At 40.9% G+C, this 72,089-nt stretch overlaps 1 protein-coding gene and 1 long non-coding RNA gene across 9 annotated transcripts; one reads left to right on the plus strand and one right to left on the minus strand.

Moving 5' to 3' along the window:
- Window positions 1-11,234: 11,234 nt before the first annotated feature.
- Window positions 11,235-25,901, minus strand: LOC114885508. Of its 3 annotated transcripts, XR_003791111.1 has the most exons (6): window positions 24,969-25,901; window positions 17,469-17,711; window positions 16,762-16,897; window positions 15,520-15,769; window positions 13,911-13,962; window positions 11,235-11,734 (listed from the first exon to the last, which is right to left on the minus strand). It is a non-coding gene; the product is annotated as an uncharacterized LOC114885508 (long non-coding RNA). The 3 variants fall into 3 exon arrangements; XR_003791110.1 differs by lacking the exon at window positions 16,762-16,897 and having other exon boundaries at window positions 11,235-11,813; window positions 24,969-25,882; XR_003791109.1 differs by lacking the exon at window positions 16,762-16,897 and having other exon boundaries at window positions 24,969-25,880.
- On the plus strand, window positions 17,578-30,774 carry PCED1B (PC-esterase domain containing 1B). 6 transcript variants are annotated; one of them, XM_029205415.1, is made up of 3 exons: window positions 21,126-22,175; window positions 26,537-26,624; window positions 29,189-30,774. In XM_029205415.1, exon 3 carries the CDS (start codon window positions 29,245-29,247, stop codon window positions 30,562-30,564), a length of 1,320 nt encoding a protein of 439 aa, XP_029061248.1. In that variant the 5' UTR covers window positions 21,126-22,175; window positions 26,537-26,624; window positions 29,189-29,244; the 3' UTR covers window positions 30,565-30,774. The 6 variants fall into 6 exon arrangements, with proteins under 6 accessions (XP_029061247.1, XP_029061248.1, XP_029061243.1 ...); XM_029205414.1 differs by lacking the exons at window positions 21,126-22,175; window positions 26,537-26,624 and adding an exon at window positions 17,578-17,772; XM_029205410.1 differs by lacking the exon at window positions 26,537-26,624 and having other exon boundaries at window positions 21,126-22,571.
- The last annotated feature ends 41,315 nt before the right edge of the window (window positions 30,775-72,089 follow it).

The raw sequence follows: 72,089 nt of genomic DNA on the forward strand, positions 1-72,089 counted from the left end.
CTGGAAAAACTGGACATCCACAGGCAAAAAGAAAAGGAAAGAAGGAATTGACACAGACCTTACATCTTTCACAAAAATTAACTCAAAATGGATCACAGACCTAAATGTAAAATGCAAAACTAAAATTCTAAGAAAATATAGAAGGAGAAACTCTAGGTGATCTTGTGTTTGGCAATGAGTTTTTAGATTCAACATCAAAAGTGCAATCCATGAAAGAAAAATTAAGTGGAACTTCATTAAAATTAAAAACTTCTGCTCTACAAAAGACACTGTTAAATGAATGAAAAGACAAGCCATAGACTAGGAGAAAATATTTACAAAACACGTATCTGATTAAGAACTTATATCTAAAATGTACAAAGAATTCTCAGAACTCAACAATAAGAAAATAAACAACCTAACTTTAAAAATGGGCAAAAGATCTAACACCTTAACGAAGAAGCTATAGATGGCAAAAAAGTATATGAAAAGATGCTCAACATCATATGTCATTAGGGAATGACAAACTAAAACAAAAATGAGACACCTATTAGAACGGCCAAAATCCAAAACAATGACAATACCAAATGCTGAACAGGATGCGGAGCTACAGGAACTTTCATTCATTGCTGGTGGGAATGCAAAATGGTCCACCCATTTCAGAAGACAGTTTCTTACAAAGCTAAACTTAGACTTATTTTACAATCCATTAATTGTACTCCTTGGTATTTACCCAAATGAGTTGAAAATTATGGCCACAAGAAACCCTGCATTTCAATGTTTATAACAACTCCATCACACTTTCCTGAACTTAGAAACAACCAAGATGTCCTTTAGTAGGTGAATGGATAAACAAACTGTGGTACATTTATAAAATGGAATAGTATTCAGTGATAAAATAAAATGAGTTATCAAGCCATGAAAAGACATGGATGAACCTTAAATGCATATTGCTAAGTGGAAGAAGCCAACTAGAAAAGACTATATACTGAATGATTACAGCTATATGGCATTCTGGAAAAGGCAAATTATAGAAATAATAAAAACAGTAGCGGTTGCTAAGGCTTCTGGGGGAGGGGAAGATGAATAAGTACAGTACAGAGAATTTATAGGACAGTGAAACTATTCTGTATGATACTGTAATGGTGGATACATTATATGGTGAAGCATGATAATACATGACACCATGAAACATAATGTATGCAAATAAACACTTGTCTAAACTCATAGAATATACAACACAGAGTGAACCCTAATGTAAAGTAAGGACTTTAGTTAAAATAGTATATCAATATTGGTTCATCAGTTCTAACAAATGTACCACACTAATGCAAAATTTAATAATAGGGGAGGGCTTCCCTGGTGGCGCAGTGGTTGAGAGTCCACCTGCCGATGCAGGGGACGCGGGTTCGTGCCCCGGTCTGGGAGGATCCCACGTGCCGCGGAGCGGCTGGGCCCGTGGGCCATGGCCGCTGAGCCTGTGCGTCCGGAGCCTGTGCTCCGCAGCGGGAGAGGCCACAACAGTGAGAGGCCCGCGTACGGCAAAAAAAAATAATAATAATAATAGGGGAATCTTTGGGGGTGGGAGGAACGTGTATGAGAGCTCCATACTTAATAGTCTATTAATATATATTTTATATAATGATATAACATGTTTCATCCATGACATTTCAAAATTGTTTTTGTATTGCAATATCCACTGTTAGTGAGGATGAAATCTATTTTCCGCTCAAGGCCTGAGTTATCCATTTTTAAAATTACATATGTATTTATACATATAGTGTAGGTGTGTGTGTATACCTTTTTTAAAACCTCTGTTTTTTTCTCAGTGTTCTCTACAAAAAAAAAAAAAAATTCATATTTGCTCCTATCCTTATAGAACCTAGAGCAGTACCTAGTTCATAGTAGATTTCCAGTAAATATTTGCTAAATCAATGTTGAATGATATGTTGAATGTAGATAACTAACTGTGAATGCACTAAAATGTGCTGTCATCTAGTTCATACGTACTTCTCCATCTTATTTCTAATGTTATAATGATAGGCATTGCCAAATGCCTTGCTGATATCTGGATACAGTGTGACTATAGCTTTCCCCTGTTGTGTCAGATCACTAACTCTAATCCATCTCAATTTGGCTTATTAGAGAGTATGTGGAAAAAATAATAAGGACAGTTAAACAGTAAAGGGCCCATGAGATGTGGACGAAAAGGCACAGTTGTTCATTTAAATTCTATTTCCCCAGTGTTCTTAAAAACAAAGTAGAAATTTGTTTGAAGGTATTTGGAAGGCTTTTTGAAGTCCTAGACAGTGTGGTTATTCATACTGCCCAAACAGTATTTTATTACCATTATTATTCCTTAACAAAAAAAGCAGATATCTTTAAGTTCATCTTTGAGTAAAACTGAGCCTCTAACTGAGCTGTGCCCAACTGTGAAGAAATATTAAAATCCATTTAGATCAACTACACTACCAGCATATTGGTGTTACAAATATCCAAGTATCTATATTTGTTTTAAGCACCACAGATAAAATAAAAACAATGCCTAGAAGATTCTTATGTGGCAGTCAGGCTTTGAGAACTTGACTTCAATGAACTACAAAGACAAAGAAATGAGAATTCATTAAGAACTGTGTACTTCACAGAAGGGTTAAAATTTGCCATGACAGGGAGTTGCTACCTAATAGCACCATCTCACCTTCCATTCTTGGGTTGGTTATACTCTGAGAAGTGGTGCCAAAATTTGCCTATCAAGAAATTATGCTGCACTGCAGAAGGACATGAGTTTTCAGGCTATTCCAGCCTGGATGTTGCCTGGGAAACTGTCACTGGTTTGTACTACAACTAGAGGGGAAAGTGTTCCCAAGGCAAGAATGTTTTCAGAATTCTGTCTCTCTCTGGCCCTTCTGTAGCTCCTGCAATCCTCACTGCTTCCCTCTCTTCTACCGACTGCTCCCATTTGATAGGATTCTATGTGGTTCCCCATTCTCAGATGTTTGCTCTAACTTGACTCCCTCACTGTCTAGATAGAAGTAAAAAAAACTGGATACTGGAGCCAGATTCTCCAGTATCTGGAGTATCTCCAGTATCTGAAGCAATCTGCTAGAGCAGAGTGGTTCCTGCCCACTTAAATGGTACATGTGTTCTCCAGTTTGCCACAATCCCCACTACTCCCTAATGTCTCCAACACTGAGGCTGAGTATTAAGTTTTTGTTTACCACTATACTTTCACTTCTGTTTTATCCTTATGGTAGAGAGGTATTTCTCTGTTCCCATATATAATATTTATCAGAAGTGGCAAAACACGAGACATGAGAGGTTTAAGAATTTAAAAAAAAAAAAAAAACGTATAGTATAGTCACCCCTTGGTATGCATAGGCGATTGGTTCCAGGACCCCCAGAAGATACCAAGGTCCATGGATGCTCAAGTCCCTCCTATAAAATGGCATATATTTGCATATAACCTATGCACATCCTCTTGTATACTTTAAATACTCTAGATTATTTACAATACCTAATACAATGCAAATGCAATGTAAATAGTTGCCAACACGTGGCAAATTCAAGTTTTACTTTTTGGGACTTTCAGGAATTTTTTTTTTTTTTAATATTTTCAATTCCCAGTTGGCTGAATCCATGGATGCAGACGGAACCTATGGAAACGGAGGGCCAGCTATACAAGTCTTAGAGTTAACAAAGACTATTCCTACATGTTTAATATGCAAAATGATTGTCCATACAATGAACAGACCCTGTTCCTGTACCCTCTTCCATCTCATGTCTAATCCCTACAGCCACGGGAGCTTGCAACTCCTGGTCTTGTTCTCAGGCATCTGGGTGTTCCTGGAGTGTGTCTTAGGTTCTGGATTAGTCCCAGTGCTTGCTAGTTTCCTTAATCCCCCACTGCCTACAGACCAGGACAGGCAGGTCAGACATCTAAAAGTAAAGGTTCTGGTGGCTCTAATTCTCCTCCTTATTTACATGCCTCATTGTCCAAAAATAAGCTGATTTCCACAGTTGAGCCATCATATTTCCTCCTAGTTTAGCATTAATGCTATATATTCAGTGGTTCTTAGTGTAGAAGAATCTGAATACCCTAGTTCAGTTACCTCCCTAATCATTTCATCTCCTTGTAATTGAGGTTATGTGTAGATTGTTATAACCAGCAATTCATTGAGCCCATAGTTTTTTTTATGAAAATGAAGGAAAGGGAGGGAGGGGAGGAGGGAGCAGAGACAGGAAGAGGAACACAAACAGGGCTCAGTAAATGTGGACCATAGTGTGATCAATAGTTGGCCTCAGGACTGGTGTGTTTTACTCTGAGTCCTCTCTCCTTGGTAATTCCTTCAGCCTACTGGAGACAGGCAAAACTGTATTTCCATTTTCTGCACTCTCTCTTTATATTAATTATTTAAAAAATTCTAGGTTTTTAAAGGACCTGGTATGTTGGAAAGGAAAGTGAAGAAAGAGATCTGCGTGCAATCATCCACCTTCCACTCTGCACCCCCAAATCTCAGCGCACCTCTGGGGAATAGACTGCTTAGCCAGTGTCCCCCTCCACAAACAGATGGCTGTCTGAATGGACAGGGACTTGGATGGACTCGCCCAGAAGAACTGGAGCCAGCTTCATCGGCATCCAGATAAAATGTCTCACTGCTCAGACTGGCAGGGGCATTGAATGGGATGTCAGCAAAGCCGACAGATCTTTTCTCCAAAAGCTCATTAGGAGAAGGTGTAGCCCAAGGTGACCCTGGTGGTCTCTGGCTGAGGACCTTCAGGGAAGAAAATCTTTTCGGGTCCTAAGAGGCATCCCGTGGTACAACCACCAAGAAAAGGGACTTTAGCCCCAAAGTGACAGACTGAGGACTAAATTAGATTAAATCTTTGTCCCCAGATGTAAAAGAAATGATTAGGAAATCTCAGTGTTGGCTTGAAAAAGTGTGTGGGATTGGTTGAGATGAAGTGGGGAGAGCCAGCCAGCAGCTGGGCTCATCTGGGAGCACAGATAAGAGTTGAGACTCTGTAATTAGCTCCAGGAAAGAGGAAGCCCTGAGCCATCTCCCCGAGCAGGCTGAGGCCACAGGGCCATGCCCTCCAGCTGGCTGAGGCTTCTGCTCACACCCAAGCCCTCCGACGGAAGCACCATCTCTCTCCTGATAGGACGAGAGTGACCCAGCAGATCGGCAGGTGGCCAAGAGGAACTCCCAACGGCCTTCTTCTCCTCTGAGCACGGGTGACAGTGTGGCATGCCCCCGACCTCTCTTTCTTCCTCCTGAACTAAGCCCTGATGGGACAGGACAATAAGGAAATCGTCCTTGCATGACCCTGTGAGTATGCATCCCTCATCACCAGACTCGGCCACAAGGTAAAGGACTTACCCCAGGCTGGTGAGCTGGGTCCTGGCCCCTGGCCATCAACGATACATCGCCTGTTCTTAAGACATCCACTGAGAGAACTTATTCAGACAAAACATTTGGGGGCTTTTTCGACTTAGGACTTTCCCACTTAAAGAAATAAGAAGCTTCTCATCTAGTTTTGTTTGACAGCCTCAGCAGACGACAGGCAAAGTTTGCAGATTTTTCTTAGGCTACTTCCTCCTAAAATTTGTCTGTGGTTAATCACGCTCTGCAAGAGACAGTTTCTCCTTCAGCCTGGGGGCTAACATTCTGTGACTCCACCGTATGTCCGGGACTTCTGAGCCTGCCGTCACCAGACACAACCCCGAAACCCAAACAGTAACACTTTAGGTAATGGACTTGGGGAAGTCAGCTTAGTGCCAAGCTTTGTTCCCCAGAAGTCGTAAGTCAAAACAGGCTGCCTGAGTTGGCCACAATATTTTAATTTCCATTTCCATCACCTTTCTTTTTTTTTTAACTTTTAAGTTTATATTGGAGTTTAGTTGATTAACAGCATGGTGATAGTTCTAGGTGTACAGCAAAGCGATTCAGTTATACGTATACATGCATCTATTCTTTTTCAAATTCTTTTCCCATTTAGGTTGTTACATAATATTGAGCAGAGTTCCCTGTGCTGTACAGAAGGTCCTTGTTGGTTATCCATCTTAAATATAGCAGCGTATACATGTCGATCCCAGACTCCCGAACTATCCCTTCCCCCAACCCTTCCCCCCCATAACCGTAAGTTTGTTACGTCTGTGAGTCTGTTTCTGTTTTGTAAATAAGTTCATTTATGTCATTTCTTTTTAGATTCTGAAAATAAGCAATATCACATAATATTTCTCTTTCTCTCTCTGACTTACTTCATTGAGTATGACAATCTCTATGTCCATCCATCTTGCCGCAAATGGCATTATTTTGTTCTTTTTAATGGCTGAGTAATATTCTATTGCGTATATGTGCCACATCTTCCTTATCCATTCCTCTGTCGATGTACATTTAGGTTGCTTCCATGTCCTGGCTATTGTAAACAGTACTGCAATGAACACTAGGGTGCACGTATCCTTTCAGATCACGTTTTTCTCTGGATATATGCCCAGGAATGGGATTGCAGGATCATACGGTAGCTCTATTCTTAGTTTTTTAAGGAACCTCCATACTGTTCTCCACAGTGGTTGTATCAATTTACATTCCCACCAACAGTGCAGGAGGGTTCCCTTTTCTCCACACCCTCTCCAGCATTTATTGTTTGTGGATTTCCATCACCTTTCTTGATGTGACACCACTATAGGCATGTAAGTGGTGAGGTGCCCAGTACTGAGGGTGGGCAGAGAGCAGGGACAGGGGGAGTTGGCTGGCTCTGGACCTTGCTACTTCCTAGCTGACTGGCCTGGGGCAAGCCCTGACCTAAGAAATCCCTTCCCTCATTTCATCTTCCTCCTGGAGACAGGAACACTAACCCGGCATGGTGGTTTGAAAGGTAACAACTAATGGACACCTAATGTCTGGATGGAAATTAGACTCCCAATAAATGGTGGCAATAATTATTATTGCTGACTTTGTGAAAAGAGTTAAAACAAAGTGCTCAGAATAGTATACTCGATAAGTGTTTGCTATTATGTATTCTTGTGATCTAAAGGAACCCAGATGCCTTGTCACTTTGGGATCTGCAGGCCTCACTGAGGTAATGCTATGTATTTGGCTAACATGCCTGATTAAGAAAAGGCAGAAGGTTTGATATTTTCAGAAAATTTTTGATACGATTTAGCAGGTTAAATTTAGCCTATGAAAGGGAAGTGAAATTGTATGATCTGCGTCTTAGGAAGAACAAAGACTGCAGGTCAGAGAATGAGGTGGAGGAAGAAAACCATATACATGGGAAGATAAATTAAGAAGCCACAGCAGGACTGCAGATCTGAGCTGAGGTCAAGACTGTAGGGAGAGAAGGGGACTTATCCAGCAGTGGTTCAGCATGTAGAATCTACTCTACTCCAGGTGGATGAAGGCAAGGGAGGAATCACAGATGACCTTGTAATTTCTGTCGTGTGGCAATTAAGTAAATGTTGGCTTCACTTACTGAGAAGAAGAACAAGCTTGCGGAATAGGCTCATTAGTTTAGAACTGATTTTAAATTGGATCTTTGCGTAGTTGCAGAGTTTATTCAACCAGCAACAAAGAGACATTTCTTTCTTCTTAGGAATTTTTGTCATGTATTTTAAAACTACTCCGTGATTTAACTAGCATGCATCTCCAAGAATAAATGCATATATGGAACATAACACAACGTTTTTTGTTCTGATACCAGTATATCAGGTGACTGATCAACAATTATGCAACACTTAGAAATCATGACTAAGAAAATAGAATATCAACATATTATTCAAAGATTTACAGTCTTCGGTTAATTAAACTGGTGAACACTATATTCAGAGAAGTGGAAGTAATTTGTAGTTCTCCATCTTCATTTTTTTTAATGTATTTCAGAGATTCAACAACAAAATGTGTTAAGGAAAGGAATGTCCTAAAGGAGAAAGAAAGGAAAGCAATAAGAAATAGCCAATAACATTATTTTTGTAAATAATAATTTGGAAAAATATTTAAAAGCCTACTATTTTACTGGTAGAATGGAATAGTGATACACATTTGATTTGTAAAACAAATGATGCCATTTGGGGCAATCATTATCTTTATAAAGCAAATGTCCTTCTGAAGAGGGTCTGACCAGAAGCCACTTTTCACAATGCTATTTTCAATCATATTCATATCTTCAGTAAGATTTTTCAAATCCTTTTTCAGTGATAGAAGTGATGCCCTAACATAAGGCTGTAACTGCACTTCCAACATTGAATTACAGTAATCTGCTTCTGTGTTTCTCCCTGACTGACTGGGAACTCTTGAACACAAAGACTGTATCTTACTCAGCCTCGTACCCGTACCCTGGTGTCAGGCACTGTGCCTGGCTCTGGAAGCACTCAGTGAGATTTACCTAACGAAAAAAGAAAGGAAGAGTAGCATGCATCAAAAATATTAAGCAATTTCTACCTTCCAGGACAAGACAACTTCAAGTTCAGGAATTCTACAGTAAATAATGTTTAAAATATTAGAACTTTTCTCTATAAATGTGGTATGACCAAGTTTCAGATAGCTTTGAAAATAAAGGAAATTATTGCATCCATAATCCTCCCATGCAAATAGATGAAGGGTTAGCATTCTGGTTTTAGCAAAGAATAATGCTACCACTGTTAGAATTAATGTATAATGCCACTTAAAAGCATGTATTTAAAAAAAAAATACACCCAGTTTTATTTTATTGAAGTAGAGTTGATTTTAAATGTTGTGATAATTTCTGCTGTACTGCAGAGGGATTCAGTTATATATATATATATATATATATATACATTCTTTTTCATACTCTTCCATTACGGTTTATCACAGGACATTGAATATAGCTCCCTGTGCTATACAGTAGGTCCTTGTTGTTTTTCCATTTTATATATAATAGTTTGCATCTGCTAACCCCAAACTCCCAATCCATCCCTCCCCCTCCCTCCCTCCCCCCTGCAACCACAAGCCTGCTCTCTACGTCTGTGAATCTGTTTCTATTTAATAGATAAGTTCATTTGTGTCATATTTTAGATTCCACATATAAATGATATATGATATTTGTCTTTGTCTGACTTATTTCACTTAGTATGATAATCTCTAGGTCCATCCACGTTGCTGCAAATGGCATTATTTCATTCTTTTTTATGGCTGAGTAATATTCCATTGTACACATGTACGACATCTTCTTTATCCATTCATCTGTCGGTGGACATTTAGGTTGTTTCCATGTCTTGGCTATTGTGAATAGTGCTGCTATGAACATTGGGGTTCTTGTATCTTTTTGAATTATAGTTTTGTCCAGATATATGCCCAGGAGTGGGATTGCTGGATCATATGGTAGCTCTATTTTTAGTTTTTTAAGGAGCCTCCATACTGTTTTCCGTAGTGGCTGCACCAACTTACATTCCCAAAATACCCATATTTTTAAAAACTGACAGTGTTGTGAATAGCCCCCTCCAATATGACAAGCTGAAAAGTAAAAGGCATTTTAAAGAGAAGATTTTCAAACACAGATCATGAATGTAAAAGGTAAAGGGAGATTCTTTGCCAGCTTTTCTTGGTGAGAGAAAAATGATGCTCCTAGCGTTTTGCAGGTCTAGGATGGAGCCTCTTTGCTTGCATAGTTTATGCCAACATGGATTGTGTATAGGAAATTTGTTGTCACTAATAAATAACTAAGTCAACTGACCCTTACATAAAACATCTCAAAAAGAGTGTCTTCAAGCACTGGCCTGGGGTTGGACAAAGCTGTGTTCTTACAGATATGGTGAGCAGGTGAATTTTAGAGAACTGGATGTTCGATGTTATTCAGCCTGAAAAAAGAAGGAAATCCTGTCACCTACATCAACATGGATGAACCTTGGGGATATTATATTAAGTGAAATGAGCCAGACACAAAAAGACAAATACTTGTGATTCCACTTCTGTGAGATGTCTATAGCAGCCAAATTCACAGGAACAGAAAAGTAGAATGGTGGTTCCCAGAGGGTGTGGAGACCAGCAAAAGGAGAGTTATTGTTTAATGGATAGAGTTTTTCAGATTTGTAAGATGAAATGGTCTGTTTCACAAAAGTGCAAATATACTTAACAGTGCTGAACTGCACACTTGCAAATGGTTAAGATGGTAATAAGAGAGAGAGAGAGACTGGAATCAGAAAACTAAGCAAGTAGTCTGGAGTCTTCTAATAAAATGTAATATTATTTAGAGATGAGGGACATTGCTAAATAATTCAGGGCCCTATTCTCCTAGGGTATTAAATTACTCTTTGTGAAAAAGGTTCACAAGCTTTTATTTTTCCTGATTTTCCTGAAATTCATGAACCGTGGCTCTGGGACTATGGGACCAAGATTTAGGAGGCCTGGTCCTTGGTCCAAGCTCAGTAGTTAGCCATTGAAAGTCTATTTTTATGCTGCTAAATTACTAAGATAATTTAGTAATTATTTTATATTACTAAAGCATAGATGTATGTATACTAACTCCTAGAATAAACTGAACATTGACCAAGTGCCAAGCACTCTGCTTAGCATTTGGCCTGTTCAATCTCCACAAGTGGAATTGGACCAGAGAGCTTAAGTAACTTTCCCAAAGTCACTCAGCTTGTGCATTACAAACTTTGGACTCTGAACTCATTTCTTCTGCCTGCAAAGGCCGTGCTCGGAACCATGAAGCTACACTGGAGCAGAATAGGGAAGTCACATGAAACATAAAAATTCTAAGAAAGTTTGCAGAAAAGTTAAAGCAATCCTGACAGAATGAGGTCTCTATAAATTCCGTTCCTCTGAAATTGAGTTATTTGTAGTGAAGTGGATGGACCTAGAGTCAGTCATACAGAGTGAAGTAAGTCAGAAAAAGAAAAACAAATACTATATGCTAACACATATATATGGAATCTAAAAAAAAAGAAAAGAAAAAAAAGTAGTTCTGATGAACCTAGGGTCAGGACGGGAATAAAGACGCAGACGTAGAGAATGGACTTGAGGACACGGGGAGGGGGAAGGGTAAGCTGGGACGAAGTGAGAGAGTGGCGTGGACATATATACACTACCAAATGTCAAATAGATAGCTAGTGGGAAGCAGCCACATAGCACAGGGAGATCAGCTCGGTGCTTTGTGACCACCTAGAGGGGTGGGATAGGGAGGGTGGGAGGGAGACGCAAGAGGGAGGAGATATGTGGATATATGTATACATATAGCTGATTCACTTTGTTATAAAGCAGAAACTAACACACCATTGTCAAGCAATTATACTCCAATAAAGATGTTTAAAAAATTTAATAAATAAATAAATTCCGTCCCTCTCATTCCATCCACCCTGGTGAAACCACAACCTGGGCTCTTGCCAGCCTGTAACCTCCCAAACTCTAGCAGCTCTAGCCTTGTTCCTCTACAACACAGAAGTTTGCATATACCGAATTAGTGCAGAATTGAGTCCGGTTACTAAATTCAGCTCATGAGAAGTTTTGATCCAGGCTCAAAGTTCTTTTTTTTTTAGATTTTTTTCTTTTTATTTATGTATTTTTTATTTACTTTTGGCTGCTGTGCACGGGCTTTCTCTAGCTGTGGCGAGCAGGGGCTACTCTTCGTTGTGGTGTGCAGGATTCTCATTGCGGTGGCCTCTCTTGTTGCGGAGCACGGCCTCTAGGCGCACAGGTTTCAGTAGTTGTGGAGCGCGGGCTCAGTAGTTTTGGCGCACGGGCTTAGCTGCTCTGCGGCATGTGGGATCTTCCCAGACCAGGGCTTGAACCCGTGTCCCCTGCATTGGCAGGTGGATTCTTAATCATTGCGCCACCAGGGAAGCCCTCAAAATTCTTAATATACTCTCATAGAAGACTCTGTGCCCCCAAAGAAACAAATTATTCATATGTGCTTGAAAGTGCTAAATGCAAATGCTTTGAAGAGAAAGTCATACAAGCAAAGAAAACACATATTTTTTGTGATTTGCCAAATTTGGTCCTCTTTTTAAGGTAACCAGGCATTGATTTGAACACAAACACACACCAGCTGGCTGAAATAAGTGCATTTATAAGTAAATATTTAGTGGGCCGATTTCTGGCCCGCTTGAAACACTCAGTTCCAAGAAGATAAGAAAAATAAGTGTTCCTTAAAATAGAAAATGTGGCTATAATGATAATGGCTCATAGAAAGATAAGTCTAAATTAATCTGTGGCTGGAACTATTAAAAAGTTGTTAATATTAAAGGAACCATCATTTCTGCCCTTATATTCAGAATACTTTTTCACTAAATTATATTTCACTTTTGTGAGTTTGCTTTTAAATAAATCATGGTTTAAAATAAATTATAAAATTCTAATGGCACATTAACATAATAGAAACTGAAAGGCAAAACCGCAATCCGACCAAATACCATTCTTGCCCACTCTGCACCTGCACCCACATGGCTGAAACCAGACTAGAGAAAACCAACCACCCCTGCTGGGTATCCTCAGTCGAAATAAGGGCTCCCAGCCTTAAGTGGGCCTCCATACTGTTGAGTAATGGCAGCCTCCTGATCTCCCAGATGACTATTTCATACCTTCTTCTCCATCCTCGAACCTCTAATCCCACCTTCCCCAGGTTCACTCTCAACTGGTGACCTGGACCTTGCTGCCTATTTCACTGAGAAAAGAGCCATCAGGAAAACCCCAGCCTGCTGTCACCTCCACATCGTGCGTCTTCCCTGGCGTTTCTCTGGTTGAACTGTCCACGCTCCTACCCAAGGCCAAGCCCTCCACCTGGGCACTAGAGCCCATCCCTTTCGCCAACTCAAGGGCATGGCTCCAGAATTCGCCCCATTCCTCCTGCAGCATCTGTTTTTCCCTGTTTACTGAATCATTCCTGTAAGCATCCAAACACGCTACCATTGTTCCCCATCTTAAACGAAACAAAAACTCTCTTATCACCACTTCCCCTGCAGCTGACTTCTCTCTCTTGGCTTCCCTTTAGAGTAAAACTCCTCTCGAGGGGGGCACTGCCTCCAATTCTCCTCCCATTGTCTCTTAACCCGCAGTTTTCCCCACCACTCTGTCTGGGTTCCCAATGTCCTGCCAATGACCAAACATCCCACTTGACTTATCAGCTATCTCTGACTCAGACCATCCCTCCTTGGAGTCCTCCCTCGACACGTGTTTTTCTCTTGGCTCCTGGGACCTCACACATTCTTCTTCCTGCTTCACCGACTCTTCCTTCTCAGTCCCTTTCCAGGTTGCTTCTCCTCTTCCTGACCTCCCAGGTGTGGAGCGCCCCAGGGCTCAATTCTCAGACAGCTTTTCTTCTCTAGCTTCACCGTCTCCATTGGCAACAGCGTCCAAACCCAAACCAAACTGCTATCTCCAGCCTGGTCCCCTCCCCTCAGCTCCAGATCCCCATTCCACAAATGACTATGGACGCATAAAAGGAATCTTGAACAGAACAAGCCCTCCACCCCCAAACCTGTTTCTCCCAAAGTTTCTCCATCTCAGTAACTTCATTCAGTAACTTCATCCCTCCTGTTGCTCAGGCCAAGAGCCATGGAGCTAGCCATTGTCTTCCCTCCTTTTCTCACACCCCATCTAATCTCCACAGGCAAATCCTACCACCTCTATTTTCAAAATATATCCAGAATCTGACCCTTTCTCATTCCTTGGCTAATGTCATTCCGGCTTAAGGCTCAACTCCTGCCTTACTCAGTAACCTCCTAATTGGTCCCCCTCCTTCCCCTCTTACCCCAGACAGTCTAGACTAAAGTGGTGCTGATCTTCTGCTCAAACCCTGCACAACAGCTCCCAAAATAAAAGCCCAAGTCCTTTCAATGACCTTGATCTGCCTCCCTTTTTCCCTGAGTGTGTCTCCCGTGTCCCCCTCCCTTGTTCACTCAGTCTAGTCACGCTCGCCTACTTGTTCTCTCTGCTTGGAGCTTTCTCCCCAGATTTCCACGTGGTTTGCTCCCTTACCTCCCTCTGGATACTGTTGGTCCCCTCTGTCTTCTGGTTCTCAGCTGGGTCTCTGTAACAAAAGACAGATTAACAGGAGAAAAGCTATAAAGTAGCCTTCCAAAGGAAATGAAGACCTAAAGGAAGGTTCAGCCTGAGTGTTTTCACACTGGGTTTGATGAGGGTTGATAGGACAAAGGGTAAGAGCTAAGGGCGGAGAACAGAGGGAACTTAACAACGCCAGTTTGTTGGAATTCCTCTCAGAGTCCCTTTGTCTTCAGAGATAAGGATGCTCCTTTCTTATGAGTATAGAGAGGGCCCCTCCCACACAGGGTCTTAGGACCTGCTTCAGGGGGCATCAGAGAGTCCTTCCAGTACCTGCTGTTTCTCACATTCTTTCAGCTTAAAATATTTAGTATGTTGAGGTGCTGTATTCTAGGGTACAGTGTTATGAACCCTGTCGCCACACCATTTAAAACTCCAACCCACAGTCCCTACGTCCTCCCCATGCAGCAATCATGTTCCTCTTTTCTTTTATATAACATATTATTCTACTTACTTTTTAATTGTCTGCTTCCCCTCAGCCCAAATGTCAACTATATAAGGGCAAGGTGGTTTTTTTTTTTCCATGTTATTCACAGTGATATCCCTAGCACCTCTAATACTGTCTACCACGATTATTTTGAATGAATGAGTGAAAGAATAAATGAGCCATGGTTAATGATATAGATATATTTTATTATACACCACCGTGTACCTGGTTCTTGTGTGTTTTTCTCGTTTAATCTTTGCATCTCTGTAGTGCTTATTTCTATCCCTGTTTCGCAGATGAGAAAATCAGAGTCACAGAGGAGTTAATTGACTACCAAAGACATGCAGCTACAAGTGACAGAATCAGGTTTCAAACCCAAGTCTGTTTGGCCCCAAAGCCAGTGATCTGACAGTTCACTTTATTTCACAGCATTATAGCTCTGGCTCCAATCCTCACCGTCAACAGACATGCAGTCACCAAATCACAAATCAAGATCGGGGTTTCTGTGGGCTTCCCTGGTGGTGCAGTGGTTGAGAGTCCGCCTGCCGACGCAGGGGACACGGGTTCGTGCCTCCGTCCGGGAGGATCCCACATGAGGCGGAGCGGCTGTGCCCGTGAGCCATGGCCGCTGAGCCTGTGCATCCGGAGCCTGTGCTCCGCAACGGGAGAGGCCACAACACTGAGAGGCCCGCGTACCGCAAAAAAAAATAAAAAAAAGATCAGGGTTTCTGAGTGGTCCCCAGATGGGATAGCACACCACAGGGACAGCGGTCCACCTCCCTTTACAGGCTGTTGTGAGTCTTGAGTTTTTTGAAAACATTTGAGTGTTTGGAACATTCTGGGTGATCAGTTTACCAAAGATCAGTTTCTGCAGTTTAACATTGGTTCTAAGTGATGCTCATATTCTTTCCAAACAACTGCCTTCAATGAAAAGGGAAGTTGACTCTTTCAGAAAGAAGAAAGAGAATAAAATATTTCAGAGAGATATAGGATATCTGTATAGAATATTTCTGGTAGAGTAGACAAGAAGCTGATGACAGTATTGTTTCTAGAAAGAAAAATGAGGGATTAGGGAACAAGAAAGGGAGGGGGACTTACTTCTCTCTCATATACCAGTTGTACCTTCTGAAGTTTTGTGCCATGTGCATTAAATAGCTTCTAGAAATAAGAAAAATGTAAGAATCACAATGAGGGCAGTGTGCCCTGTCTGGCCTTCCCCGCCCCCCAACTCCCCAAGCCCCCAGAGGGCAGCGACGATGACTCCCTGCAGACGGAAGCACTCCATCCTATGATGATCACCGAGGGGATTTAAGTCACTTAAGCTCTCCCAGGGCCTCAGTTTCACCATCTACAAAGTGAAGATAATAATTAGAGCTTGGCTTACTTTATGTACTGGGATCTGTTGCGAGATAGCACATTCTAAGTGTAAAACATTATACATGGGTAGTTCTCATTATTTTTTAGGAAAAAGCCAGGTTTGGTGGATGAGAAAGGCAGCTCACTGAGCTACGGAACATGAAATGGGGCCAGGATAGCAATCATAACTGTCTCCATGTATCATAATAAGTTCTTGGAAGTAAGAAAATCGTTGGAAAATCTGTTGCTTGGTCTCAAAAATATTCATTTTAAATTTAAAGAGTACAAGCAAGATTATCATTTGCATTATTACAGCTCCTCTATTCTCTGGTCTTAGGATAATTATGTGAATTTTAGTCATCCTCTAAATTGTTCTTTTATTCTCACAAAGTACACACTAGCTGGAATTTAGAGAACTGGAAAGATCTGCAACTCATTTATAGAATTGCAAGAATCAAATAATGGCAAGTTTTCAAATTATGTCATAGATTACTCTGAATTTTAAAATACTAAAGTTAGATTTGCAACTCATTTATAGAATTGCTAGAATCAAATAAATGGCACATTTTCAAAGTGATGTCACAGACTACTCTGAATTTTAAAATACTAAAGTTATCAGCTGGGTTCTAGATGCAGCCCTGCCTTGAGACACAATAATGATTGTATTAAAACTCATGGAAAAACTGTGAAATAATTTGATTTGTGGCTATAGATAAGAGGATCAAAACAATGGGTAATGTGTAGGATTAATTTTTAAGCCATACATTGAGCAGTCAGTGAAGTAAACTGGTATTTTTCAAAAAAAGACAACTGCGTTGCTTTATCGGCCAGTTTACCTAAAACATAGCATTAAATACAAAAACAATGTAGGCATGAAGGGCATGTATTTCAGGACCATTTTGGAATCTGTTACTCTTGTTCATTAGGTATTTTATACCATTTAATGTAGTGGAGACACATTCTATCCTAAAATGTTTGACACACCTCTAGAGGGTTCGCCATTTGGGGAGAACTTTTAAAACTTCATTTTCTCTTTTTTTATGATTTATTTCCTCCATCCCTTTTGTCTTGGTATCTGTAGGGGATGTGATATGATTTTCCTCCTCTTCCAAATCAGGTCCTTCCAAAACAAAACAAAGCTCTGAGCTTATCTAATCAATCAGAGGACCACTTCCCTTTTCCCCCTCCGTCACCTGCTGGTTTCAAATGGAGCGGGAGAGAAGGCGTCCTGGCTCTGCCACTTTCTGTGTTTACCTGAGGCCTGTGGCTGAGGCCCCTTGCTTTCCGCAGCTGTGTAATGGTCTATTCTTCCGCTCACAGTGCGTGGGAGGAGCAAGGGAAGTGATCTGAAAGTGGTTTGTAAACTGTAATGCCCCACACAAAAGTGCAAGATTATGACTTTAAAAAATTAATTAGAAAAGGGAGCAATCTTCCTCTCATCATTTCCTGTGTCTCTCTCCTCACTTCTTCCTCCCGGCCCCTCGCTGTCTCTCCTTCCTTCCCCCGCTCTAATAGCTTTCCCAGCTGCGAACAAACCACACAAGTAAGGGTAACAAGAGCCCAGGGTCTGAACTGTTAGAATGAAACCAGGCAAGAGTCAATACGCATTACACCCAAATTACTGAGAAATATGAAATGAAGACTAGCTCAGAGCCAAGTTCCAGGAAGATGCTGTATTTTGATTTACTTACCACTTTGTGTTTTTGTATTTGCCCAGTTCTTAAAGCTTCGGTTATTAGTCTTCCACTTCGTAATGCAAGAAAGTAAATGCTGACTCGTGTCATTTGCCCCAGATGCCTCCAGAAATGGCCTCTTCTCCCCAGACGCTGGCTCACAAACGGAGCAGCACCCAGAGGTGAACTTATCTGCCTTGCAGCCCAGGCTCTGGGCTCTCCAACCTGACACGTCAACCTCCAGCTGAGAAAGGAGTCTGTCTAGGAAAAGAACTAGAATCAACTGAGAGGCACATTTTTTAATCACCAGTTACTTTAATGAGTAAGTACTTTCCAGTTTTTCCATTTTATTTTAAGCATTAATTTTGCATTTCTGACCAGCCTTTTTCGGGATCATTTCTTGGGCATTTTGTATAGGAAGAAATCACCATCCTAGCCCAGTCCATCGTACCCCCACTTAACTGAAGAGCCCTAGAGAGACAACCATTATTATTGTAATATTATTTTGTAATAAGGATTTATGACTGATAAGCTACTAAATCTCTAAAAGGAGTAGCAAGGAGACAGCCAGCTGTGAACTGGAGAAAGGAGGTGACACGTCTATTGTCTGTGTAATCTTGTATGTTGTGGTTGACCACAACAGCTTGGCATCAGTTATGACTCCCAGATCCACCTTTTATAAAATGGATGACCTTGGTCAATGACTCAATCTTTTAATTTTCGAAGGTGTAAAATGGAGAGAATAAAGTACCAATTTCATACGTGTCTTAAGAGGAATAAATACTGAACATACTGTCGGAGCGGGTACTAAATAACGTGACTAAGTAACAAGTTAACTTAGTAAATAATAAGCTAGATTTCATTGGAAAGCTCCCTTAACTGCTAAATCCCATCCCCCAAATTGCTGAGCTGACTCTGAATAACAACAATTAACATCGTGGAGTTTACAGAGCATTTCCTTTCATTTCCACAATTAACCCTGAGGTAGGCAGTGCTGTTAGCTTAGTTTTGTTACTGAGGGATAAGGGAGAAGCTGAGAGCTCTCCTGAGCATGTGGCAGGAAGAAACTCTTCGGTCCCAACTCAGGTCTCAAGGGAGGAAAGCACGACTTGGGAAAGGCCTGGCGTCAGAAGTGAGCCGGTGCCTTCAGTTCTCCAGCCTAGATTCTCATTTCCTCAGCCCCCTCCCCTCCTGCACTTCATCCCTCCTCCTGTTCCCAGCCTTGGGCTTGAAACTGGGGAAATCTTTGACATACATACACTAATACGTATAAAATAGATAACTAATAAGAACCTGCTGTATAGCACAGGGAACTCCACTTCGCTATGCAGTAGAAAGTTACACAACATTGTAAAACAACGATACCCCAGTAAAAAACAAAATTAAAAAAAATGCTTTCTGAAAGTAAGAACAAAACCATTTCATGGCCCAGAAAAACATAAAAATTAAAAAAAAAAAGAAACTGGGGAAATGTACACGGAAAGCAGTGAGAACCCAGGGCTTCCAGATCCCTCTACCAAAGAGAGGTGCTAGGCAGCAGGGCAGACAGAGACTGGCTCTGAGAATCCTATTTTTCCATTCAAGAGCTTTGTTCGCCATTGAAACACTATTGCACCTAGTATCTCAATACTATGTAATATTAATAATAATACCCACAGCAATAATAAAATAATATTCATTTTAAAAGCTCTTCTGGGCAATCTCCCTAGAGAAACATAGGGACCATCTCTTCCATTTCACGGTTGAACACACAGAGATAAAGTCAGCACTGGCAGTGGCAGAAACCCTCAGCCTGCTGACTCAGCCTAGGGTTCGCACGGCTGGTTAAATGGGCTTTTGTGGCCATTCCTGAAGACAGAATTTTCAGGATCCAACCTGTTAATCAGTTGAAAGCAGTTTAGTCATTATTAGCACCACCCACACTCTTTTCAGTCGTGGAAACTTTTACTCGGCCATTGAACCTAGAGTAGTTAGAATCTAGAGTAGGCAACGTAAGAATAGAAAAGTTTGAAACATTAATGTAGCTTTAGGGCAGCACTGACTTTCCCACTGACCCACTCAGAAGAAGAGCTGACAATCAGTGACGGAAACAACTAGGTTGATTTCGTAACTGCCTTGTTTTCACATGGAAAAATTGAAAGCTGTGCACATGGCATTGCTTTGTTTTGTTTTACGACAGAGAATAAAAAGGAAAATTACATGCAAATTTTTTTCCTAGGTAAGATTATTTTTTCCTCTTGATTTCAATAAATCTGTATAGCTGAGGTTAAAAGCCTGGGCTCTGGAGCCATATGTCCTCCTAAAGAAGCAAAACAAAATCTTAAGCTAATCTAATCCATCAGTAGATTCACTGTCCATAAGGGACAGGTGCTGCCTCTTCCTACTAGCTGTACAACCTTGGATGATTGACATAACTTCTCCAAGCCTCACTTTACTCACCCATAAAATGGAGATAATAATAGTTTCTACTTCACTAGGTCATGAGAATAGAATAGGCCTTGCACAGGGTAAATGCTCAATGGATAATAACCATTGGTCCATGAGGGGTACAAAGATGGGTGAGACCTATTTCTGCCCCCCAGGACTGGGATGTACTGGGGTAGAAATACACATGGGCAGGTAATTATAGAACAAAACAGAACCAAGTGCTAAATAGAGGCATCTGTCAGAGGAAGGGGAGATTTTTCTGTCTGGGAAACTAGGAAAGGCTCTCAGACAGAATTGTACTCTAAACTGGGTCTTAAAGAAGGAACAGAATTTCAAAAGGAGAAGGGGTTAGGGAACGCTCAATGCTGAGTCACGGAGCAAACATGAAGAGGTAAGAAAAAGCCCTCTGGGTATACGCAAGCTCTATAATTCATCCACAGGCTTTGGAGAGATGCACAGAAGGAATGATCATACCCTAGGTTAAAAAACAAAGTTTATAAATGCAAAACGTTGTAGTTATGCTAGCGTATCAGATGAAAGTGAAGATATGAAATTGAGAAATATGAGAAAACACGTATACAATAAAAACTCTCCCATTTTGGAGAGTATTTCCATCAAAATAAGACACACTTCCTTAAGGATTAAGAGAAATGTATGGGAAGTAGAAAATTTAACCGTAAAATCTAAAACAGAGGTGAAATTGATTCCTGTGCTCAGCCTCCTAAAATATATTGCAACGTTCTCCTCCCTAAAGTGTATTTTCAAAAATTACATCTTATTTTTTTATTGCCAAGAAATAGTTGAACCGGTCTATATCCAGGCCGTCACTGAAGGATTTTGATGTTTTACGAACAGTGACAATGGCCACAGTCATGAAAAATAAAAATGACTTGACCCAAGCGTTTTAGAAGCAGAGTTTGTTTCCACCTAGTTATCCCGAGCCAGTGTTGCAAGCATAAATTATAGAGCAGTTCTCTGAAAATGCACAGCAAAATATGCCATCATTCCCACGGATGATCGATATTTACCTTTAGGAAGATTGTTCAAAGGTCACAAGAGAATTATGTTAGGAATTCAGCCACAGTTTGATGGGAGGATAATGGCATCTAGAGAATTTAGAAGTGATAAGAAGCCCACGCAGACTAAGTCACTCCTTGCCCCCCCCACCCCCACTTGGAACTCACCTGAACTCACCTTATTCTACTCACCAGAATATGTCAGGCACTCAGGAGACAAGTTTGGGCTAGCTAAATTTACTGAGCACTTAAAAATATGGTAGACCTCATGTTAAGGACTTTACATGTGTTCATTTAACCCTCACTTCTTAAGAAATCTATCGTAGTATTCCTGTTTTATAGGTAAAAGTTCTGAAGTGTTACTCTACCCAGGGTCTCAGAGGCTAGTAAGTGGTGGAGCAGGATATAAACCCAGAGGGCTGACTCGAGGGCCCACCCCCTCAGTCTCTGTGCTTTATGGCCTCAATTCGGAGTCATCTGCATACAAATAGTAATTGATATGGGGACTGTATCATTTGTTTCCTTCCCAAATGGGACATTTGGGGGAGGGTCGCTATTAACGATTATGCTGGGAAAGCAGACGTAAACCAGAAAAGCTGGGGCAATTAGGAGTGTTTGTTCACCTTACGGATGGACGCCAAGAGCGTGGATGAATCCACCAAAGGAAAGAACGTTGAAGAAAAGAAGAAAGGAGCCAATGAGTGGGCCTTGAGAAAGACCGACGTTTGGGGATGGCCAGAGGAAGAGAAACTCACACAGGATACCGGGGGAGGTGAGACAGGAGACCAGGGTGTCAGAGTCTCCGGCAGAGTCGTGGAAGGGAGTCACCATCGGTGCCCCAGCCCCAAGGAGCTAGGAATGCTACAGATGTGATAACGACCGAGAAGTAGTCGCTGAAAGGAGCAACAAGGAAATCGCTGGGGATTTACTGACAAACGTTTCGCTTTGGTGGAGTTGGAAGCCAAAATCAAGTAAAAGGAGGAGTGAGTGGGAGGTGAGGACCCAGACACAGCCAGTTCAAACAACTTTGCAAAAAGTGGCCTTGAAGGGGAAGCAAAAGATAGGACTGTCTTGGAGGTGGAGTCAAAGACGTTTCCTTTCTTTTTTAAAGCAAGAAACTAGAATGTGTTTAAGGTTTAAAGAAAGGAGTCAGCCCCAGGAGATTGAAGGAAACATAGAAAGCATAATTCTCCCCTCTCCGGGGGACCTCCTGGAGCAAAGTGCCTGAGGATGTAGGAGGACCAGCCACCTGAGCTGAGGGATCACCTTTACACCTGAGGAGGTACAGCTCTGCCCCTTTGGGAGGGAGGAACGGGGAGCTGTGGGTTTGAAGTTTGAGGGAGGCAACCAGAGCGAGCTGCCTTCTGCCGGCTCAGCATTCTTCCCACAGGGAGGGGTTGCTGTGCGGGGGGTTTAAAGGTGCCTAATGCACGTCGGCACTGGCCTAGACCTCTGACGGACGCTGACCTTGATCTCTTTTCATCTTCACTATTATTGAGTGACATGGGGGATATTACCCCTGTTTGACACCAGAAAAAAACCGTGGCTCAGGGCAGTGGGCAGGCAAGAGCGCACGGCTGTTCAAGGCCAGACTCCACATCTGACTATGTCGTCTCCTCGAAGTGAAAGCCAGGTCACTGCCTTCCAGTATCTTTCATTCCTGTTAGAGGAGTAACAGGTAGGGAGTTAGCAAATGTAGGGTTTTTTTGTTGTGTTTGGCCTCACCACGTGGCTTTTGGGATTTTGTAGTTCCCCGAGCAGGGACCAAACCCTGCCCTTGGCAGTGAGAGCTTGGAGTCCTAACCACTGGACCGCCAGGGAATTCCCACAAGTGTAGTTTAAATAATGGTTTGAGACCAGAATGTGGAAGTTCGTCATAGGCTGTACGTGATTGAAATCATATTTTGTTTATATGAATTGCTTTGATTTTTTTACTTTAGGAGGTCCTTTTGTAAAACACAAGGTTTTTGTTTGTTTGGTTGTTTGGTTGGTTTTTTTTAATGAGGCTCTTTGGATAAAGGCTCCATAGTTTATCTTTGTTTTTATAGAAGTTACCTGCATATCAGGTATTATGAACCCGCACTTCATTCATAAAGGATGTCCCCTGCGTTTCTTTGTATAATCCATAAGAAATTTTTATATTGGACTATTACTATGCGGAAAATATGCTGCCTTAAGGATTTTTAAACTTGCTAATTTTCAAATTCTTCAAATGTATGAAATTCTTCTGTTGATACTTTGTTACAAAAGAATCACAAATTAAGACTGGTCTGGTGAGGATGGTATGGATACAAACGGAATTATGTCCACAGTGATTCCTGCCTCCACAAGGAAAACTTGTGGTTACATTAATCTAAATTTTCGAAGATCGTTAATCTAAATTCAATTTTCTATTTATGCCACATGTTTCTGAGATTTTAGCTGTGGTGTATAAGAACTAACTGAATAACCAAGTGAGATATATAGGCCATATGACATATGTGTTGGGATGGGGTAGAGAAACCATGAGAGTTGTTGCGGGATGGGAGCCAAACTTGCAGAATGACACCTGTCACAGCCCCAGGTATACACGGTGTTTTCTAAATTTTTACTGAATTAATGGGCTGCAGAGCTGAGGCCTATATTAGAGGTGAGGGGTGTGGGATTAAAATCGGTCTTTCCAATGGCTAATATTTGGAAATCATCTTTCTATTGCTTTATGTATCACGGTATCTCACAGTACTTTCATGCATCTTTAAAAATGTCTCCTAAAACCACTTTTTAAAATAATAGGCCTGCATTATTTTCCCATTTTTGTGTTTACAGAGGAGTAGAATGTTAACTGACTTGCCCCAAATCGAAAGGTCAATCTCTTGAGAATCCCCACCTGCAGAAAAGAGAGGTTTGCTTTCCTAAAGAGAAGTTTGAATCTTTTGCTTTTCTCTTTTCTTTGGAAACTTTACATGATACGCAATTTAATTTTTGACCAGTTTAAATTCCACATAGAATACTAAACAAATACCGAGAACTGGTAAGCTGTATAGGTGAGTTCACGAAAAATCATTTTCTTATTTGTAACATCTATTCCATTAACGTTTAAGGGGATCTTGGATAGTTCAAACATAGATCTGATCACCAAAAATGCAGTTAGAAGGAAATAAAGTATTTATATTCCTAATACAGTGGTTGCATTAAGACGGTTAGTCATATGCAAGAAACTTCTAAACTAGTTAGAAGTACTTCCTACAACTAATCAAAACAACGTCCTAATTGTTAGTGATTACCTCTGTGATTTAAGACTTCTTTGCAGGGTCTCCACAGTAACTGGCCTTTATATCTTTGCCACTCTTCCTTTAACTAAAGATATTAGGAAAAGAAAAAAACTAACCTAATTTCTACAACACATTGATTAATGAAGAACAATGCTATGTGTTTGGTTTGCGATAGTTATAAAGCAATAGTCAGTGATTTACAAGTGATGGTTTATGAAGCTATTAAAAAGGCAATTATCCCCAAATGGAAATCTAAGCAAGATGCCTAAATGTAATTTATTATAGTAGTAGCCATTATTAATGTATATTTCTGTCAGAGCTTTAGCCAAAGCCCAAATTTTACTTTGAAAACAGAAAAACATGGAACTACTTATAATTATGATTTAAGGAATCATCATAAAGCTCTTTTAAAAATCGATTTTAATTTGAGGCTGGAATCACAGATTGCCTTGGATCATCCGCCTATCTCCTCCCTCCCCTTTGACTCTTCCTACTGGCTTTGATATTTCATTTACATACATCAGTTCTAGCTGTTAGCTCCTTTGATATTTGTCTGTGTCCATTTTCTTACCCCTCCTCTTGAGAGAAGAGACTGCCTTTTTATACCTACTCCTTGCACCTAGCACAATATCTAGTTCTCAATGAATTCCTTAATGAATGAATGAATGCGTCAGTTGATCTATAAAATAGCTACCAAAACTAATAAGTTTTGCAAATTTGAAGCAAAGAAAAACTCTTAAGCCAAAAAGATCACTGATCTGACTGTTTTCAAATCCCTTTTTTGTTTCATTTTTATAAATAAAAGCTTTGAAAATGGAACTTACCAACTTTTTTTTTTTCCAGACCAGAGAAGATTCAGCTCTCCAAATTATTCTTCACTCACACTTCTGAAAAAAATCACTTTGTTTTTATTAGGTTTTGTTTTTAATGCTTGGCATCTTAGTTTTTAAATGATTTTTTTCCCCACAGTTATAGTCCTGAGGATGTCTGATTTGTTAATTCTGTTGTGACAGGAAGTTTATCAAGAATTTCATGAATTTCCTTTCAGTTTCAGCTTCTAACTGGAATGCTTCTTTCCAGTCATTTCCCCCTCCCTTCTTGCCTACAGTCCAATCTGCGTGTTGCATTGCAGAAGAACAATAAGAAATTCTTAGGCGGGCATTTTTGCCCAGTTTTGGCTCCAAGCCCTTGGAACACCATCTGGGTGGATTAGGTTCACTGGTCAGGATATAGGGCAGCCAGAATTTCTCAAACACTGTGAGACTCTGAAATCTGTAGAAGTTTGTTTTGGTTATTCTAAAATCCAGGTCTTTTAATTTTTGCATGTCTCTTGCTTGAGATCAAGGTATGGGATGAGACATATCTATATCCTCACTTGACCCCCCAACCCCCTAAGTACGCATGGACCCCTCTCCCTAGCAGGCAGAGTAAAGGATTACCTGCCTGTGCTTAAAAGCACACTGAAACACTCTTCTCCCATCTTGCCCCCAAATATTTCCCTGACATGAGCCAAGCTTTTGGATTCAGACTCACCTGCAGGGGTTCTGCTCTAAGGGGTGTCTCCTACAGGGACAGGCTTTGCCATCAGTAGTTTTAAATCTTAGCTCCATCACATGAAGCTCCTTCCCTATAACATGGAAAGAATAAGAACCTTCTCACAAATCAGATAACATTTACAAAGCACTTGGCATCTGGTAGCTGTCCAATAAATGTTAATTTTGCTTTATTCAAAATCTTTCACTTGCTTCTTCTCATTTTATCTTCACAGAACCCTGCTAGACAAACGGCACAAATATTGTAACCCCCTTTTACAGACGATTAACCGGGTGTTCTGAAACTTGCTCAATGAATTATTATTGATTATAATATTTATAATTATATATATAATAATATAATATAATATTATATAATAATATAATATTATATATAATATATATTATATATAATTATGACTATTAGAAATAGTCATTCATGCTGACTATTTGTCAGGGCATTGTTCTAACCACTTTATAGTTAATCTTCAGATCAAATCTCTGAAGTGGGTGCTAAAAGTCCCCTTTTACAGATGAGGAAAATTAAGGCAGAGAAAGGCTAAATAAGTTGTCCAGGGATAAAGAACTAGCAAAAAGAAGAGCTGAGATTCAAACCCGGATAGTGTGGCTCTAAAAGCAATGCTCTTCACCAGTATATTTAAGAGCCTCCGTTTTCCACAGCTTTTAAGTAGCGGATTTGACTCACATTGTGAGTTCAGATCTAGGGACTTCATACTCAGAGAAGGAATGCATTGGGCCGTGTAAACACAGTACCACTGAAGGAGAGAGCGCTGGGTTATCACATCTGCCAGCCTAGGGGAGGGAACTCCAGTGGAAGGGGATGATGTCCTCTACTCTAGGACAGGGGTCCACAACCCCCAGGCTGTGGACTGGTACAGGTCCGAGGCCTGTTAGGAACCGGACCACACAGCAGGAGGTGAGTGACAGGTGAGTGAGCGAAGCTTCATCTGCTGCTCCCCCCGTCGCTTCCCATTGCTCGCATTACCGCCTGTGCCATATCCCCACCCCCGCCCCATCCATGGAAAAATTGTTGTCCATGAAACCAGTCCCTGGTGCCAAAAAAGGTTGGGGACCGCTGCTCTAGGGGACTAGAACAGAATATGACAAGAGTCCAGCCCAGAAAGGGCACATATAGCTGGGGTGGCACAGGAGCCCTGAAAACACTGGGAAAGGTTTTCCCCTTCACTTTGCACTTTGGAGACTTGGGTCTAGGGTAGAGTAATCCTGTTCACAAAGACCCCTGAAAGTCCACTGCACCTGCTCATTCTATTTTCATGGCACTTAGCACTTTCAACTTTTTATTACAGTTATCAATGAATATATCTGATCTGCTCCTGAAGGGCGAGACCAGGTTTTATTCATTTTTATATGCTCCATGTGGAGCATTTAGTCAGTGCTTAGTGTAAGTTGGATGAATAAATGAATATAAACTAGTGAACATGCCTGAGCCCCAAGGGGATCTGGAGTTTGCTTAATTATGTTTTATTTTGTTGTACCACAATGAGCAAAATCCTAGTTTTAAGCTTTTTATCTGATAGCAAAAACATTTAAATGAAGATTCATATAAGCCAATATTTTAAACTGTTCTCTTAGTGGAGCACTTATGTACTCCATCCATCTTCATGTTTTTATTTTTGTACTCATACCCATTTAAAACCACAAACAGTATAGCTTTAAAAAACCAGATGTGTAATTTAATAATAGCTATCCACCACACCTATTAAAATGTTTACTAATGCATGAAAGCCTACGAATATCAAGCCACAGCAGATTTTAACAGCTTCTGTGTAAGTGTGTGAAGTGGATGCCATGTTCCTCCCCATGTGAGATTTGCCAGTAGTATTTTAGTGTGTTTCCACCTTTTATTCATTAGTGGATATGGCTGTAAATGGCAGCTTGAAATAAACTCGATCTGAAGTTCTGAAGACAAGTTTCACAACTTCTGACGTTTTATTCAGTGTAACTGGGGAAGAAAAATCTTTTCCTCTACACTTTTAGGTTCAGTGTCTGGGGCCCTGTGAATAAAACTAACAAAAGATAGATTAACAGGAGAAAAGGCACACAATTTTTGTTAATATTTATGTGCATAAAAGTTCACAGAAAAGGAATGAAACTCAAAGAAGCGGTGAAACTTGGGCTTATATACTATTTGGGTTTTTTTTTTTTTGTTACGCGGGCCTCTCACTGCTGTGGTCTCTCCCGTTGCGGAGCACAGGCTGCGGACGCGCAGGCTCAGCGGCCATGGCTCACGGGCCCAGCCGCTCCGCGGCATGTGGGATCTTCCCGGACCGGGACACGGACCCGTGTCCCCTGCATCGGCAGGCGGACTCTCAACCACTGCGCCACCAGGGAAGCCCGGGCTTATGTACCATTTTAACAAAGAACAAAGGGTATGAGTTTCAAGGGATGATAAATTGTGGGGAAGGGATTTATGGGGGTACTAATGGAAAATAAGGGCTCTTTTAGTAAGGTTTGTTTATGCAGACTCATCTCGGGGTTGACAATTCACTGTCTTCTTCCTTGGCTCTTCTCTCCTTGCTGGAGGAAAGGGCACCTTCCTCAAAAGGAAATTTATGCCCTGCTTTTAGGTTCATAGTGGGAGGGCAGAAAACTCTTCCTGTATCTATTGATTCTCAGTGGCCTTTAGCTAAAATATTTCTTATGCCAAAGCATCTTTGGGGGTGGCATAATCTGATCTTCAAATGAAACACTAAGAATATTACAGCTGAAACACACGTGAATTATTTCCAATTTTATTTATTTCTTACAAGTCCCATTAATAAGAAACAGTTGCTCGCTTGTAAAAGAAATCTGTTTTTAATAATACCTGGCATATGTGCTCTTCCTTTCTGCGGCCTGTTGCATTTCATTAAATTCCTTTTAAGTTATTAAAATTGATTTAAGACTATATAAAGTATATTTACAAAAAGGGGAGGGGGAGGCAAGTCACCCATAATCCTACTGTCCTATTAAAAACTGGTTTTTGCCTATTTTCTTTCAGTGTGATCTATGCATATCTATTTTATACCATTTCAGGGAAATGGGGCACACATATGGTAACTTCCTCAACTTAACAGTATATATCACACTCTCCATGTTCTTGCTTGATATAATCCTCAGTATTTAACAGCTGCAAAATTTGCCTAACCATTCTCCAGTTGTCAGACTTCTGGGCGGCCTCCAGGCCGGTGGTGGGGTATCTTGTGGTGGTTGTACCTCCAGCCCGGGAGGGCAGGGCCCCCACCCCCACCCCCACCCCCCCGCCAGGTGGAACCTGGGTTTCCTGGGTGTTCAGAGTTACGTCTCAGGCAGAAACTGCGTGCAGGCCAACCAGGGCTTCTGGCTCCAGGCTCCCTTCCTTCCGGGCTGAGGGTAGCGGAGCCCCGCCCCTGCAGGTGCCCCAGGCTAAAGTTCCATCCCCGTCCCCGGGCCCTCCCAAACCGTCCTGCCCGAGGTGGACCCTTCCCATATGTTCTCTCCTTCTGTCCTAGCCATCCGCAGAGCCACCGAGTGAAAGGAAGGAGCTAGGCGGCGCGTCCCGGGCGTCATGGTCCACCTGCTCGCCTCCGAAGTACGGCAGCTACTTCACAACAAGTTCGTGGTCATCCTGGGGGACTCGGTCCAGAGGGCCGTGTACAAGGACCTGGTGCTCCTGCTGCAGAAGGACTGCCTGCTCACACTCAGCCAGCTCAAGGCCAAGGGAGAGTACAGCTTCGAGCAGGACGAGCTGGTGCAGGGGGGCAAACAGGGCCGCATGCATAACGGCACCCACTACCGCGAGGTGCGCCAGTTCTGCTCCGGCCAGCACCTGGTGCGCTTCTACTTCCTGACGCGCGTGTACTCCGACTACCTGGAAGCCATCCTGGAGGAGCTGCATTCGGGTGAGCACGACCCGGACCTGGTCATCATGAACTCCTGCCTCTGGGACCTCACCAGGTACGGGGAGGACTCCTGGCCGAACTACCTGCAGAACCTGGAGAGCCTGTTTGGGCGCCTGCGCCAGGTGCTGCCCGAGTCGTGCCTCCTGGTTTGGAACACGGCCATGCCCGTGGCCAACAACATCAATAGCGGCTTCCTCCCGCCCGAGCTCCGACCCGCGGCCTCCACACTGAAAACCAACGTGATTGAGGCCAACTTCTACAGCTCTGCCGAGGCCCAAAAGCACGGCTTCGATGTGCTGGACTTGCACTTCCACTTCCGCCGCCACACAGGGAAGTACCTGCAGCCCGACGGGGTGCACTGGAACGAGCGAGCGCATCGGCATCTCTCCCAGCTTCTGCTGGCCCACGTGGCCGACGCCTGGGGGGTGGAGCTGCCCCAGCGTGACCCAGTGGGCAAGTGCATCAAGGATGGCCCCGCGAGGGCAGGACCTGGCAGGAGACTTGAGAGGCAGCTCCCAGCCTGCAGAGATCAACCGGCCTTCCCTCCTCCTCACCGACCCTTGCCTCTGCCTGGGTGCTGCCCCCTGCTCCCCACGCCATCTCCCCGCCCACCCCAGTTCCCACTCCTGCCCCCAAAACCCCTTCCCATCCCCCTTCAGCAGGTGACACCCCCGTTCCTTGTCTGTCCCCAAGATGCCGATTTTTCTTCAGACCATCCTTTCCAATCGGATCAGTTCTCCTTGAACCATTTCCATTCAGATATTCTCCCATCTACCCAGACAGAATTTGCCTTCGATGGTGACTTTATGTTTAGCCCCCAGCCACCTAGGCTCCCCTTCCCCCAACCCTGTTATCAGCAGCGGGCCCCTGTGGTCCATAGGGGTTTTCCCCGGTATTGTCCCCGTGGCCCCTACTTGCCCTGGAGAGGGCGGCCCAGAAATTCCAAGAGAAGGGCCCCAGCCTATAGAGAGCCAAGGCCTCAATAGACTGACTTGGGTGCCTTCCTCCTCATGCACATGGACTGGACAGATCGCCCGACTCTCCCCAGGAAGACTGACCTTGTTAACTGAAGCCTTTGGTCCATTGCTGTTATCAATAATGGCAGGGAAGGGCAGTCTGACCTATTCTTGCTGGCTGTCGCCTCTCACTGCTCTCTGCGAGGGGGAACCAGGCATCATTCCTGCCTCCCCACTGCCTATTCTCTTTGTCTTTTTGTAAATATAAAATTGAAATTAACAAGTTGTTTCATAAAAGTCGTTGTGGGTTTTGTGAGTCTGTATTTAATGGTGCCTCTCCCTTCCATTGAACACTTAGCTTCATAAGAGCAGGGACAGTATCTGCTGTAGAGTTACGGCCTCTTGATAAACTACTCAAAATGGAATTTCTCTAAAGGGTTTCCATAAAATGGATCTGATTCCTTACAAATAAATAAAAGAACTTTAACTTTTTGTGGTGATATTTTCCAGAGATTCTCGAAGAATCATGGAATTTTAGAACTGAGAAAACTAAAAACATAAAATTTAACTAACATTTACAACCAGGGAATCTGAAGTCAAGAGGTGAGTGACTTGTTCTAGGTCACACAGAAAAATCACTCCTCCACTAGTCTTTCACAGTTTATACTAGTATCAGTTTATATTAACTTTCAAACTTGATTTATACTGCAACAAACCAGGAAGGGAAGTTTACCAAGCATGGTCTTTCTATGCAAGTGATGATGAAAAACCCTTATAGCTCCATAACCAGAGGTTTATTGGTTATGTAAACTAGAGTGAATGGCATGCTTATGACCTTATGATTTCTTTAATAGTCTTGAGTTTGGGGCTTGAGAAAATTAAGTTGCACTCAATGACAATATGAATCATCATAGAGTAAAACTAGGAGTTGGAAGGGACCACCCAGTGCACAAATCCCTTCCTTGTAAATTGGACAGGTGGACACCACCATCTCTTCTCTGTTTTGTAAGAATGTTAACATCATTGAGATTAAATGTTAGGCCCTTTGTCACACTAGACTAGTGAAATGTTAATACCTAGATAAAACAGTCAAAATAAGGCATGACTAAAATTGTCCAGATAACAGGGTTTTTCATTGAATTGATTTGACTGTTTTACAGGTCCTCAATTGGACCATCCCTAACTTTGGCAATGAGGGTAAGGAAATGTTATTCCGCAAAAATGGAATCCATGCAATCACAAGACATGGATGAGATCAGCTATTTACAGAAGAAATACGCGGAAACTTTTAATCCACTAAAACACCGTAAGAAAATAGGGCCTTTATCTTACTTATCTTTGGGTCTGAAACCCTAGCACAATGTCTGGAACTTAGTAAGTACTGAATAATATTTCTTGAATGAATCCGTGAGTGAATGATGAGGTGGAGTATGTGTTCCTGGTGAGACTACATGAGATGAGGTAAACTGACATTTAATCTTTGTGGTCCATTCGAGGGAATCTTACCAAAATAGGGTCATGATGATCTTTGAGGACTCTAGAAAGGTAGTGCCTACAAGTCAAAATTTGCCAGAATGTCCCAACATAATCAGGAGAGGGACCCGTCTGACCAGTGTAAATGTTCTCATCCCATGGAGATGAGTGTAGTAGGCTATGAGATTTGGTAACATTAGGCATCAAGATGAGCCCGTTGCCATCATTCTGGCTTTACAATTCCCAAGCAAGATCAAGCAACATTTAGCTGCTGATCTAAGTAAATTGACCCACTTAGTATTTCTACTTCCATGAATAAGCCAATTAATTGATGTGTTGTGGTTTATATCTCTCTCTTGTGAGTTAAGTTAGTATGTATTCATCCTCCTTAATCTGATCATGCCTAATGAACCAAGGAGAATGAGTTCCTAGACATACAGTGCTGAGCACCAGACACTGACTCGATGATGACTCCACTATGTTATGGATTAAGTGGCACCGATCACTTAACAGTCCTGTTTCTCTTAGTTGTTTAGGAGTACGGGTAAACTCAGATAATCTTCCTACGTGTATTAATTTCCTATGGCTGCTGTAACAAATACTACAAACATGGTGGCTTAAAACAACACGTATTTATTCTCTTACAGTTCTGGAGCTCAAAAGTCCAAATCCATTAGCCCAGAGTAAAATCCTTACTATGTCTTATGCTGTCCTACATGATCAGGCTTCTGCTTGTCCCTGCAGTGTTATCTTTTGGAACTCTCTTCGTTGTTCTTTACATTTTCAACCCCACAGGGCTTCTTTGTATTTTTACAAGATGTCAAACTGTTGTATAACTTGGGTCTATGCACTTGCTATTCCCTTTGCCTGGAATGTTCAACATCCTCTACTCCCTAGTTCTTTGGATATCTAACTCTTCATCCCTCCCCCCACACCTTCCAAGTCATCTCCTAAGTGGCCTTCCATGACCATCTAAGAGTGCTGTTAGGATCATCATAACACACTCTTTATCTCCTTTGTGTTGCTCCCCACTCAGTGGCGTCAATGGCTGCTTGTTTGTTAGCTTCTGCAGGAGTCTTGCTTGCTGTTGAATTCCCAATGCCTATTAGCATGGTGCCTGGCAAAGAAGGTGTTCAAGCATGTTTACTTTAGTTAAATGTTCAAGAATACAATTACTTCACATTCTATCCTTAAGTAAGAATGCAATTTATATCAGAATTGAGCTGTATATTTTTACTTTTCTTTCCAAACTGTCTACAGAACTCTCCTATAACTTTACCTCAGTCATTCTGGGAAGCTAACGCCCCCTGGACCTCCCCACCCCCACTGGGAGTTAGAGCCTGAGGGCACCTTCAATGGCCTTCCTGTTAATTTCCTACCTATCCTGACCTTATCTTCCAGCCTAGAGCTTTCTTCTGTGCCCATTTGTTTTGCTATTGTCTTCTTGTTCCTTAAGTCAAGAAACCTAGCAATGCAATCAAGCTATTGTCTGGTAAAAAGAGCCAAAATTATTCAACCTTTATGAGAGAAATTATTGCTCTATTGTTAAGACTTAGAATTCAGGGTTCATTTGGCCTATTCTTTCCAGCCTCAAGAAATGACAGCTTTTTTATATTTGACTCTTGTCTGCAGTTTTCTGGGGGAAAAAAAAAAAAGAGGAAAATTAATGATTACATTAACATCTGTGCAGCATATTTCTCACAAGATTCTGTAATAAGATATACTATGTTATACCAAAAGCCAAAACTTTAAAGCTGTAACTTTTTTTTTTTTTTCGTTAATACAAGCAAAGCAAGGCCCAACATTTGAAAACAAATGGAAACTTACATCCTCCCACAGGATCAGGATCAGCCCCATCCCTGGTCAGCCACAGAGCTCTTGTTCGTTCCCATGCGCCTCCCTCCAGCTTCCCACTCCCAACCCCTCCCCCGCATCTGCATTGCATAACAGCCAGGGACAATTTTCATTTTAAATTCTGGAGTTGTATGTAGCAGCAGCTCCATCTCTGGAGCTTTCAGTTCACGAATTCCGCAAAGGTAAGTTGTTTTGAAAACGTAGATCATGTCAGAGAAAGGATTTACCATTGTTTTCAGCTACTGTATGTTTGTTGCTATAAACTAGAAACAGTATTCTCATTGTCACAACTTTAAGAAAAGCCTTTATTACTGCATGCTTAATTTATAGATATAATTCTTCATGAGACTTTACCCATTAATCTTTAAAGAAACATGTTCTAAAACATGTCCCTTTAAGCCATAATCTTTACTCCTCATGCATTCTGTGGGCAAGGATGCTTACAAAAGGGTTCACTCTACAGTCACCCCACGTGGAAACTCACAATGGCTTTTAACGCATTAGAGGCTCTGAGAAGTTCTGTATGAAATAAACTTGATTAAATGTATTTAACCTAGTATTTCCAAGATTTATTTAACCACAGACCACTTTCATATGTAGCATCTTTTAAAAGCATGTTTGGGGAAATATTATGCTAGAGAAGTCCAGATAAAACAGTTGGGCTAAGTGAAGAGAAAAGGTTTGTTGGTGACACTTTATATATGAAGCCCTTTTTAAATGGAGCATTATAATGATCTGTGCCCAAATATGGGCTAAAATTTATCAGATAAACCTGGGACAAGTCTGAGATTAGCTAGTTAATCAAAGTGGGATGAAATGTACAAGGAATGGTTGCCCTCTTCTTCCCCTAAGATGGGGGAGGCATCAGGACAGCCTTCCTTGACAACAAGCATTGGGGCGGGTCTACTCCAGCCTGCAGAGTATGGCGTGGAGTGGAGGTATCCCACCCCAGGTATTTGATGCCCAACACGGGGTCACAGAACATCCTAAGACACATCCCAGTGGAGCATGGTAATGGGAAGTGGAGAATAAACAATATTCTGAAACTGAGCAGAGATAGTCATTCAACACAGCACCCTCTGCCTATGGACTGAATGTTTGTGTCCCCCACCACCCCAAATCATATGTTGAAACCCTATCCCACCATATGATGGTATTAGGAGGTGAGGCTTTGGGGAGATAATTAGGATTTGATGAGGGCATGAGGATGGATCCCTCATGAGTGGGATTAGTACACTTGTAAGTTTCACAAGAGAGCTTGCTTCCTCTCTCTGCTCCTTGCCGTGTGAGGACACAACAAGAAGTTGAAAAAAGAGGGGCCTCGCCAGAATCCAGCCATGCTGACACCCTGATCTCAGACATCCAGGATCCAGCACTGTAAGAAATAAATTTCTATTGTTTAGAAGCCACTCAGTCCACAGTACAGTAGACTCCCTTATCCAGTTTCACTTTCCATAGTTTCAGTTACCTGTGGTCAATTGTGGTCCAAAAATATTACAAGGAAAATGCCGGAAATACGTCATAAATTTTAAATTGTGCACCACTCTGAGTAATGTAATGAAGTCTCTCACCCACCTACCCCCAGTCCACCCGACCCAGGATGTGAATCGTCCATTTGTCCAGTGGATCCCACCCATTGGTCACTTAGTAGAGGTCTGGATTATCAGATCAACTGTTACTCTGTCACAGTGCTTGTGTTCAAGTACCTTTTATTTTACTTAATAATGACCCAAAGCACAAAAGTAACTATGCTGGCAATTTGGATATTCTCTTACTGTGCCTAATTTATAAATTAAACTCCATCATAGGTATGTATGTGTAGGGAAAATCATAGTATCTATAGGATTCAGTAATATCCAAAATTTTGGGTATCCACTGGGGGTCTTGGAACACATGACCTGCAGACAGGGGCGAACTACTGGACTTGATACAACAGCTGAAATAAGACAGATATTCAGTCCCCAAAATGTTTTTGACGCCTATTCAGATTGGGATCCACTAAAGAATCACACATTGCATTGCTTATTATGTCTCTGGATTTCTTTTAATCTAGAAGAGAACCCAAAGCACTCCCTTCTTTTTTTCATGGCATTGACTCATTGAAAACATTTGTCCTGCAGAACGTTCCACTTTCTGAGCTTGTCTAATGATTTCTTCGTAATGTCATTTAACTTTTACTTTATCCCCTGTGTCTCCTATAAAGTGAATGATAGATCCAAAGGTTGGATTTAGAGGCAAGTTAAATGTTTTTGGTAGAACACGTCACAGACAAGGCAGTGAGCTTCAACTGTACCACAGGAGAGGGCATATAAGCTGGTTCCCAGCATTCTATGCTGAGATTGATCACCAAGTAAAGGGTGACAGTCAAACTCCTAAACTTCAAAGGTATGTTTTCCTACTTGCAACCAGCAAGTGTCTTGTGGGTGGTACATTGGTACCAAGTCAATATTCTGGTTCCTCATCAGTCTTTCACTTAATGGTTTTAACACACATTGATGATTCTTGCTCGAAACAGAGATTTCATTAGGGGTGGAAAAATGGTGATTTTCTGATTTTACCACTGTTTGCACATTTCTTAGCTTGGCATTCTTTTGTAAAGAAGAGATTTTCTTCGTCTATGGGAGTTGTTTGTTTACTCTGAGATACACTTCCTACAGAAAAGCCTGGTCACCATGAGATATGGTAATGGATACAGGTGGCCTCTATTCTCAGACCCCCTTGTCCATTCCACCCCCCATCAATCATCTAGGGCTCTACTGACACAGACCCAGACACAGGGAGAAAGGCATAACACTGATCATCTGAAATGTGATTCTAGACAGAAGCCAGGTATTTGAAACAACCCCATAAAGAGCATAAAGAGCCCCAATATTAACACTGGGAAATAAGCTCGGAGCTAGAACAATACCAAAGATATAGACCAGATGGAGATGAACTTGCAAACAGTGGACAAATTGTCCTGATTTTGCAGATGGGAAGGGATCAAAGTCTGGGGATTAGCTTAGACTCTATAAAATCTACCCAGTGGGTTAGTTAATAAATGGACAATAAAGTGGAAAAACTCCTTTGCATGTCAAGTGATCTTCGTTTTGGTATTATATCTTCCTTAATTGACTAATACATAAATGATTACACATCAGAGTGAGGGTATTTATGTGTCTATGTCAATTTGCAAATGATATACTAGTCTCTAATTAGTTTATTGACAAATACATATTTGTTAACTCAATAAAAATATTTATTAGGCAATACATTAAATTTTCATGGCTAGAGATAAAATTTAGATAAGAAATCATATTATATAAGGTTATTCAAGGAAATTACTACTGGGTGAATTAACTTAAGAATGCTTTACTAAGTAATTCCTTAATACCATGTTCTCACTTTTCCACTGGAATACCTCTAATGGTGGAGGAGGCTGAACCTTTATCTACAGGAGGTCTCCCTGCAGCAGCGTAGCCCCCAAATTAAATTTATTTCATGCCTCATATTAAAATATTAATGGATAGAATCTAAAAAAAATGATACAAATGAACTTATTTACAAAACAGAAATAGACTCACAGACATGGAAAACAAACTTATGGTTACCAAAGGGGAAAGAGGGTGGGTAGGTAAATTAGGAGTTTGGGATTAATGGATTCACACTACTATAAATAAAATAGAAAAAAACAACAAGGACCTACAAGGACCTACTATATAGCACAGGGAACTATATTCAGTATCTTGTAATAACCTATCATGGAAAAGAATCTGAAGAAGAATATATATATATCAGTTAGAACGAACAGGAGATGTCAGAGCATTGAGGCCGAAGTTGACTCTGAAAGTTATCGTGAAGTTCCAGAGCCAGACCAGAAATGCAGTTGAGATTACCAAGGTAAGCCAAAACAGCAGCACTAGAAAAAAGTAAACTTAACCTTGAACAATTTCTCAATGAAGATAAAAGTTAGGAGAAGATATGATGGAGGTGGAGTCCTTTGAAAAATGTCCATTAGAATTATGTTCAGTTCTTTGCTTTAATAAATTTACCCTTGTACGAAAATTAAAAAAAATATATATATGTATACACACACATATATATATATATATATTCAAGGTTAATATATATTATATTGCTCAGGGTTAATATCAATATATATATATAACTGAATCACTTTGCTGTACACCTGAAACTAACATAACATTGTAAATCAACTATACTTCAATAAAAATTAAAAAATTAAATATTAATTGAAATTCTATGTTCAACTCTGTACAGTTTAATTTAAAAAATAATGCTCTTCAAAACTGGGTAGTATCAGTGCTACAAGAATACAGTGGAATTTAGGGTCCTAATTTGTAAAATTAGGATGGTAGCATCCTACCTCATAGGTAGCGTCCTACCTCATAGGATGTTTATGGATGGACATCAACCAAGTTAATGTTTATAAAGCCTTACAGCTGCGACTGGCACATACTTAGCACTATGAAAATATTTGTTAGATAAAATTAAAGTTTTGTTCCAAGTTCATCCTACTGTTCTAGCTACCACTGTATAATCACCTTCAGGGTATGAGTAAACTAGTTTGGTGTATTTTTCTTTTTACTTATTTAATTATTTTTAACTGAAGTATAGTTGATTTACAATGTTGTGTTAGTTTCTGGTGTACAGCAAAGTGATTCAGTTACATATATATATATATATATATATATATATATATATATATATATATATACTTTTTTTCAGATTCTTTTCCCTAATAGGTTATTACAAAATATTGAGTATAGTTCCCGAGTGTGTTTTTAATATTGAAAGACGTTAAGTATGGTTGGAGTAGGATAAATAGGAGAATGTGGTTATTTATTTGGGCTAAGATAGAAAAGGGATCAAAGAACAGAGGAAAATGGGCATGGAGCCATGCGGCTGGTGGAGGGCAGCGGAGCAGTCAGGCAGGTTAGTGTGGCAGTCACTTAGCAAACATTTCAGACCACTGGCCACAGGCCCGGTTCTAAGTACTGGACTGAGGAAACTATAAGCAGTTGGTGAGACAATGAAGCGGAGCAGTGTTTTTGAGATCACTTCCATCAGAATCACTAAGGTGTTTGTGAAAAATGCACAATGTTTGTGGCGCCATCCTGATGCACGTGGTCAGAACTGCTGGGGCTGGGCCCAGGGATCAGGATTTTAAACAAACCCAATCCCTCTGTAACTAGAATGTGAAAAGTACTCTTGTAAGGGATATTGCTTAGGGTTAATGACCTTTTCTTCTTACAAAAATAAAATTTTAAAATAATTTTTAAAAATACAACCCACTCACCAGTCAAAATAGCCTAGAATTTTTCGCTGGAAGAAAATTTAGCAATCATTTAATCCAGTAATTCCTATCCCTGGTGGCTTGTTGGTGTAATGTGGGGAACGAAAAAACAAAAACAAACAAAACAATAAGACAACAACAAAAGCCAGGGCACAGGCCCTACCCCAAGAAAATTAAATCAGAGATTCTGGGGCAAAAACCTGGATAAAAGTGTATTTAAAAGCTCTTAAATATTTCTAATTTACAGTCAAGATTAAGAATCACAAATCTTGTCCAGCCTCCTCATTTTGCAGATAAGGAAACTGGAGACTCAGAAATAACTTACTTAAGATGGTAGACCTCTCTTCCAAAAGTAATTGTGTAAGATAGGCTAGCTATGTATTAGTGTCATGATTTTCAAAATAAAGATAATAACCTATTAGTGAATTCTGATAACAATCTAGTGGTTCCCGACCAGAATTTTAAAAAATGAAATAGAGTAGAATAAAATATATCAGAGCACACATAGAGTAGAAATGATATTATGGGGTGTGTGTGTGTGTGTGTGTGTGTGTGTGTGTGTGTGTATGTTCTGTGATTAGATGTTAAATGTGATTCTTATTATGGGTTGTTGTCAAAAAAGTTGGAAAGTCCTGCCCTGGAGTTTCTTTCAATTCTAATATCTAAGGTTAGAAGCTGACATCTGTGTACAGGAGGGGTGTAGCTCCTTCCTCTGCCTGATAAGTAGCCCACAGGGAAGTTCTGGATGGCACTGAGGTCAAGAACGTGGGATTAAGGATGCAAACACCTTGGGGTAAATGGTGTCTTGTGCCCCTTACTGGTGATGAGAGCTTGTATAAGAACCTAAACTCTTTATGGCTCAGCTACCTAAACTTTAAAATAAAAATAATAATACCCACCTCACAGGATTGTTAGTTTTGGGTTTTTTTTTAATTTTTAAAATTTTTCATTTTTATTTAATTTTTAAAGGTTACACTCCATTTACAATTATTACAATTGGCTATATTCCCCATATTGTACGATACATCCTTGTAGCCTCTCTTACAGCCAATTGCTTGTACCTCCCACTCCCTCTTCCCCACTGGTAACCACTAGTTTGTTCTCTATGTCTGTGAGTCTGCTTCTTTTTTTGTTATATTCACTAGTCTGTTGTATTTTTTAGATTCCACATATAAGTGTTATCATACAGTATTTTTCTTTCTCTGTCTGACTTATTTCACTTAGCATAATGCCCTCCAAGTCCCTCCATGTTGCTGCAAATGGCAAAATTTTGTTCTTTTTTATGACTGAGTAGTATTCCATTGTGTATATATAGTACATCTTCTTTATCCGTCCATCTGTTGATGGACTGTTAGGTTGCTTCCATATCTTGGCAATTGAAAAAAGTGCTGCTAGGAACATTGGGGAGGATTGTTAGTTTTAAATGGCAGGATATCTATAAACACTTAGCATAATGTCTGGCATATAGTAATAATAAATACAGACAATTAAAAATGCATTTGTGATCTATCGTTTCCTGACTCTAAGAGGAAAGAACTAAAAATATACCAGGAGTAGAATAGTCCTTGGAGGGATGTGTAATGGGTCTTGGGTCTAATGTTTCTTTTAGAAGGACGAAAGCTAAAAAATACCTAAAGTAATTGCTTTAATATGCAAAATATGAACAACAACAATTTTCTATTTTCACAGAACTGGAAATTATGGTGCCACAAAGCTACCTGCTTGTCTTAGAGACAAAACATTAATTATTTTTTATTTTTGAAGAATGGCCCTGGGCTTCCCTGGTGGTGCAGTGGTTGAGAGTCCGCCTGCCGACGCAGGGGACACTGGTTCGTGCCCCAGTCCGGGAAGATCCCACATGCCGCGGAGCGGCTGGGCCCGTGAGCCATGGCTGCTGAGCCTGCGCGTCCGGAGCCTGTGCTCCGCAACGGGAGAGGTCACAATAGTGAGAGGCCCACGTACTGCAAAAAACAAAGAATGGCCCTGTTTCACAGACGCACAAGCCAAGTGTGCCATCAGCTCTTTGATGTTGTGGCTTGTTTAGCTTCATTCTTAGTTTCTTTCTTTCGAGAAAGATATTGATTAACATCTGCATTTTTTAAAAAAGCGTTTTGCATTCTTTTCTGGTGGGCAGCTGGATCAGAAATAAAATAAAAAATTAAGCTGTTGGCCCAAGACCTTACTGCTGCTCATGGACCTCACCTTCCTCTATTTGTTCAGATCCTGTGCCTGAATGCAGGAGAGTCTCAGGCACAGCTCTCCACTTTTGCTGCACATCTCCTCCACCAAGGGATAAACTTACCATAGTCTTCCATGCTGCGATAGCCGTCTTGTGAAGGGAGGAGTGCTCAGGCTAGTCTTAAAGGTGTGTCTGGGATGCTTGACATTTGCATGGCAGCTAGTGAAAAACCTTAGTTTTCTTTTCTCCTTTATTCTTATGAGGGCATATGGTTCTATATGACACACTATAATGTCATTTACACATATGCACATACGTACGTACACACATACATGCATATACACATACACACGTGCATATATGTACATGTACACACATATAAAGGACCGTGATTATATGTTAAGTTCATAGGACATAAACCTATTGAGCTAAACATTACGGAAGATTTAGAGATGAGTCAAACACTAGCCCTGTCGTCAAGGAACTTAAAATCTTGTAGAGAAGGTATAATACGTGAATGAATAACTCTTTCAGGAGAAAATGCAGTAAATGCCAGGACAGGGAGAGACAGACACAGCACTGCAGGAGTTCAAAGGAGGGAGAGATTGCAGGCAACTGACAGATGCAGTAACAATGGAGGTTGAGGCAGAGGAGGCATCTGAGCTGCATCCTGAAAGAGGGACAGGATTTGACTCTGCTGAAACGAGGTGGCGTGACGCCCTCATGAGGGAAAGCATAAACAAGGATCCAGAGGAGTTGGAAGAGCATGCCAGGCACCACAGACAAGGTCACTTTGCCCAGAACACAGGACTCATAAGGAGAGTAGAGGTCAATGACTTGAGGAAAGAGATTTGTAGTAGTTTTCTTGGCTGCTGTAACAAATTGCAAAACTGGTGGTTTCAGAGAACATAAATGTATTATCTTACAATCCTGGAGGCAAGAAGCCTGAAATTGTGCTCACGGAGCAAAATTAAGGTGTCGGCAAGGCTGCGTTCCTCTCTGGAGGCTCTAGAGGAGAATCCAGTTTCTTGCCTTTTCCAGTGAGAAGCTGCTCACATTTCTTGGCTCCCGGCCCCAAACGTCTTCAAAACCAGCAATGGCCAATTGAATCTTTCTCACACCATATCACATCACATCAGTCTGACACTGACCCTTCTGCCTCTCTCTTCCACATTTAAGGACCCTTGTGATTATACTGGGCCCACGTGGATAATTCAGGATAATCTCCCCATCTCAAAATCAACTGACTAGCAACCATAATTCCATCTGCAACCTTAATTTTCCTTTGCCATGAAACCGAACATATTCACAAGTTCCAGGGAATAGTATGTGGACATTTGGGGGGGGACGGGAGCGGTGGCTTTCTGCCCATCAAAGGTTGGAACCAAAGACTAAGGGGTCCCGAGTGTAAGATTCTCATCTCCATTCTTCCTGCTGGGGGAGAAAACACAATGTCTGTTTTCAGATTAAAGATGGTTTCCTTTCAGATATTTTCTTGCTTTTAACTGGAATTATAGCAATTCTGTGTAGTAACCCAGGTTGTCTCATACTGATTGGATGTTCTGGTTGGCAGTTATAGATGACTTTGATTAATAAAAAAATGGGAAGATAAATTAAATATTGATAAATGCAGTTTGGTGTGTTCGATTTTTCAAAACACAGGGCCCATGGGGATGGGAAGTCATAAAAGAGGATCTCAGTATTGGAAACCACTGTCTTAAAAAATATGGCCTCTGATTATTTCAGTTGGTTCCAGCTGTGTATACGGCATTTTTCTCTATTATTGACACATCTCTAGGGTTGGAGGATGAAAAGTTTGGAAAAGATTAAAATAAAACTGATTTAGCAAATGCATTTCATCTTCCAACTTGTTTATGGTTTGATCAATAATTCATCCCTTAACGTCTGTCTCTAAAAGACTATCTTGTCTGTTGTCTTTATGGATGAAAAATTAGGATATTGGGGAAACAAAAGGTCTTCTTTTTAAAGTACACAGCGTCTCAAATGAAATGCCTGAAATTTATAGTGCGTAGATAACAAAAACAAATGACTTAAAACTGTGCAACAGGCAGAGGGAAGAAAGATCTGATAAGGCAGGAAGTACAAATAAGATAACAGAAAATCCATCTGGACATGGGCACCGAACTGTTCAAAGGGCCTTTATTTATGTGTTTAGCCAATCTGAAGATTCTCTCTTTTAAAATATCATTTAAATTAAAATGTTCTACTATGAACCTAGGGGTAGGGGCAGGACAGGAATAAATACGCAGACGGAGAGAATGGACTTGAGGACACAGGAAGTGGGAAGGTAAGCTGGGACGAAGTGAGAGAGAGGCATGGACATATATACACTACCAAATGTAAAATAGATACCGCATAGCACAGGGAGATCAGCTCGGTGCTTTGTGACCCCCTAGAGGAGTGGGATAGGGAGGGTGGGAGGGAGACGCAAGAGGGAGGAGATATGGAGATATATGTATATGTATAGCTGATTCACTTTGTTATAAAGCAGAAACTAACACACCATTGTGAAGCCATTATACTCCAATAAAGATGTTAAAAAAAAAAAAAGTTCTACTATGAACTACTGGAGTATAAGTTTATATAGCTGTTCATTGCCCTGAACATTAATACCTTTCTAGTATAGCTGTTTGTGTGCAATATATTTTTCTCAGAATTTTAGTGCTTGTCTTTTTGATTTGAATAAAGAAATGATGAGGAGGCAGAACAAACTAGTTCTATGGAGAGACACATCTAGGCAGGGAGAGGAGTGTCAGTTGGGCACAGACAGTGGTTTGTGGTGAAGTGTTTTGACTCATCACAGCTAACGCTTCCTGTGCGCCAGGCATTGTGCACGATCACTGATCTTCATGCCACTCCATGAGCCCTGCACTGCCATTAATCTTATTTCCGATGAAGACACTGAGGCTTGGATACATTAATTTGCTTATCGAACCTCACACTGTCGGTGAATGAGTGAGTGAAGGAGCAGGGTATCAATCCCTAGGCTGTCTTTTAAAAATACAAATTTAGAACCCTAACCCGAAAAAAATATATATATATATGTAAATACAGTTGTTTCACTCCCCTGCTTTGTAAACATTATTTCTTTAAACTTCACTGTCTTGTGGTTCTCTACCTTGGCTTCACCTGGGGACCTGTTACAAAATAACATTGCTGGGGGGAGGGATAAATTAGGAGTTTGGGATTAACATATCACACTACTATATAAAATAGATAATCAACAAAGACCTTCTGTATAGCACAGGGAACTCTACTCAATATTCTGTGATAACCTATATGAGAAAAGAATCTGCAAAAGAATGAATATGTGTATATGTATAACTGAATCACTTTGCTGTAGTACACCTGAAACTAACACAGCATTGTAAATCAACTATACTCCAATATAAAATAAAAATTTGTTTTAAATTGACATGCCAAAAAAAAAAAATCGACATGCCGCTTGATACTCTGGGCCATGAAACATTTTTTTATACCAAGGACCAGTCTCTGTGCTCATAGAATAAAGCAAACACACAAACAAACAAAATACCATTGCCTAGAATCCACTCCAGACTATTTAAATACAACAACGATAACACTAATAATTATCAGGAACACTTATATTTGGGCTAACCATGTGCCAAGCATTTTTCCAAGTGCTGTATATATTCTCATTTAATCTTCAGAACGACCCTGTGATGAAGACACCGTTACGTTTACAATTGACAAACGAGGAAGGTGAGGGTAAATGCTTAGCTCAGAGTCATGCGGCAAAACTGAGCTTCAGAATCTGCGCTCAGAAAACAAAAATCAAACAAATAAAACAATCACAATGAACACCTTCACTGGTAACCTCTGGATGCGATCCTAGAGAATCATGCATCTATTTTTTTTAAAAGGCAAATAAAGAGAAAGAATCAAGCATTTATCCTGCCTTTATATGTATAAACTGTACCTCAGGATAAGTATGAGGGGAAATCTCTCATTTTAGGAGAATTTCAACTAATGAATGAGGGATAGAATTAGAATATTCTCATTTTGACACCCTCAAGGAAATAATCTAATCCATGATCATCAATGGATAAAACTTCTCAAAAAGGGATGTCCAGACTCTTCCTAAAAGAAGTACACATTATTACTTCTTATGAAGTGCTCTTTGCTAGAAGAATCAGATCTCTTCAGGATTCTTGAATCAAATACCACTTTGAGATAAAAAACAGGAGATCTGAAAAACATGTCACATGACACCTTGGGTTCACAATCAGCAAAATCCAGACTGGGGAACTCAACAGACAAGACCACCTCTTTCACATGTAAGTTAAGAGAAAGAAGAGAGAGAGAGAGAAAGAAAAAGAGAGACGGAACCTACAGATTAAAAGATTCGTATAAACTAATTGCAATGTAATGCATCATATTTGGATCATGATTTGATCAAATACCTATAAAAATTAAATTTGGAGAGACTTAAACATTGACTAGATATCTTATGTCATTAAAATATTATTTCTTTTCTTTTTAGTGTGATAGTTATATTGTGGTTATGGTTTTGGTTTTTGGTTTGGGTTTTGGGGCATTATGTATATATTTTTCTTCCAGTTTTATTGAGATATAATTGACATACAGTGCCGTATAAGTTTAAGGTGTACAGCATGATGTTTTTGTTTTTTTTTTGCGGTACTCGGGCCTCTCACCGTTGTGGCCTCTCCCGTTGCGGAGCACAGGCTCCGGACGCGCAGGCTCAGCGGCCATGGCTCACGGGTCCAGCCGCTCCACGGCATGTGGGATCTTCCCGGACCGGGGCACGAACCCGTGTCCCCTGCATCGGCAGGCGGACTCTCAACCACTGTGCCACCAGGGAAGCCCCAGCCTGATGATTTGATATACATACATCATGAAATGATTATGATAAGTCAGTGAATATCCATCATCTTGTACAGATTCAAAATTACTGAAATAGAAAAAGTATTTTTCCTTGTGATGAGAACTCTTGACATTTACTCTCTTAACTACTTTCATATATAACACACAGTAGCATTAATTATGTTTATCATGTTGTACATTTCACCCTTAGTGCTTAACGTATCTTTTAACTGGAAGTTTGTAACTTTAGACTACCTTCATTCAATTCCCCTGCCCTTTACCCCCCACCTCTGGTAAACACAAATCTGATTTCTTTTTTTATGAGTTTGTTTGCCTGTTTTTGTTTTGAAGTATAAATGACCTACAACACTGTGTTAGTTCTTGTTACACAACATAGTGATTTGCTATTACTATACACTTCAACACGATCACCACAATAAGTCTAGTTAGGATATGCCACCATACAAAGATATTACATAGTTATTGGCTATATTCCCCCCACTGTATAGTTCATACCAGTAACTCATTTATTTTGCAGCTGGAAGTTTGTACCTCTTAATCTCCCTCACCTATTTTTTTCCTCCCCTCAGAGGGCCATCAGTTTGTTCTCTGTATCTATAACTCTGTTTCTGTGTTATGTTTGCTCATCTGTCTTGTTTTTAGATGGCACTTAGAAGTGAAATCAGACAGCATTTGTCTTTCTCAGTCTGACTTATTTCACCTAGCATAATATTCTCCATTTACATCCACGTTGCTGTGAATGGCAGTACTTCATTCCTTTCTTACGGCTGGCTGAGTCATATTCCATTGTATATGTATATACCACATCTTCTTTATCCATTCATCTATTGATGGGCACATAGGGGTCTTCTATATCTTGGTTATTGTAAATAATGCTGCAATGAACATAGGGGTGCATATCTCTTTTCAAATAAGCATTTTTGTTTTCTTCATGTAAGTACCCAGGAGTGGAATTGCTGGATCATATGGTAGTCTATTTTTAATTTTTTGAGGATTCTCCATACTTTTTGCCACAGTGGTTGCACCAACTTACTTTCCCATCAACGGTGACTGAAGATTCCCAAACTAATCTGTTCCTCAGTTTAGTTACCTCTTGATCTGGAACCTTGGACCCATCATGGGGCTTAAATAGAACTGTGAAGAAATATGCTCTTTTGTAGGATATTCTTATCTGACTTCATTCCAAGAGCTCAAATTTTTTTCCACCAAACTCATGTAAATTGATCAAATAAAATGGAGAATGGAGAAGGAGCCCAGGGGAGTGTCCAGAAGGCAGAACTCTTCACCTTGGGCTCAACTTTTAAAACATACACTGACACAAGTTCATGGCTGAGACTCACATGCTTCTGGAGAGTCAAGCGTGGAGATAAAAATCCCCTGGTACATGTATTTGAATCCTTGATTTACACTGAAGCTGAGGAGCCTCCAAGGAAAAAGACTTGAACCATGTACACCCTAGGGGATTAGTTGTATGTGTGTGTGTGTGTGTGTGTGTGTGAGAGAGAGAGAGAGAGAGAGAGTTTTCAAAGCATTCCAGTGGTTCCAAAGCAGCCAGATTACAGTGAGAATTATGGGGACTGCTACAGGAGAACATGTTATGAGGGGGGAAGGTCTCTGGTCTTGGGAGTTCAGGGTGCTGGTGGTTCTAGAAATCAGGAGGAGCCTTATAGTAGAAGTCAGCTTTACTGACACCCAAATACAGCAGGACTCTACCTGTAACAGCAACAACATATGGTGGGATTCCAACCTCATGGACAGATATTAATTTTGGCCACATGAACGTGGCATTAGGAACAATAATCTAGCTCAATGGCACTGTAGACCTGTCAGGTGAGGGACTGCAGAGTTGAGAAGTGAGCAGTAAGCAGGGATGATCCGTGGACACATGTGAGCCCAACTGGAGAGTTCCAGAAATTGCTGAGGAGGGGAACTTTGTCCAATCATCTAAGCCCAGGTGCTCACGCCTTTACGTCTTTCTCTGCTATTGTAGCATCTAAAAAAAAAAGGCCCATAAACCCAGTTCCAAAAGAATTTATGAATAATGTTAAGGTCTCTGAAGAAGCCTCAAACAGCACTCCCCTTCCCCATGCTGGGTTCTGAACAAGTTGAAAAAATAAAACAAAGGTAGAGCAAATGGAATCACCTTTGTTACTGCTAGAGACCAGGCTGGAAGACTAGGCTTTAGGTCTGGCAGTCAAATGGGCTGAAATTAGACAGACTTGCCCATATGCAGACACTTGCTGGATCAGAGCAGCCCTGCCCAGGTAAGACTTTCAATACAGAAAGACATTGTGCTCTCTTGGAAGGCTCACTCCAAACAGGAAGAAGCGGAGCTGATCCAATGGGCCCAGTGATTCTTCCAAAATTATGATCAGATCACTCGCTCCAGAGCTCAAAAAGGAAGAAGCAGAGCTGATCCAAGGAATGGAATAAGTAAAGGGACAAAGAGAGACAAAGCCTGTGTTTTGGGAAATCCTCACTATAGAAACAAGGAGAAGAGAAAAGAAGCCTCTCCTCTGTATCAATCGGGGTCTGCCAGAAAAACAAAATCCACACAAGGGTTATTAAATAGAGGGTATTAAACACAGGGAATTAGTTACAAAGATGTTAGAGGAGTTGAAAGAATAGCCTAGGTAGACGAGGCAACCCGAAAATTAGCAACTGGGAAGCCACTATCCATTCCTAGGGCTGGAGGAACAAATAGAAAAGTGGTGTTATCTGAGCCCAGGACCTGGGACCACTCAGTAGACCCTAATATCATAAGGGCCTAATTTGGGCAAGAGCTGGAGCCACACAGGAGTTGCTGCTGTGGCCAGGCATGCCTCCTGAAGCAGAGGAAAATACCCTGGCTTCTTCTTTCTTCCTAAACTCCAGTCTCCACCAGTGCCTAATATACAGCTGGTGGTCGAGAGAGCCTGGGAGTCATAGCTCGCAAGAGTCAGACAGAGAGAGCACAGGCAGGGAACGGGTCCAGAGCAAACAGGCAACTAGCCAGCACAACCTTTAACAAGAATAGTTTTAATGTTTCTGTAGATAAAGAGGAATCTATATCTCATATCACACACCAAAAAACCTTTCTGAATGTCATTTCACCATTTCTTTAAATTTCTCTCCTGTAGCAGCTACCATATCGCTCTCCATCTTTTCTCCCCACCTCAGCTCATCCCTCTTCCTCCCCTCCACTCCCCCACAACTCTCTCCTGAATCTTCTCCACATAAGCTTTGTCCATAAGCTGGGGAGTTCAGTTTACCCCCTTCTCACCTTCTCTATCAAAGATGGCTCTCCATGGGGCCTCCCTCACTGGCTTAGGGCTTTAAGGTTGGGTAAATATTATATCGTATACCTTGTACACAATAGTATGAATGTAACCAACTTGGCCACTGCAGTTTGCTTAAGCCTGAAGCAGCTGAGTTACCCACTAAGGAGAGAATATTCACCTGCTCAGCAATTGACCACTTAGTTACCTTGGTTCATGTCAAATGCGGCCCCTGCAGCGCCCCCCACCCCACCGTTTAACAGAACTGAAAGGACTTCTGTTTCATCTTCTTGGAACCACAGAAATTAAGTATCTGTGGTTTAGCTTGTGAACTCACTATTCGAGGGTGATAATCATTGCTATTTCAAGATAAATGAAAACGATTAGAATAGTGCCTCGGACATAATAGGTATTTGAAAACTGTGTGTTGATAAGACACAGATAGATTATATGATTGTATTCATTTACTAAGGCTGTCATAACAAAGTGGTTTAAACAACAGGAACTTATTTCCCGCAATTCTGGAGGCTAGAAGTCTGAGATCAAGTATCACAGGGGTAGTTTGTTCTGAGACCTCTCCTTTTGGTGTGTAGATGCTTGTCTTCTCCCTGTGTCTTCATGTGGTCTTCCCTCTGTGTAAATCTGTGTCCTGATTTCCTCTTCTTCTAGGGACACCAGTCAGATTAGATTAGGACTCACCCAATGACTTTCTTTCAATTCAATTACCTCTTTAAAGAGCCTATCTCCAAATAAGGTGACATCCTAAGGTACTCAGGGTTAAGACCTCAGCATATGAATTTGGTGGGAACAAAATTCGGCACATGATCCAAAATCACACTGTATCTCGCGCAACGACATTAATATCTGAACTACAGAGAACAACACAGATATGTACACGGTTAACTTTACTGTTGATAATTGCAGGTTACAGATTTCCTGGCACACTATTCCGTGTCTGCTGGCTCTGTTAGACTGTCTTCCCATTATGTTGGGATTACAGCATAATTGTTAGATGATCAGGCAGTGTAGTCATATAGGCATGAGCCCTAATCCCAGACCTGCTACCTATCAGCTACTTGACCTTGAATCAGCTCCTTAACATCTCTTAGTTTAGTTTCTGCATCGATATAGTGGGATAATCGTAGGACTTTCTTTACTGAGAGGGATGAGGGTTCAATGCAATGATGATGTATATTGTTAGAGAGGAAAAACTTTTCTTCTGCTCTCTTAGGTTTACTCTTTGGGGCCCTGCAAGTTCAACTAAAGGAAGGCAGTTCAAAAGGAGAAAAAACAGACAATTTTTATTTATATGTACGTGAGTTCACAGAAAAGGAGTGAAACTCAAAGAATTGGTTAGACACTGTAGACCAATGGTAATTTAATAGCCTCATCTCTGGTCTGAAGTTCAGGGCTTCTGTAAAGAGTATATGAGGGGAAAATGAGGTTACTGGTAGTGATTCTGCAAAAACATGTGCGTGAAAAGAATGGTTGTAATGTAATGAGATAGCCTTCATACGTTTCCTTGTGGAAAATATATGTTAATTTCCCAAATGTATGAGCATCTGTGTATTTTCATGGGGAATACAGTGTCTTTTCTAACACTAAGACGCTTGAAATGGGGTTATTTCCCTTTCAAATGAAAACCAATTAACTAAATTATATTTTTTTCCCTTAGTGCTTACAAAGTGTGGGAGTTGTCTCCAAACATTACTAAATGTTCTAATTTAGTCATAAATAGGCTGGAAGAATGTAGCGTAATTACTAAGTCCAAAGTAAGTTGTTCTAAATATTTTATCTTGTTCAGCATATGCTGTTTAAAAAAACCCCTCAAACTATAATTGTCAACATTCAATTCACAAAAAGTAAACAACAGCTGAGTATAATGGGATGATAAAGAATCTCTCCATAATTCCCACCATATGGCAAAGAGTATGTCCATTTTGAAGTGGAAGATGGTCACGTTTATCAACTGAGTTATTTTCTTTCTTTGAATTCTTCCTATAGGGAAAATCATCCCCAGGAAAACTAGAGGCATTTTCCTAAAGCAGACAGGAGGACATGAGAAAAAGTTGTACGGTATGGCTGGATCACAGATGGGAGGAATTTAAAACTCACTATGGCAATCGAAAGGGGTGAAGTAAAAAAAATGCCACCTACTTCCGTATGATCAGTCATGCTAGAAGCATCACACGTGAAATGAACAAGCATAAGTGGAAAATGTATGGATACATTTTTATTTATCAGTTTCTGTGAACAAGCTCTCATGGGCCCAGCTCAGGATACTTCCTGTCATGATTTGGATTCATTTTAAATGCATGGACAATTAATCTGTTTCTAGGCAAGGGAAGCCGCTTGAAATTTCTTCCTTTTTTTTTTTTAATCAGATGTTTTGTATATGTGGGTTTTAAGCTCAGAGGAGATACTTACAAACCATTTCTCTTCAGAGTGAAGTACTAGATGGAGAGGGGGGCATAACCCAGCCACTGTTCCAACCAGATACTTCAAACCTGTCCTAGAAGGGAAAAGTGGGACCCATCTCCAAAGAACGGGCTTTGGTTCTTGGCTGAGAGAGATAAGGAGCAGAAGTCCAGCTTGGGGACAAAGGGCTTTGTGAAAAAATGCTGAGGAACAAGACACCCCCCTTGTTTTTCCACAAGAAGGATGGCAATCTACCTTAAATCCTTTTTGGAATGAGCAGTGGGACTTGGGAGCAGGTATAGTATTGAATGCCTAAATGAACAAATCATGGAACTAATTTGTTAATTACTAACCGCAGCTAGGCAGAGAGGAATGAACAAGATTTGCCAAGAACACTTGGGAGGAATGGGCAAGTTCTACATGGTCTGATGGAGGGGAAATCCAGCAATCTGGAGGCAAAGGACTGCTTTCTGAACTTTAGTTTTCTGGAGATTATATAATTAGTACCATGAATATGTTGTGCAACTCTAAAATTCCATAAAGCGGTACTTATTTCATTCTGCTTGTCTCCTTGAGATGCTGTTTGAAAATGATGGCATTATAATTAATCAGATTAATCTCTGAGTAAAAATAAAGGCTGCCTTTTCCAAGAGCTCTTCATCATGCCAGGCAGTGTGTCTGTCCACACACAATGACTCTTTCTGTATAGAGACACTGCTGAGCTCAGAAGGAGCTCCAAGAAGCATCAAGATGGTTGCCATAGACACAGCACAATAAACAGGCACACACACCACTCAGTTATTTAAGTCTACTTGAAGGAGACCAAAGGAGAATTCTAAGAAAACAAATGGACTTCAGAGAAAAACTCAGGATGATTTGTCTGAAAAAAAACCCTGTAATGTTCATCGTAATGATTCTTGATGGGAAAGATGGCATTACCATTGCCTGAGACACAGAAAAGGAAGAGTGAGATTCTGGACAGAAAACATCCTTATCGTGAAAGGAGAACATGAGTGACTGGGATGTTTGATTGATTTCACTTCCTTCAATGTCTGAGACCTGCTCAGCGCTGTCCTGGAGGAATTGAGAAAAGTAGAAAGTATGTGTAAGGCCGGGAATTGCTTTAGGCGTGACAGTCCCATGAAGCACGCCAAAACTAGGACGGGACGGTGCGGATTGCCAAAGGGAACAGAATGGGTCTTTTCTCAAAGAAAAGAAAGAACAGTATTAGCTGAAGCAGCAGGCAAAGAGCCTTACTGTGCTAGCAGGTAGCCCACCTGGCCCCTCCTCTTATGAAACACACAGTTATTTCTTCAGTGTTGGATAATGATGGTGATGATGGTGGTGATGGAAGAAACATGTCTTAAAGATGAAAATCTGAGAAAATGGTGCATCTTGGTCCCCATCCCAAGTCATTTAATCATGAGAAATAACTGGATTTTATTTAACATAACATTCTAATGACACCAAATTCATGGTATGGATCCTAAGGGCGGTTTCCTAGTCATTCTCTTTCTTGAACAATTTTAGTAATATTGATTCTTCCCCTTTAAGGTGTTCCTTTCCATCTATTATCTTCTCTGATGGTACTTACCTAACAACTAAATATCAAGTTGGGAGATGGTAATTATATGCCGTATCTTCTTCTTCCTATTCTTCAAGTTTAACTTGACCTTTTCTTTCTTTCTTTTTTTTTTTTTTTTGCGGTACGTGGGCCTCTCACTTTTGTGGCCTCTCCCGTTGCGGAGCACAGGCTCCAGACGCACAGGCTCAGCGGCCATGGCTCACGGGCCCAACCGCTCCGCGGCATGGGGGATCCTCCCGGACCGGGGCACGAACCCGCGTTCCCTGCATCGGCAGACGGACTCTCAACCACTGCACCACCAGGGAAGCCCAACTTGACCTTTTCTTGATGGTGCATTTTTCTCCCCTTGAGTACTGGCGTTTGGATGCCACCTAAGCAAACTGTTATGGATTGTTCCTTGATAAGGAACTTCTCATATGAAGGGTTTCAATTTGAAAAGTCAGTCCCTCATTTTATTTTTGTAATTAACAACATTTTTACTGATTTAAACAGGTTATGCACAGCTCTCTAGGCAAAGGCACAGAACATATGTGTATATTACATTACAGATCACAAGGGCTCCCAGAGGATGTAAATATTATTTTAGGTTCTAGATTTATCTCTATCTTATCTAACTTTCCATTACTGAACAGAGAGTCATAGCGATCTTCCTGCAGAAGATATGTTGTTCTTTATTCAAATTGGGATTTATACTGACTTACTTAACATATATTTGGGGGGAACACCTGTGCATGGTAGGAAGGGTGAATGATCTATCAGGTTTGCTCATTGGTTTTTCATAAAAATTTCCTCATTTCATTGCTGTTAGAGAATTATTGATGCTGCGGTTTGTTTCTTTTAAGGCAGATCTTTAAGTTGGTGGAATAATTACATTTGCACTTGTCTTCTATGCCTAAGAAATAATTGATGATGCTTGTGGAACGTTCATATTTCATGTTGCCTAGTTAGATCATTGAGGATGTTCAGTTTTCTGGTCTGTGTTTTCTTTTGCTTGTTTTGTTTTTGAGAGAAAGAGGTCAGCAGGGCACAGAAAGCTACTTCTCTGAGATGTATACAGAGAGATTTACATAGGTCCCTTAAAAAAACAATTATAGTCTAAAGGCTTGCAGGAAAAAGAGGTCCAAGCAGGGAAGATAGTCAGATTAGTTTCTCAGGTTGAATATATGTTTGGGTGCCCCTTACATGTTATGATTTTAGGGCAATTTGGTCCCACCATAATCACAATACCACCATATATTTTTCTACATAGTAATACTCCTGTTTAGCTCAGCAAGCTTTACAGATGTTCGCTGATTCCTGCAGCAGCCAGAGCAGCTACTGAGTCACTTGTCCATAAATCCTTAATGAGCCCTGTCTAGGAGCAAGACACTATGGGCCCATGTGGTAGACATTTTTAGATTAAATCTTAGTTAGTCCTAGTTAAGATCTGGTTAAGAGAGTTAAGCACCATTTTTACAATGTTTAATTACACTGTTCAAATAACCAGCATACATTTGCAAATCCTAAATAAGTGAAATTTGAAATAAACTTACTGTGACTCAATCACTGTGCCACAACTCATCACATGCAATGCTGCGGTCCTCCGATCTTGGCAGTACCTTGCACAGGAATATTTGTTGATGGCAGCCTGACTGAAGGTAGGTATAAGAAAGGTAACTCCCGGTCCCCGATGCCCTGTGCAATTGATTGCATTATAGTGGGCTTCTGACCATATTCTTCTAATGAACTCTTGGTAGCTATCAAATGAAATGGGCCCAAACTCTGACCACAAATCCACGTTTATGGCTTAGACCAGATTGCCTCTCACTCTTTAAGTGTGTGAGCACAAAGGAGTTAAGCAGCAGAACCCAGGGAGACAGGAAGCAGACAATTTTAACCATAGCTGTTGTCCCTGAAGGGCGATGGGCAGGTCGGGCTTTACTGCACAAGACAGGAAGAATCCAGAGAGAAGGAAGGGCATGAACTTGTACTGAGTGCTGTGGCGGGCACTACTCCAGCTGTTGACATAAACCATTCTTGGGCCTCACGGCAGTCCTGAACAATAGGCATTTCCTGGTAGGAAGGACAAGTCTCAGAAGTAGGTAAGTAGGTAAGTAACTTGCCCAAAGCTTCAAAGCACACACGTGGCAGATCCTGGCCTGCAGCTCAGGCCTGTGTGCTTGGAAGACCATGCCTTTTCCATGATGCTCAGCTGTGCCCATTCCACCACCTTCTGTGCTGAGGGGACCTTTTGAGTCAGGCTCTCTAAATTTTAAGAATAAGACTCAGGGACTTCCCCGACTGTCCAGTGGTTAAGACTCCGTGCTTCCAATGCAGGGGACGCAGGTTTGATCTCTGGCTGGGGAACTAAGATCCCACATGCCGCGTGGCACAGCCAAAAAAAAAAGACTCAGGTCACCTCAAGTAATGAAGAATGTGCTATATCTAGTCTTATAGAAATGAGGAAACAGTGATCTCAGCTTCATGGTCAAGTCTCAGAGAACCCCAGAAAAGCAGAACACCCAGGTTTCAGGAAGGTTAGAATGGTGTCAGAGCCAGGCTCAAGGGGACTGCAATGAGAAACGCGTTGAGATGCTGAGAACCTTCTGGGAGCTCAGGTGGTGCAGTTTCTGGGTCTTCTGGAACGTGCCCTGCTTACTCTCTGCAGGTTTGCTCCTCTAGGCATCTCTGCTTCTCTTTCACTCTCAACTGCCTTTCCCACATTTTACTCACAATATTTTCTTAAAGCACCCATGTGCACATTGATTCTGCTTCCTCTCAAGTTCAGCTTGCTCATGACTCCTAATAGCCTCTGCTCTACTTCAAGGCCTCTTTCTTTTACATAATCTGAACAACTCTCACTGCAAACTGCCCCCTTTTCTCAGTGTTTCTTAATTCTAACTCCTGAAAGTTAGATGACTGAAGCCAACTGATCCTTGTTTGGATAAGGCTTTTCATGCCAGAATATCATGGACAGTGAACCAGCCTATATGTTTTGACTGCCCTTGAGTTGGGGATTCAGCCTGGTCTAGTCACCCCAGAAGAGTTGTGAGTACACCTAGTTCCTTTAGGAGGGGCTAGGGGCTTGGCTGGCAGGGCGACTGGCAAGAATGAAAATTTATCTCCCATCAATATCAGGTCAGCAGCCGTAGGGAAGATCACAAACTTTCAGTGGCACAAGATGCTAGCTTCGCAGACTCTCGGGAGGGAATTGAGAGTGCTTGGGGAATGAGCTACAGACTGTGAGTCATCAATAAAACATCTGCTGGGAACAGACAGCTTCTTACAAAGGAACCACTAAAGATGGCCAGGATCACTTCTCCCCTTTCTACTGGTTGTTGAGTTTCATGAAAATGTGTACAATCTCATTGAGAGTTGAGATTTTCTCTTATTTCCAACCTTGGCACAGAATCTGAGAATATGACATTTATCTTGTACTTTTCTCTCTCAAACTTATTTTTAAAAATTATTTTAATTATATAAATAACATACAAAAGTTATGAAAAATTCGAACTTCAAAGGTAAAGCCTTCGCTCTCCTCTTCAAATCTTGCTTCTTCCCCAGAGAGCATTCTGGGTACCCTTCCAGACCTGTTTCTATGTGAATAGAGAGTTCCACTTTATTGCTTTGTATGAATGAACAGCCATGTTTAGTACTGTGCAATCTAGAACCATTTAAACCAAAGTAGGTAGGTGAGATTTTTCACATCTCAGAAATGTCTGTAACATTCCCCACTCACAAATATTGAATGCCAGCAAAAGCTAAACAATTAAGCAGATAATTCAAAGGCCAAAAGAATCATTTAGTCAAAGTGTAAAAAGGCACACGGATGATATGACCCCTTATCTCAGGAACAGAGACTCTCCGTCCATGGCTTGGCTCCTGCCTGGTTTGGTGCTGTGAACTCTGTAAACGTTTGCCTCATAAACAGCAGATGAATTGAACCAGTATAGAGGTCAGGGTCAGCTGATGAAAATGGAACTTCCCGGACACAAACAACTACAAAAAGTCACACTAGATGATAATAGAAAAGGGAAGACCTAAATAAACAAATGAAAATTTTATTTGACAGCCCTCCCTCTTCCCACAATTGTTGTTATTTCCATTCCAGCCTCATCAGATAAAATTCTTCAAAGGAGAGTTGAATCAGGAATTTAACCCTACATAGAATTCTCACCAATTTATGATTTAAAACTTCATGAATTTGGAAAAATTAGAAAGGAAAATACAGAATTGAAAAATTCTCTCTTCTAGAACAAAAGTATGGACACCAAGGGGGGGTGGTGGTGGTGGTGTGAGGAACTGGGCGATTGGGATTGACATGTATACACTGATGTGGATAAAACTGATGACTAATAAGGACCAGCTGTATAAAAAAATAAATAAAATTCAAAAATTAAATAATAAATAAAAATTCTCTCTTCTAAAGTGCAGTTTATGGAGAGGTGGGGGATGGGAGGGAGGTCCAAGAGGGAGGGGATACATGTATACGTATAGCTGATTCACTTCACTGTACAGCAGAAACTAACACAACATTGTAAAGCAATTTTACTCCAATAAAAAAAAACAATGTTGCTAAGAAAAAAAATAGGGACTTCCCTGGTGGCACAGTGGTTAAAAATCCACCTGCCAATGCAGGAGACATGGGTTTGAGCCCTGGTCCGGGAAGATCCTACATGCCGCGGAGCAACTAAGCCCGTGCGCCACAACTACTGAGTCTGTGCTCTAGAGCCCACGAGCCACAACTACTGAGCCTGCGTGCCACAACTACTGAAGCCCACACACCTAGAGCCTGAGCCCCACAACAAGAGAAGCCACTGCAATGAGAAGCCCGCACACCGCAATGAAGAGTAGCCGCAGCTCACTGCAACTAGAGAAACCCCTCGCGCAGCAACAAAGACCCAGCACAACCAAAGAATTAATTAAAAAAAAAACAACTTTACATACTATGTCTTTCCAAGAATAATATAAAAATACTCAATTTCTTTAAAAAAAATAAATAAATAAAGTGCAGTTTAATTACTAATTATAAGTATTCTAATTAAGGTTGTGAGACTTTTAAAATGATCAACAATCAGGGCATCATTTAGTACTATTTACATATGAACATGTGCTTTTTTTTACATATATATATTCTCTCAGATTCTTTTCCCTTATAGGTTATTACAAGATGTTGAGTAGAGTTCCCTGAGCTGTACAGTAGGTCCTTGTTGGTTATCTATTTTATATATGGTAGTGTGTATAGGAACATGTGCTTTTAATCTGTAACACCTATTTGCTTAATCCAAAATCATTCAAGTATGGATTAAACTTGGACTGTAAACCATATGGAGGCGAGGATCCCGTTGTTGTATTCCAACACCCCCCCCTTTCCTCCAACATATGCACACAGGGCACTGACTATATCTCATACATGAACTTGCAATGTATGCATATGGACTGTTGAAAACATGATGAGATCCTGGAGATACAGGGATGAGCAAGACAGACAAAATAGTTGCTTTTTATAAACAACCAACATTGGGGTGGCTGGTGAAGACAGAAAATAACATGTAAATGAATAAATAAAAATCACTTCAGATCATGATCAATGAATGAAGAAAATGTCACAAGCTAAAGGGAGAGAATGCCTGGGGGTGGGTGTATTTTAGTTAGGGTGGGCTGGGAAGTCCTTCCTCGGGGTCCCCTTGAAGCGGAGACATGAATGATGAGAAAGAACTAGCCAGGCTAAGACCTCCACAGTACAATTGGAGAAACCAAACATATCCACATGAAGCAATTAGCAAATAATTAGGGGCTACACTGTGGGGTGATGACCACAATGACCATGGAGTATCCACAGTCAGATAGGAGCAAGTGACTCTGGTGTAGGAGAGGAAGTTTTCCTGGACCCTATTAGGGTCCTTGGCTGGGTCTGAAAATTAAACTGACAAAGACAGATTAACAGGAGAAAAGCATGCAAATGTATTTAATATAAGTTTTATGGGACATTTCGTAAGGAAATGAAGACCCAAAGAAAGAGTTAGACTTGAGTATTTAAATGCTGGGTTTGAGAAGAATGGACAGTCGTTGGGGGTACGATAGGGCAAGGTGTATGAGGTAAGTGTAGTAAGTGGGGCAACTTAGCAAGACCTATCTGTTAGGATTCTTCTTGGCGTCCTTTTGTCTTGTTTTAGAGACAAGGATGTTCCTTTCCTCCAGGTACAGGGAGGGGATGTTTCACATGAGAGGTTTATGACCTGTTTCAGGGAAGCAGGGTGAGGTGAATGTTACTCTGAGCTCAGAATAACATTCCTGTTTCTGACATTTTCTCGAACTCTTTCAGCTTAAAATATTCAATATAAGAAGGAGCCATATTTTGAGGTCCATGTCCTGAATGCCATCACCGGTCTCAGTGTGTCTGTATCAGGTCTGGTGTGTGATCTCAGTCCCGGCATGCAGGCTCAGGTCCCAATCTGAGTTGCACGGTTTCACCTGCTCAAAGTAATAGTAACACACTTGAGTTGTGCAGGGTGTTGCCGGTGGTGCTTGCTGGCAGGGTTTGACAGAGGTGAGAATGCTTCCGCTGAAGGTGGAGAGAAGCAAGGTGGGGCGGTAGAACCGTAAGCAGATAGGTTAGCGGGTCCCTGGAGAAAGAGAACCAGGAATGGCTTTCTTGACATAAGAGAAGGCATTTTGGCCTTTTTTGTGATCTAAGCCTGGCTGCAATGCTTGCCCTTGAAAAGTCTCAGTAATTAATGATCTTAAGGGAACAAAGGAATGCAAGAACAGGAAAAAAAAGGCAGTCAAACAATAGTGTAGTGACAAAGCAGAGTCCTATTTCCTCCTCAAGGGATAGGCATAATAATATATCTTTGAGTTCTGCAGGAACTCAACTCAGGTATGTATCAGAGTGTTATGTATATCCCTTTGAAACAGGGGGGAAGGGGGCAGGGCACAACCTTTAAAAGAATGACATAGTCCTTGTGGATACAACATAAACTGGTTAGAATCAACTAGGTCCAAGATGGTGGGAGATTCAACTACCAGTAGACCTTGAGCCTCATTATATGCTCATTGCAATACATTAGCATATGTTAAATGACACACCCACAGGCCCCATGACAGTTCCAAGGCTGACCATAAAAGGCCAAAAAGTGGGTGGTGGCCCAAATCCTGGAAATCCCCACCCCCTTCTCCAAAATAGTTGGAATAATCCTTCCACTCATCAGAGTATGAAATTACCCAGCCCATAAAAACTAACCACCCCATATTTCGGGGCCTCTCGCCTTCTGAGATGGCCCATACTCTGTCTGTGGAGTATATCTCTCCCAAGGTCATACTCACCTTTTGAGCTGGAATGCATTCTGTCAATGGAATGTGTATCTCTCTAAATAAATCAACTTCTTACCTATCACTTTGTCTCTCACTGAATTCTTTCTGCGATGAGACATAAAGAACCTGGGCTTCATTAAGTCCAGAGACTAGGTGTATGATCTCAATTAAAAGACAGTGGGTTCAAGTCCCAGTCTGGGCTCTGTCTGGATTTGAGTCCCAGCCCGTGGGTTCAAGTCCTAAGCTGTGTGGTTTCACCTTGAGGAGGAACTAGGACTCTGTTTTATCACTGAACTATTATTTCTTGCCTGTTTTTCCTTTGTTTCTGCATTCTCTCATGTCCCTAGTTAGTAACTGCTTAAGTCTGCTCTTTAGAACTCAGGAAAGACCTAGGAGGCTAAAGTCTTTCTACACAAACAGAAATGGAGGGCACCTAGGTGCTTTTGTACCAAGGAGGGCCCTGCAGCATCCTGGGCTTGGTTTCAATTTAAAAGGAAAATAGATGTTCTAGGACTAGGTCACAGAGAGAAAGGCTTCTCCACCTTGGAAAGGACAAAGCATGGGCCTGTGTTCCAGGCTCTGAGGGAGAAATTCTCATTTCCCTTCCCTGTAGGTCTGTGTGGCACCACCTCTCCCTCTACCCTCAGGTTATTTGTGTGTGTGTTTCCCGCCTTTCTAGACTGTCAGATCCCAGAGGGCAGGATGCCTCACTGATTCGCCCCTGTGTTCTTCATGGTGCTGTTAGGGGAATCACTAACTCAAACTGCCCCCCCTGGCCAGCCCTTATAGAAACCAGTTGCGTGAATTATCTTAAACAGGAGGTACTGGTAAGGAATGCAGAACTAACAAGCTACCACCAACCAGAAGAATTCAGGAAAGGTCAAAAGGAGAGAGGAGACCCCAGTCCATATGTCCTACTCACCTCCCAGAATGCTTCTCACTGGAATCCAGCTTGGCTGAGTGATGCACGCGCCATCAGGAAGGACCCTGAGTCAGAGACAACCAGGAAAATAACCCCATTACCATAAAACCCAAGACTGCAAGCCACGTGGCAGAGCAGTCCTCCTGGGTTCCCTGACCCTGCTGCTCTCCACCGGGGCACTCCTTCCCAATAAAGTCTCTTGCTTTGTCAGCACGTGTGTCTCCTCGGACAATTCATTTCCAAGTGTTAGACAAGAGCCCGCTCTCGGACCCTAGAAGGGATCCCCCTCCCTGCAAGAGTGCTAGTCTAGTGCCTGTCACAAAGTTAGTTCTTGGTCATTGACTTATTGTCTTTGTATCTGTAATGTACTGGAAAAATGATTCAAAAATAGTTGGCTTTCTCTAATGGGACTTTTGCTGGCTGGGAAGATGATGTAGGGCAACTTCTCAGCAGGGTTTGAATTTTGAGTGCTAGGGAAAGAACAGCATGATTGGAAGAGAGGCACATTTTACTCAGATACACTCTGTTATTTTTGTTTTACATTTAAATGAAACATTTGGGTCTACATAAAATTTGGATGACCCATTAAGGGCAATTTCCTCAGTGTGATTCAGGTTGAACTGAGGCCTCCTGGAGTATCCTGTTTGTGCTACTGATTGGCTAAGGGCTTTTCCAATGTGGGGTGAGCTCATTGCCCCTTGGAGAGCTGAAGAGCAGAGCCTTTCAGGCCCCGCCAAAGTGAACTCTCTCTGCAAAATGTCTGATCCTCTGAGCTGAAGCTCTTGAGTTCTCTTCTTCACTACACAGGAAGCAAAGAGATGTCAGCAGCCCTGTGTAGTGAAGAATTAACCTCCATCACAAGAGGTCTGACCTTTGTCCCCAGCTGCTGGGAGGTGATCTCTGTTGTCTTTCTTCTCCTGGGGCAGTAGATAGTCTGACAATGTGATTTAGGGTAGGGCAGGCCACGTCAGAAAGACCAACCACAGAACTCAGGGCCGAGGCTTTGGGTCTCCCGGGATCAGGGCCCTGAACACTGAGATCGACCACATGGGCAATTGATCAATCACGTCTATGTAATGGACCTCAGTAAAAACCAAACACCTGAGCTTCCCTGGTTGGCAATACTCTGTGCATATTGTCACATGTTGATGTCACAATGCCTCTGATATTTCACATTCATTTGCTCGTGCTAAGTCTGTGAAATCTAGTGTGTATTTTGCGCTTACGGTACATCTCACTTTGGACTCGTCGCATTTCAAGTGATCAGAAGCCACCTGTGGTTCCCATACTGGACAGTGTAACCCCAGATCTCATCCCTTCTTCCCTATCCAAGGACATCACTCATTCCCTGAATCTCCTACGCGGATCGGTTTTCATCTCTCACCTGGATCACTCCCTTTTTCATATAAATATGCTGTTAGTTTTCCCATTTTAAGATAGCCCTCTCATGACCCCACTTATTTTTCCATAGACCCTATTTTGACTGCTCTTTTTTAAAGCAAAATGACGTTGTTTTGCTACTTGTCTTGTTTACAATCATTGTTTACAATTTCTTTCCCACATTCTCCCCTGAATCCACTCCAAATCAGGCTTTATCTGCCAAAACTCCGACAAAACTCGCTTCATTAAATTTTCCAAATGATCACTGTATTAGCCAGTTCAATGCTAATTTCCAATTTTTTTGTCTTGCTTGATTTAGCTGATGGCACTCCATCTAAAAAGACTATTTAACTTGAGGATATCACACTCATGCTTTTCTTCCTACTGCGTTGGTCACTTTCCTTACCTGGTTCCCCTTCATCTTCTCAAACTGAATATTGAGTGTCCCAGGGCTCAATATTTGGTCCTCTTCTCCAGCCTATTTATATCATTTTACTTGAAATTGAATTTCATGGCTCTAAATATTATCCATATGGTCTCTACACACAAATGTATATCTCCAGTCCAGGTATTTTCCCTAAACTTCACTCATGTTTTCACCTGCCTGCTTCTATTAGTGTCTTAGGGCTACCCTAGCAAATTACCACAAACTGGGTGGCATAAAACTGAAATGTATTCTCTCACAGTTCAGAGGCCAGACATCTGAAATCAAGGTGTCAGCAGGGTTGGCTCCTTCTGGAGGCGTTGAGGGAGAAGCTGTTCCATGTCTCTCCCAAGGCATCTGGTAGTTGCAGGCAATCCTTGTCATATCTTAGTTTATAGACACATCACTCCAATCTCTGCTTCTGTCCTCACATTGCATCCTCCCTTGTGTGTCCCTGTGTGTTCACATGGCCTTCTTATAAGGACAACGGTCATTGGACTTAGAACTCATCCTAAACCAGTATGATTAACCTAAGTAATTAAACCTGCAAAGGTCCTATTTCCAAATGAGGCCATATTCTGAGGTTCTGAGTGGACATGATTTTGCTATTCGGCCCAGTATGCTACTCGGCATTGTCATTTAATATCAAATGGACATCTAATTTAAGAAGTCAAAAACTGAACTAATCTTGGCTAAGATTAGTTAGATTAGATCCCTCCTCCACCCATACTCTTCTTCATCTCAGTTGATAAAAAATCCATTCTTCCATTGGAATCCTACCTTGACCATATATCCAAAATCTGTCCACTTGTTACCATTTCCACTGTTAACTGTGGTCTGGGCCAACAACACAACTTGCCAGGATTATTGTAATAGCCTCTTAACAGGTCATTCTGCTTCTAATCTTGTCTCCCTGCAGTCTATTTTCAGAAGAACAGCTAGAGTGACCTTGTCAAAACCCAACTTAGATCATGAACATTCCAATGGCTCCCATTTTATTCAGAGTAAATGTCAGAGTCCTTACAATGTCACACAAGAGACCCCGTACCTCTCTGACCACATCTCTGGTTAATCTCCCACATTCTCACTCTCTTCCAGCCATGGTGGACTCCATGCTGTTCCTTGAACACTCCAGGCACCCTCTGACCTCAGAGCCTTTGCACATGCTGTTCCCTTCACCTAGAATGTTCTTCCCCCAAATATCTACATGGCTTATTCATGGCCTCCTTTAAGCATCTTCTTCAAATGTCACCTCTTCAAATGAGTTCTACTCTGATAACCTTGCTTATAATTACAAGCCCCCACCTCCCAGCCCTTGTCCCGACACTATTGGTTTCCATAACCCCACACTATTTTTCTCCCCATGGCCCTTATTACCTTCTAATACATCATATAATATACTTATTAATTATGTTTTTTGTCTACTACCCCTACAAGTAAGATCCATGAGGGCAGGAAATATTGTCTGTTTTGTTTTCTGATGTATACCGAGAACACTGTCTCACATATTAGACGCTCAATATTTATTAAATAAATGAAAGAGAATAATTAGGTGAATGAGAAATGAATGAGGAACTACTTTCTAGGCACAGAAGAGATTAAAAGGAATCACAAAGTAGGGAATTCTACATTGTACTACATACAAATTTAAAACTTTATCATGTATAATAGAGCACAAAGATAGGCTACTATGCTATATATTTTAGAAAAACCTCATGTCTCTCCCAAAGTAAGACCTTTTAAAATTTTAGAATACATGAGCACTTATAATAAAAATTCAAACTTTAAGTCATCTTTTCCAATTCTAGAAAAAAAGAGTTGAGGTGATTATACTCACCTTTGCTGAAGGCTGTCTACATAGCTTTATGCTTTCTCCACAGCACTGATATAAATTAGGATTTAGTTATGGGACATTTACACACTTTTAATTTTCTGTCCATGCTTGGTTATCCAAATTCCTATTGGCCCTTTGATTTAATTTTTTATTTTAAACACTATTTTAAGCAGATGAAACCTAAAAATGTAGGAAAGATATTTTGAGACCCTAGGGGCAGGACAAGAATAAAGATGCAGATGTTAAGAATGGACTTGAGAACACGGGGAGGGGGAAGGGTAAGCTGAGACGAAGTGAGAGAGTGGCATGGACATATATACACTACCAAATGTAAAACAGATAGCTAGTGGGAAGCAGCCGCATAGCACAGGGAGATCAGCTCAGTGCTTTGTGACCACCTAGAGGGGTGGGATAGGGAGGGTGGGAGGGAGACGAAAGAGAGAAGAGATATGGGGATATACGTATACGTATAGCTGATTCACTCTGTTATAAAACAGAAACTAACACACCATTGTGAAGCAATTATACTCCAATAAAGATGTTAAAAAAAAAGACACTGGAATTAAAATAAGTTTAAAAAAAAACCCACATGGAATTATCTTAATGATATTAAATGGCTTTACTATAAATAATCTTCTAATGAACTTATATAAAAAGCTTTTAGGTAATTAAGGCCAATTTTTGACACTTTTTTAATCAGAAAGCGTTTGGATTGAAGCTGAGAACAGACTAAGGAGATTGCTGGCTGATGCCCTGTGTTATCTCCTGTGCTAGGGCCCCATCCACAGCCAGAAGAGACTTTCTAGCCCGCCCCTCAGTGCGCAGGTGAGAAAACCAAAACTCAGGAGTTAAGTAAGTTCCATGCTGTTAGCTAAAACCATGATTTTGGTTTGATTACAATAAAACTCCAGAGGGCAATTCTTTACTTCACCTATTTATTAATTGTTAGTGTTAATATTAAAAATACAGGAAGTTACGAGGAGTAAGGTATTAAAGTATTCTTTCTAAAGAAAGAATTCTCTCTAAAGAAAGTAACATTTAAAATTATCTAAATATTCACTTTTTCTATGACATTTTACTGAGAAATATGCAAATACAGGAAAGTGCCTAAGACAAATATACAACTTAACAAATTGTTGTGATGTAAACACCCATGAAATCACCGTTAGGTCAAAAAACAGACTATTTCCAGTATCCAGAAGACCCCTGTGTGCCCCCTTCTCAACTGCAACCACCTCTCTTCCTTCTTCCCCAGAGTAAGCGCTATCCTGGCTTGAATAATAATCAATTCCTTACTTTGCTTTAGAGTTTCACCACCTCAACATGCACCCCTAAGACATACGTTTAATATTTATATTCTGTTTATTCCTTCTGTTTTTTGTTGTTGCTTTTGTTTTGCTGTTTCTCTTTTTCTGCATTCTCTTGAGCTATTTGAATATTTTATAGTATTCCATTTTAATTTGTCTACTCTGATTTTTTCTATATTGCTTTGTATAGCTTTTAAGTGTTGCTTTAGGGCTTACAATATACATACTTAACTTTTGACAGTCTACTTAGAATTATTATTTTACCACTTCTTATGGAACGTAGAAATCTTACCATTTTTTAGGTTCCTTTGTCTCCCCACCTTTTACATTGGCACTTTATTACATATTATAGCAACATACATTCACACCAATCAGACAATTTCATAATTTTTGCTTTCAAACTTCAAACACTTTTTAAAGAACTCAGTCTATCATGTATACGCAGTTAATTTTCATTTATGTTGCTCTTTTTCTTTCATATATTTATTTTATTTATTTATTTTTGGCTGCGTTGGGTCTTCGTTGCTGTGTGCGGGCTTTCTCTAGTTGCGGCAAGCGGGTTCTACTCTTCGTTGTGGTGCGCTGGCTTCTCGTTGCGGTGGCTTCTCTTGTTGCGGATCACGGTCTCTAGGCACACGGGTTTCAGGAGTTGTGGCTCGTCAGCCCTGGAGCACAGGCTCAGTAGTTGTGGCACACGGGCTTAGTTGCTCCATGGCATGTGGGATCTTCCTGGAGTGGGGCTCGAACCCGTGTCTCCTGCATTGGCAGGCGGATTCTTAACCACAGCGCCACCAGGGAAGCCCTATGTTGCTCTTTTTAAAGTACTGATGTTCCAAGTTTCTTTCAGGTATCAGAGTCAGTTTGCCAGCAATAAATTCTCTTAATTTTCCTTCATCTGAGAATGTCTTTATTTCACCTTCATTTCTGGAAGATATTTTACCTACATATAGAATTCTAAGTTCTTTTCTTTCAGCATTTTAAAAATGTGATACTTCCTTTTAGCCATCATGATTTCTGATGAGAAATCCACAGTTGTTCAAATTACTGTTCCTCCATAAGTATGGCATCTTTTCTCTCTGTCCGCTTTCAACATTTTTTTTCATTGCCTTTAGTTTTCAGTTTGATTATGACGTCTGAGCATAGACTTCATTGAATTTATCCTACTTGGAATTATGAGCTTCTTGAATCTATAGGTTTACGTCATTTGCTAAATTTGGAAAGTGTTCAGCCATGATTTTTTCAAACAATTTTTCTGCACCATACTCTCTCCTCTCCTTCTGGGACTCTGATGACATAAATGTTAGACCTTTTGGTATTGTCTCTGAGGACAGTCAAGTCCCTGAGGCTCTGTTCTTTTTCTTTTTCCTCTGTTGTACAGATAGATAATTTCTATCGATCTATCTTCAATTCCACTAACTTTTTTTTTTTTCCACTAACTTTTGGACTCTTTATTCTGTTGCCTCCATTACATTATTAAGTCTATCCAGTGAGATTTTCTTTTATGGTTATTCTATTTTTCAGTTCTAAAATTTCCATTTAATTCTCTTTTTATATCTTCTATTTCATGAGTACTTGCCTTTATTGCTTGGAGCATTTTAAAGTCTGTCAGATAATTTCCACATCTGGGCCTTCTTGGCTTTGATGTCTACTCATATTTTTTTCCCATCTGAGTTGAGATTTTCCTGATTCTTCATATGCTCAGTAATTTTGGATTATACACTGGATGTTTTAAATGTTGTGCTATGAGACTCTGGGTCTTTTCCAAATCCTGACGATTAGGTTATTTTTATTTCAGCAAACAATGGTTGTGACGGGAAGTTCTTTTGGTTGTGGTTTCACGATCAGTTTTCCTTTCAAAGCCTTCGCTGTGCTGTTCAGATATGTTCTGTGGATGCACCATGTAGCAGCCAGTCCAGGATCTGGATCGAGGTTTACTCTTTAGTTCAGTTCTCAAAGTCTTTTGTGGTGTTTAGGATTGGATCCACTTTCAGAGGTAAGCCTAGGATTTCATAAAGAACTTTTATGGACTTATGTTCCAAAATTCCTCTCTTTGCAATCTCCCTGGTACTTTTAAGTTCATTGGGCTTCCCCCTTACAGTCTTTAGGCCAGAAACCTGGGGCTTTACTCTGTTCTACCGTGCACTTGCCATGACTGTACCACATTTGGCACAGGTGGGAGGGGAGCGGAAGGAGAGAAAGAATGAAGAAAACAACAGGGGCTTAAGTTTTCCCTTTCTTGACACCTCAGTTCCTGCACTTGGAGAGAAAGTTCTCTCTTCCTCAGAGTTTAGGTCCCTGGGCCTTTCACTGCTGCAGGATTGCTGGGGAACTGGGGAGAAAAAAAATGAAGAAAAGAGAAAAAAAACAAAAACAAACAAAACACCATGAGCTCCCCTATTCTTTCTGAGCATGAGAAACCCCCTTGCTTGCTCTTTGAGCTGAGCTAGAAGGCGTCTAGAGCTCTCTCTCTTTACGTCCTTCCAAGTTCAGGCTTGCTTGAGTCCAAGGAGATACCAGGGTTAAAATAGCAAACTGACAGCCTATTCAGTGGTACTCTGAATCCTGGTCTTCTTTCCTGATCCTCCTACCACTATTTACTTTTGAGAATCACCAACTAGCTGTACCATGCATTCTGTCCAGGTTCCGTAGCTACATTTAGTGGAGGAACAGGATGGAATATGCTTATTTCACCTTACCCAGAGCTACAATGAAACATTTGAATTGAAAAAGTATAAAACTAGAACATTCACTTAATCAAAAAATAAGTAAGAAAAAGTATTAGAAATTCACCATTCTAATAGAACTATTGTGTACGTTTGGCATATACAACCTTTCAGATATTTTCTATGCAAATATATTAGTTTTAATACATAAAAATGTAATTGGTATAGATTAGTGGTAAAAGCATGAATGCTGCCCAGTTTGAATTTCTTCTCTACCATTTATAACTTGTGTGATCTTGAGCAAACTAGAAAATCTCTCATTATAAGATAATCATAAATAAATATTTGTAAAGTAGGAATGACATTACCTGTCTACATCACAGATTGTGAGGGTTACTTTAGTTAATATCTGTAAAGCATTCAGAATACTGCGTAACACATAATAAGTTCTATATAAGTGGGCATGCTTTTATGTGTGTTCTCTTTTTATTTAAAAAAAAAATCACCCTCTAACTCATTCAACTAAGACACATTGAGTACTGGTATGTTGCTGTCATTAAAAAGCCAGAGACACTTTATTGATGGTAATAGTGGTCTATGGTCATGGAAACAATGATGTGCTGGCCTATAATTATCAGTTCAGATTTTTACCTTGGCAGGATTCTAATAGGCAAAGGCTTGGAAAGAAAGTCAGACTCCTCCCTTGCCTCCAGCTGCATTCCCTGTGACTGAGTCTTCTGTGCAGAAAAAGACCTCTCTAAATAGCTGGGTTGGAGGAAACTCAGAAATGAGAATTGAGGTTGCTCTGGAAGTCACGTACCATCCTCTAGTTCTGAATCAGAGAAGCTGGGGTGGAGATGTGACTGTCCTTGAGGAAGACAGAAGGGGCAGCTGTGCGGCTCATTTTCTCATTTGTCTTTCAAAAAAGTCTATCTTTCTTCCCTTTTGGCCAGAGCATAAGGATGTTGATGGGTTTCAGAACACGCTCTTGCAGTATATGGCACCTTGACATGTTGAATATTTCAAGCTGAAGGAATATAGAGAAGCAGCAGGTACAGGAAGGTCACTCTGATCTCCCCCATTCTTCCCTGAAGCAGGTTGTAGGACGTCTTGTGAGAGATACCCTCCCTACACCCAGTAAAAAGAAGGATCCTCATCTCCAAAGGCAGATGGAATCCCACAAACAGGCCTTGATAAGTTTCCCCCGGTTTACCACTCTAGCTTATACCTTTTGTTCTATCATGTTTTCCCATGACTTTCTACTCTCCATTAAACCTGGTATAAAAATGCTCAGGCTTGGGACTTTCCCGGTGGTGCAATGGTTAAGACTCCGTGCTCCCAATGCAGGGGGCCCAAGTTCGACCCCTGGTCAGGGAACTAGATCCCACATGCCACAACTAAGAGTTCACATGCCACAACTAAGACCTGGTGCAACCATCCAAATAAATAAATATTTTTTTTAAAAGTGCTCGGGCTTAACCTTGTCTCCAGGTCTTCATTTCTTTATGACGGCTCCTATGTCACTTAAAACTTACATTAAATAAATTTGTACACTTTTCTCCTGTAAATCTTGCTTTGGCAGTTTAATTTTCAGGCCCAGCAGGGACCCTAAGAGAGTCAAGAGAAAGTTTTTCTTCCTCTAAAATATTAAAAAGGAGCTCTAATTGTAATTTTTGAAAAATTCTTTGGTGTAAAGCCATTTATATTTGTGAGTTTCTATTTTATGAGCTTTACTAGCTCCTGAGGGAAATTCATATTTCAGCATTGTGCAGTAATGATGTTCAGATCAATGAAGCAAAGTCAATTTAAAAAATACCAAGAATAAGAAAAATCGTTCAATGTGGCCATCTAAAGTATTATTTATATGCATGTGTACACATACATTTAATAAATAATAGATATAATTACATAAAATACATTTAGGAAATATTTTTAGAGTTTTTTTTTTTGCAGTACGCGGGCCTCTCACCGTTGTGGCCTCTCCCGTTGCGGAGCACAGGCTTCGGACGCGCAGGCTCAGCGGCCATGGCCCACGGGCCCAGCCGCTCCATGGCATGTGGGATCCTTCCGGACCGGGGCACGAACCCGTGTCCCCTGCATCGGCAGGCGGACTCTCAACCACTGTGCCACTAGGGAAGCCCTTTTTAGAGTTTTGATATTTAAGGGTTTGGTTTTAGTAATTTGGAAATTTTACTTACGTGGCATGAATGCTTCATTTACTCGTGGTTCCAGATAAAGAAGATTTTACTCTACTGAATATAAGTATTTCTATTGGTAATATTTTAAAAAGTGTTTTCTTTAAAAATATTAATACTATCATTTAAATTTCATGATCTAAAATTATTAAATAGTAATTCACATTATGCTAAATCTTAATATATTAAGACATTTAAACCAGCTGCATTCTGAAATGCTGTATATTGAAAAAACTCCTTAAAAAAAAAAAGTTCACATATAAGCATTACAACGAATGGATGTTAGACAAATCCTCGAAAACTAAGAATGATTCTTAAAATTGATTATTCTTGACTATTCTTAAAGTTGACTATTCCTATGCTTTTCCTCTCTGATAAACCTTTTATGTAATTTCCCCCCATTACCAATACAAATAGCCAGAAGGCATTGAACATCGTGCTGTGCTTTACATACATTTTCTCATTTAATTCTCATCACAGACCTACCTACTATGCTGTCTTATCTCCTCTTACTGAACAAGAAAAGGGAAACTTAGAACTGTTAAGTAGCTTGCCCCAAGTCCCACAAGTCAATGGAATACAAGGTTT

Source organism: Monodon monoceros, unplaced genomic scaffold (genome assembly GCF_005190385.1).
Source record: "Monodon monoceros isolate NGI ecotype Baffin Bay Population unplaced genomic scaffold, NGI_Narwhal_1 Super_Scaffold_6, whole genome shotgun sequence".
Lineage (NCBI taxonomy): Eukaryota > Metazoa > Chordata > Mammalia > Artiodactyla > Monodontidae > Monodon > Monodon monoceros.

Coding starts and splice junctions, on each gene's coding strand:
- PCED1B (XM_029205414.1), top strand. CDS start 29,245: ATGGTCCACCTGCTCGCCTCCGAAGTACGGCAGCTACTTCACAACAAG.